The 70,916-nt window shown below is 35.6% G+C and overlaps 7 protein-coding genes across 8 annotated transcripts; 1 reads left to right on the forward strand and 6 right to left on the reverse strand.

The window, feature by feature from the left end:
- Positions 1-588: 588 nt before the first annotated feature.
- On the reverse strand, positions 589-3,781 carry LOC133311449 (uncharacterized). The gene is made up of 5 exons (XM_061512504.1): positions 3,603-3,781; positions 3,358-3,458; positions 1,321-1,402; positions 1,121-1,209; positions 589-932 (listed from the first exon to the last, which is right to left on the reverse strand). The coding sequence occupies exons 1-5, from the start codon at positions 3,642-3,644 to the stop codon at positions 695-697; spliced, it is 552 nt and encodes a 183-aa protein (XP_061368488.1). The 5' UTR covers positions 3,645-3,781; the 3' UTR covers positions 589-694.
- Positions 3,782-7,572: 3,791 nt separating this feature from the next.
- Positions 7,573-10,471, forward strand: LOC133311435 (uncharacterized). Its single transcript, XM_061512490.1, has 8 exons — positions 7,573-7,641; positions 8,993-9,017; positions 9,125-9,157; positions 9,247-9,368; positions 9,466-9,596; positions 9,686-9,897; positions 10,028-10,275; positions 10,376-10,471. The coding sequence occupies exons 3-8, from the start codon at positions 9,130-9,132 to the stop codon at positions 10,469-10,471; spliced, it is 837 nt and encodes a 278-aa protein (XP_061368474.1). The 5' UTR covers positions 7,573-7,641; positions 8,993-9,017; positions 9,125-9,129.
- Positions 10,472-21,078: 10,607 nt separating this feature from the next.
- Positions 21,079-24,195, reverse strand: LOC133311431 (uncharacterized protein C24B11.05-like). 2 transcript variants are annotated; one of them, XM_061512486.1, is made up of 8 exons: positions 24,119-24,195; positions 23,963-24,028; positions 23,729-23,826; positions 23,587-23,624; positions 23,207-23,291; positions 22,805-23,104; positions 21,589-21,654; positions 21,079-21,228 (listed from the first exon to the last, which is right to left on the reverse strand). In XM_061512486.1, exons 1-8 carry the CDS (start codon positions 24,177-24,179, stop codon positions 21,079-21,081), a joined length of 864 nt encoding a protein of 287 aa, XP_061368470.1. In that variant the 5' UTR covers positions 24,180-24,195. The 2 variants fall into 2 exon arrangements, with proteins under 2 accessions (XP_061368470.1, XP_061368469.1); XM_061512485.1 differs by having other exon boundaries at positions 23,204-23,291.
- A 10,163-nt stretch (positions 24,196-34,358) lies between these two features.
- On the reverse strand, positions 34,359-40,707 carry LOC133311417 (ATP-dependent zinc metalloprotease FTSH 10, mitochondrial-like). Its single transcript, XM_061512468.1, has 8 exons — positions 40,445-40,707; positions 40,127-40,352; positions 39,909-39,980; positions 38,453-38,592; positions 37,148-37,624; positions 36,185-36,952; positions 35,231-35,458; positions 34,359-34,982 (listed from the first exon to the last, which is right to left on the reverse strand). Exons 1-8 carry the CDS (start codon positions 40,493-40,495, stop codon positions 34,503-34,505), a joined length of 2,442 nt encoding a protein of 813 aa, XP_061368452.1. The 5' UTR covers positions 40,496-40,707; the 3' UTR covers positions 34,359-34,502.
- Positions 40,708-42,968: 2,261 nt separating this feature from the next.
- On the reverse strand, positions 42,969-43,931 carry LOC133311436 (protein FAR1-RELATED SEQUENCE 5-like). Its single transcript, XM_061512491.1, has one exon. The coding sequence runs from the start codon at positions 43,929-43,931 to the stop codon at positions 42,969-42,971; it is 963 nt and encodes a 320-aa protein (XP_061368475.1).
- On the reverse strand, positions 43,928-46,142 carry LOC133311437 (protein FAR1-RELATED SEQUENCE 5-like). Its single transcript, XM_061512492.1, has 2 exons — positions 46,044-46,142; positions 43,928-45,226 (listed from the first exon to the last, which is right to left on the reverse strand). The coding sequence occupies exons 1-2, from the start codon at positions 46,140-46,142 to the stop codon at positions 43,928-43,930; spliced, it is 1,398 nt and encodes a 465-aa protein (XP_061368476.1).
- Positions 46,143-65,230: 19,088 nt separating this feature from the next.
- Positions 65,231-67,478, reverse strand: LOC133311438 (uncharacterized). Its single transcript, XM_061512494.1, has 3 exons — positions 67,329-67,478; positions 65,744-67,212; positions 65,231-65,633 (listed from the first exon to the last, which is right to left on the reverse strand). The coding sequence occupies exons 1-3, from the start codon at positions 67,476-67,478 to the stop codon at positions 65,231-65,233; spliced, it is 2,022 nt and encodes a 673-aa protein (XP_061368478.1).
- Between the last annotated feature and the right edge of the window lie 3,438 nt (positions 67,479-70,916).

The raw sequence follows: 70,916 nt of genomic DNA on the forward strand, positions 1-70,916 counted from the left end.
CTTTCCCCCAATATTTGTGCAAAAGGTTTACTTGGGAGTCAACTAGTTGATAGGTAGCCAACCCATACCATTCAAAAGTGCTACTGCCATTGCCTATTTTAATAATCTTGTTGGATAATTACCCCAATGGTTTCTTCACCATCAACATAGCACATTTTATACAACAACAAAAATTCTTGATGAGTTTTGTGAATATTCCTGTACGTTATAACTTGTCACGGATTTAGCTATTTATGGGTGGGGGGGAACCTGACGAGAGTTGCAAAGTTTTGATTTTATACATTTTGATGCTTAGGAAAAACTAGAAAGTGAAAAGTAAATAAATTATGTAAAACAAATTGTATTTTCCAAATTCATTCGAACTGTGTTCAATGTAAGGGTGATATTTGTATTCTAACTCGTACTAGAATAAAGTCCAAAATAGTCTAATTAATATAAAAAGAATCCGACAGAAAGGGGTAATTCGATATGACAATAGAACACTAACATAGACTATCAATTGAAAAAATATTCTATCTGCATCTTGATAAATCCTGAAGCTTTAAAAAAATAGTTGAAAAATATGTCGATTTAACAAAAACACCAGAAAACAGGTTAACAGAGCAACTAAAGAAAACCGATCTGAGAGAGACATAAACATGTTAACAGAACCAAACCTCTACCATGATTTGCTCTTACAATCAAACAACTCATCCTATTTAGCTTGACACTTGGATGGTCTAAGAACATTCCAATCTAGCTTATCTCCCATCGGTTTATTGAAATTCTTGGGCGATGATTGTCTATTACCTTGGTCATTCTTGGGTAATTTGTTAGGATATTGTGCTTCACAGTTTAATTCCACCTGTTTCCTTTTAACATTGCCATTAACCTCAGATTTTTTTTTGTCCAAGTTAGAACATTCTGGACCTTCTACCAAAGAGCTATTTTCTCTGAAAAAAATGCAAATAGAATCAAAATTAAGTTCAGTGAGCGATAATCTGAGGAAATTTTGTCTTCACACTGTCTATTAATCGAGCCAAATCCATTAAGTATATTTGAAACGAAAACAGTAACTAGATAATCTCCTGACACATTTTTTGTGGGTAATCCACCTGTAAATTTTGGCAAAGAAACCCACCTAAAACAAACATTTCCACTTTGATTTCTAGAAATAGTAGTTTCAGCAGCTGGCTGACCAAGTCTTGCTTCTTCCTCATCATTTAGTTTCTACAAAGGCAAGGCTTTGGCATTAGAACATAATCGAAAGAAAGAACAGAAAATCTAAATTGACTAGAGGAATATGGAAAGAACTTTGAAACTCATGATCTTCATACTCACATCAACAGAAGGATTAAAACTTTGAAATGACATTCGACCTTTAAGTGCACTTGGGTGGGGATCACCTTCAATTATAACCACACTGCATAAATGTAGAGAGCAGGCAAATTAAAAAAATAAAAAATAAAAATCAGCATAAGGATAAGATAAATTACAGATCAGAGACAATTATATACCAAAGTTGCAATGATAAAATTTGATATGCAATTTGGGAAGCATTAAATGCAAAACAACCACTTAAAATAATAGAGAAACTTATTTCCATGAGTGAGACTGATACGAACCTACAGCGACACAATCATCTCATTTAGACTGAGCTCTTGTATTGTATGCATTACACTATATGTCAGAGAGTTGGTTAGGTTGAATAATACCAAATATCTATGTTGCCAACAATTAGAAACCATTCATTGGTAAATATTGAAGCATTACATATAAATTGAATAGTCTAGAGCATTGTTGTCAAAAACTAGTATAAAAACGTAAAAACTTATGTTTTTACTAGAGTGGTGCGTGTTAAAACGCAAGTAAAAACTGTCCATGGTAAAAACTGATAAAACGTGTAAAAACATAAAAACAGTAAAAACTTTTTATCGTTTGACCGTTTTTACTTAAAAATATTTTTTTTTTTAAAGATTTACAAAAAGAGAAATTAGAAAAAACTCAAGTTTCGTTTCCCTCAAATTATATGCACAATATCTTGATATCTTTTTGTTTGGATATATGTCTTTTATCATTATGTCTTATAAAACTACAATTCTATTATAAGTTATGCTATGAGAATCGTTTTGTATTTTTAGATCATTGTGTGCATTGAAAGAAGTTGAATTATATCCTGATGAATGATGATCCAAAATCTACAGAGTGTATGAAGCAGTTAGAGAAAATTGGTTATCCATTACTTGTTACTTGTTAGTTATCACTGTTTACAATTTTGATACTTGATTATAAAAAAAATTTCTTTTTAGATATATATGTGGCTCAACACACATGTTCATTATGTGATATTTTTTTTACATGCATATATATATATATATATATATATATATAATTTTGTATCTTGACCTTAAGTAGTAGAAAGAAGAAACTTTATGTTTTGTATCGTTTCTACGTTTTACGTTTCTATCACCCTTTTCCGTTTCTACGTAGTAACTCGAGTTTGACAACATTCGTCTAGAGCATGTATTTTAAAGATCTCTCGTGATTGATAGTGATGAATAACAAATGTTCCTGTTATTAATTTATTACCACTTTTCAGCCGTTGGAATTTTTAAAGAAAGAGAAAAAAAATAAAAAATAAATAAATACCTAATTTTTAAAGAAAGAGAAAAAAAATAAAAAATAAATAAATACATTTTTTGGTCCTCAGCAAATTTCATCATATCAGCTTTAGTCCCTAGTAAATAAAGAAATAAAATCGTGGTCCCTAAGAAAATTCAAAATGAACCCATTTAGTTGAAATCGTGGTCCCTCACAAATTCAAAAAAGACGCATTAATCCCTCAAAAGGATAACTAAAATGGGTCCACTTTGAATTTCTTAGGACCACGAATAGCCTTAGCCTTTTTATTTACTAAGGATTAAAGCGGGTATCGTTAAATTTGCTGAGGACCAAAAAATATATTTACTCAAAATTGATGTCCTACCGGTAATACATTCATATTAGATTGATAGTAAAAATATTTAGTAATAAGAATATCTTAACTCGAATAACAAAGGGAAAAGAAAAGAAATAAAGGATCACTTTTAAGATAAGAAAAAGTGTTTGTCATTTTAGACGACAAGTTATGTTATTTTAAGAGAGATAGACACAAAATAAATTTTATTATTTAAATTTTAAATTAAAAAAAATCACTCATTTTATCTCTCCTATAATTTTTATTTTTTTGTGTCTATCTCCTAAAATGAGATAACTTATTTCATTTAAAAAAAACACCAAGTCTTTAAGATATATGGAACAATCAATTAGGAAATTGCATTATAATGTCTTGACACACAGACAATTGGAAAAAAAGAAAAGAAAAAAAAAAAAGAATACCATTTTCTAGTAACGTTGGAATTTATAGGAAAATTTCTAGCAGGTTTGACATCATCTTCTTTCTTGGTTCTTTCTTCCCTCAGAGCTGCCCTTTGCATAAACTATGGCAACAAAACATTATAAACCCCAATTAGCTCCTCGACTGGCACACCAAATCTTAAAATCGCACAATAATCAGAAAAATCCCAAAAAAATAACCTCAAATCTCAGAACAAGATTCCAAATTGTCGGTTTCTTTGTCTTACCTTCAAGTTCTTCAACGTGCTGGAAAGCTCTCGCCTTGCCATTATAATTACCAAGTTGAAAATTTTAACTCTCTTTGAATTATCCCCTCTGCGTGGGCAGGAACAAGATTCTCCTTATTCTGCAAAATTCTCCAAGAGGAGGAACTAGGGTTCGTCAAAAGGTTTTTCGTTTTCTTTTTCTTTTTCTTTTTTTCCTTTTAATCTCACTAAAACTTCAAATGTCCGAAATGACTAATATATCCTAGAGAAAAATAAAATAAAAAAGAGAAGGCTTTGTTTTTCGGGTAAAAGAATGTTGGGCCGTAGGTCCGGCCCAATCACTTAAAGCCGTATAGCAATTACTAGTAGTAATTTTGACTTTTCACCAAATTCAATAGGAGAGTGTTTGAGCCTTTGAGGAGATACTTGGTTCCTTTGCAGGATTTTCTCCTTGTTACTATTTATGTCCTTTTTATTATCTTTTATTTTTCTCTAAAAAAAAGAAAAAGAACCTTTCATATGTTAAATTTTCATAATATTTTTGGGTTTATATTAGCGGGGGATGTGCTATTCATAAAACTGAATTATAGTAAGAATAATACAAGAGATGTTATATTTATTATTTATATTCTTACTATCAAATTTTAATCGTCGATTTCCGTTAATTTAATAATTATAATTTCTTAAATCAAATTTTTTAATTAATTTTTAATTTCCAATGAATTATAATTGTTAAATTGACAGAATCAACGGTTAAGATTTAATAGTACGAAAAAAGTAGTAAGTATAAACTTTCTCTAACAATTTTTGGTTTTTTATTATTAAAATAGGAAAGGTTATACTTACTACCTTTTTTTCTTACTATCTCTTACTACCAAATCTTAACCGTTAATTTTCGTCAATCTAACGGTTATAATTTATTGAAATTTAATAATTAATTAATAAGTGTGACCCAATAAATTATAATCGTTAGATTGACAGAAATCAACGGTTAAGATTTGGTAGCAAGAGATAGTAAGAAAAAAAGATAATAAGTATAATATCCCCCTGTTAAAATATCTTAAAGATATCTTACAATATTTGAAAATGATTTAGATTCATAAATTAGTTCAATTGATTTTTATATTTTTAATATTTTATTAATTTATTGGAGAAAGATATACTTACCACTAAAAAAGTTTACAACCTTTACAACTAATCTAATTACCATTGATTTCCGTCAATCTAACGGTTATAATTTATTAGAAATTATTGGGTCGCATTTATTAATTAATTATTATTTCTAATAAATTATAACCGTTAGATTGACGGAAATCAACGGTGATTAGGTTGGTTGTAAATGTGGTAAATGTTTTTGGCGGTAAGTATATCCTGCCCCATTTTATTTCCTTATTTTAACAATCTTTTATCAGCATAAATCAAAATTATTACAGGATACCAAAAAAAAATCAAAATTATTACTTTATTTTTTATCAAATCGAATCGCATCCCTCACAATTATATTAATATAATTTTATTTTAAGTTTTATATTATTTATTTTTTAGTTTTACAAACCTAAATAGAGATAATTACTTTATTTTTGTATCATATCAAATTACTTTAGTATTTATTTTCTTTCCATAAATAAATTCCTATAATTTCTACCGTTCCTATTAGCCTTTGATTTAGTATCAATGATTTCTATACCTCGAAAGGATTAATTGGATACCTTCAGAAAATTCAAAAACATCTACTATTATAAACAGAGATAATTACTTTATTTGCTTTAATCTTTCTACCGTGAATGTAGATAAGTTATCTATATTCGCTCTCAAAACGACGTCGTTTTGGATGAAAAAATTATAATGAAAAAGATTATTATAATCATGAAATATATTATAATTACAAAAATAACGTGATTTTCACCTCAAAATGACATCGTTTTGATCTCACTATAAATAAGTTATCTACGTTGATTGACTCTATACAAAAAAAGGAACCCTTACTTTATTTGTGTATCTTATCAAATCACTTAGAATCTTAGATATTGTTTTCTTTCCTTAACTAAATTCCTATTAGCCTTTGTGTTTCAAATCATCAGGTTTATCTTTTACCCTATAATAATATCGATTTTTAAATCTGTTTTATCGTTTCGATATTGATTTCCTATATTTTTGTTTCAAAAATCCACTATTATAAATAGGGATTGTAAAGCCTTAGTGTTTCAAACATCAGGTTCTTGTTTCTTAAACACACCATCGTTATAATCTAGTACACGGGAAATTTCTTAGTCTCATAGCTTCTTGAAAATGGTGTTCCTATAATTTCTACCGTTCCTATTAGCCTTTGATTTAGTATCATTGATTTCTATACCTCGAAAGGATTAATTGGATACCTTGAGAAAATTCAAAAACATCTACTATTATAAAGAGAGATAATTACTTTATGGCTTTAATCTTTCTACCGTGAACGCAGATAAGTTATCTACATCCGCTCTCAAAACGACGTCGTTTTGTAAAAAAATTAAAAAATTATAATGAAAAAGATTATTATAATCCTGAAATATATTATAATTACAAAAATAACGTGATTTCCACCTCAAAATGACATCGTTTTGATCTCACTATAAATAAGTTATCTACGTTGATTGACTCTGTACAAAAAAAAAGAACCCTTACTTTATTTGTGTATCTTATCAAATCACTTAGAATCTTAGATATTGTTTGCTTTCCTTAACTAAATTCCTATTAGCCTTTGTGTTTCAAATCATCAGGTTTATCTTTTACCCTATAATAATATCGATTTTTAAATCTGTTTTATCGTTTCGATATTGATTTCCTATATTTTTGTTTCAAAAATCCACTATTATAAATAGGGATTGTAAAGCCTTAGTGTTTCAAACATCAGGTTCTTGTTTCTTAAACACACCATCGTTATAATCTAGTACACGGGAAATTTCTTAGTCTCATAGCTTCTTGAAAATGGTGTTCCTATAATTTCTACCGTTCCTATTAGCCTTTGATTTAGTATCATTGATTTCTATACCTCGAAAGGATTAATTGGATACCTTGAGAAAATTCAAAAACATCTACTATTATAAACAGAGATAATTACTTTATGGCTTTAATCTTTCTACCGTGAATGTAGATAAGTTATCTACATCCGCTCTCAAAACGACGTCGTTTTGGATGAAAAAATTAAAAAATTATAATGAAAAAGATTATTATAATCCTGAAATATATTATAATTACAAAAATAACGTGATTTCCACCTCAAAATGATATCGTTTTGATCTCACTATAAATAAGTTATCTGCGTTGATTGACTCTGTAAAAAAAAGGAACCCTTACTTTATTTGTGTATCTTATCAAATCACTTAGAATCTTAGATATTGTTTTCTTTCCTCAACTAAATTCCTATTAGCCTTTGTGTTTCAAATCCTCAGGTTTATCTTTTACCCTATAATAATATCGATTTTTAAATCTGTTTTATCGTTTCGATATTGATTTCCTATATGTTTGTTTCAAAAATCCACTATTATAAATAGGGATTGTAAAGCCTTAGTGTTTCAAACATCAGGTTCTTGTTTCTTAAACACACCATCGTTATAATCTAGTACACGGGAAATTTCTTAGTCTCATAGCTTCTTGAAAATGGTGTGTTGTAAACGCTTCTTCTTTCTTTCTTCTTCTTCTTAAGATTCAAGCTATTTTGCATGGCTGAGTTGTAGTTCTTTAAACAGAAAATTCAAAACTTGAATGGATAGATGATTTGGTCTTTTATCAATGTCTTTGTGGTTATCTTGATAGTGTCTTCAACATGTTTAGGCATTTATCTATCTTAGAATGTTGACTGTTTGCTGGTTTATGAAATTCGTATATGATAGCTTTTCAAATTGTTATCTCGATACTACCCTCGCCCCAAAACCCAAACTTGATAAGATTGATGTGTTTGAGTTAACTCCTTTTTGTTTTTTTGTTTTCTTTTTTTTTGAAGGCTTCGCAGCAATATGATTGGGATGCACAGTATGAGATCTTTGAACATTTTTACTATTGCCTCTCTGTCTCCCGCATTGGAAAGGTCTGGTCATTGCTGCCGCTTGATGCATACTCTCTAACTTCCTTCTCAAACCAAAGATTTTATGATAATAATTTAAAAGGGATTAATATCTTACATGATAATTTTATCTTCTCTACACACATAAAAGTATGTATGAGAAAATACGATGTATGTAAGAGATAATTTTTATTTCCTACAACATGAGATACATAAAATCCTAATTTAAAAGAGGAAGGTTATACTTACAGTTTTTTTTTTTTACAATCTCTTACAACCATATCTTATCACCGTTGATTTTCGTCAATCAACGGTTATCATTTATTGTGAATTAATAATTAATTAATGAGTTTAATTTGCTAAAATGATAACCGTTGATTGGCAGAAATCAACAGTGATAAGATATGGTTGTAAGAGGTTGTAAAAAAAAGAGTTTTAAGTATAACCTTGCTCAATTTAAAATAGTGAATAATGTTTCTAATGTTGTAGAAGGTAAATTTTGTTTTTTACACATACATAAAAGTGCATGGGCTATGTGAAGAGAAGAAAAAAGAAAAAGAAAACTTAGACTCACACACTTTTAGGTACGTTGTAGAAGATAAATTTATTTTCTAGAACAATAAGGAAAGTTATCCTCGTAATAAGGTTCCTTTGATCAAGAACAAATGGATTTACTACATATTTGCCAATTCACCTTAAAGATTGGTTATTATTTTCTCTTCTTAACTATTATTAGGGTTGGCAAAACGGGTTTACCCAGCTCAACCCGACCCAACCCGCGTTCAACCTGAAAAAAACGAGTCGGGTTAGGGTTGGCTCGAAAAAATGGAAAAAATAAAATAAAATTTCATTGATGCTATAATTTCTAAATTTTTTCTCTAAATTATTAATTCATTCAATACAAAGACGTTATACAGATAAACCATAGAAAATTCCTTTTGCATTTGGACTTGGACTTATTGGCAGTTGACACCACATTCACATTGTCACACATACTATAAAAAAAGTATTTTCGTTTGGGTCTTTGGAATTGGGATTTTAGGTTTTAGCTTTCCACTTTATCTTCATTAATTTTTGTACTTTTATATTAAAAAAAAAAATCATAACCCGCGAGCCAACCCGTTTCACCCGTGGGTTGGCTCGGTTTTTTTCGAGCTAAAATGAGTCGGGTTAACTCGAGGTACTAACTCATTTTTACTAACCCAACCCGGCTCATTTTAGTCGGGTTACGAGCCAACCCGAGCCTAAATTGTTGAGCATTCTTCATAAGCACATACATTAGGCAAACGACTCTTATATTTTTAGATGTTTATTTATTCCTTGCATGTGATTCCTAATCTCAAAACTAAATCTGACTTCTGATGATTTTTTGCAGGAAAATTTAGAAAAAGGTGACAAAAGTATGTATACCAACAGCTTACATTTTATTCTTTAATATGAAATATCTGAAATTTTGATAGCTTTTTATGCCTATAAAATTGCTAATGCAAATTCTTTTTGCCTCCAGTTATCATGCCCCCTTCAGCTCTAAATCGCCTTGGTAAGTCTATATTTTTGTCTGCTTTCAACAATTAGACTCTTCCTTTTCTCCTCCTAAATTAATGGCTTATACTTGTAAAATATTTCCAGCATCTATGCGAATAGAATACCCAATGTTATTTGAACTGAGAAACACTTATGCTGAAAGAGTTACTCATTGTGGGGTAATGGAATTCATTGCTGATGAAGGGGTCATACATATACCAAATTGGGTATGTGATTTCCCTTCCTTATTTATATCTTTCTTTTCCTTAATGAATTAACCATTTTTATTCACACCTTACTATTTTTCGTTGTTGTTATTGTCAGATGATGGAAAATCTGCGCCTACAAGAGGGAGACATTGTGATTCTGAGAAACATCTGCCTTCCAAAAGGAGCATTTGTGAAGATGCAGCCTCATACCAAGGATTTTTTGGATCTCTACAATCCAAGAGCCATGTATGAATACCATATATAGTTGCACTTTCCACAAATTTCATAATTGTATGTCAATTAACATTTTCTTTCTTTCTATTGGTCATTTGCAGGTTAGAGACTTCCCTCAGGAGTTACTCATGTCTAACAACCGGTGATACTATAGTGCTTGATTATAACAACAAGAAATATTACATTGACGTACTTGAAACTAAGCCCTATTCTGCAATAAGTATAATTGAAACAGACTGTGAAGTTGATTTTGCCCAACCTTTAGATTATACAGAACCTGAGAAACAGTTGCCGGAAAAGGAAAGTCCAGAAGGTTGTGATCCTTTTTTCGTTTATTTGAATATGCTTTTAAGCATTTCCTCAGTTTTTTTTTTTTTTTTTTTTTTTTAATTGTAAAATTTATTAGAAGATTCTGAGTTTACATATTTTTCTTTGCATTTCAGTTGAAGACGAGCTAACAACAAAGAAAGTCCAGTTAATTCCATTCAGTGGTTGTGGAAGACGTTTGGATGGCAAACCCTCAACACAATCTGCTGAACAAATGTCCTCTTCAATGCTAAAGCAGCAACAGACTGAAAATGAAACCAAGAATTCAAATTCTAAATCATCAAATACTCGTTCACGTAGAACTTCTGGAAAGCTGGTATTTGGGTCAAATGCAAACATGCCCAAGATTCAAACACCACCAAAGGTTAGTCTTATTTATCTATAGTAATCTTTGTGGAGAAACAGAGAATTGTCCTCAGATTATATAGTTCATTGACATGATTTGCCAATTTTTTTCTTATCAGGCTTCTGCGGAAAGCACAAGTGAAGAGTCATCTCAGAAGGCAGAAGAGCCAAAATTCCAAGCTTTCACGGGAAAGAAGTACTCATTAATGAGTTGATCCATGTTTAGGCGACATGACTTAGAGCTTAGTCCGGATGTCACTCTTGCAGATCCATGCTTTTTATTATATCATTTGTTGTCTCGGGAAGTCAAAAAATTTCACATTAAACGTATAACAATATGGGGCTATATGACTACATCTGCATTTATTTTAGTGTTTTTTTTTTTGGAGTTTGATGCAAGTTTTAATTGATTTACTTTGCCTTTGTTACAACCTCATCATTGCAATATTTACCAGTAGCCTGCCAAAGAAATTTATAATCGTGCATGCGCTTATAAGAAAGTTAGTATTAACTGGATGCATATCACTTCGAATGGAGAACCTCATGATTTTGCTAGCGTAACTTCTCATTGTAGTCCTTGATAGAATATTTCCACTGATATAGGAGAAAAGAATCGGGTTCTTATACCACTACCTTTCATTGATTTTCTCTTCTCTTTTTGGTCACCAACCACTACCTTTAATCTAATGCGTCCACCCGACCTCAGATTATTGTAGTAGTTGAAGCCTTTATAAGGGACTAGACTCGAACATTCATGGTAGTATATTTCATGTATCCTGATACAAAAGGCTTGCGTACTTATGGTAGGAAACGCATTAGAGGAATAAAAACCAAGTAAAGCTGACGTGGTTCAAAATATTCTAGAACTTGTTGGAGAATCATTCGGTTAGGGGTTGTTAGTAGGCAAGTAAGGAAAGTAGTGACGTGTTAGTTTGTTGAGAGAAGTATTAGAGCAAGGCTAGGAGAGAAGGGAAGGCATTGGAAAAGTTAGACTTGGAATGGGAGAGCCTGCACCTCTCGAAAGTGCTGAGTGAATTCCTTTTTTTTCCGTTTAGTTGTCATTTCTGTTAATGCATAGAAGAGAGTAATTAGAAGTTCCTTCATTGTAATGCCATTTTTAGTTCTTCAATATATAGAAAAAACCTGGAAAGATTCCTTTCTGGACCAAAAGATTGTTGAGTTTCTGTTTCTTAAATTGATAAACTGAGTCAGATCTTATCAATTGGCGCCGTCTGTGTCTCTTGTTGGGGGTGTATGGTCTTGACGCGCAATATGGATGCAAGAATGGATGCCATTGAGGAACGTTTCCGTAGGAACGAAGAACTCGCTGACGAACGTCATCGTGAAATTCTTCAGTTACTATAGATGGATCGACAAAACGGAGACGGCTCAGCTCAAGGTGGACGTCGTCGCCGTGGGCGCCCTCGGCGGCGAAGTCCCACTCCAGTCGATTCGGAGTATGGAGACAATAGAGAAGTCCCAGTGGTAGACAGACGAGCACTGCGTCTCGACATGCCCAGATTTAGTGGGGATGATGTATATTCTTGGTTGACGAGGGTGGAACGCTATTTTCTGGTCAATCGCATTGGAGATCAAGACAAGCTTGATGCGGTCCTGATCGTTTTGGATGGTGTGGCTCTCAATTGGTTTCAGGTGTGGGAACGTAATCACCCCAATGCTGTTTGGGGGGAATTCCGAGAGGAGGTACTCGAGCGGTTCACGGCGGAGACGTTGGGAGGTCCATACCAGGAGCTAATGAATCTTCGACAAACGGGCAATATCGCGGCCTTTCGCGCAGAGTTCGAACGGATCATCAGCCCTCTTCATTATGCTGATGACCACATGTTAAGGGAGATCTGGCTCCATGGCTTGAACGAAGGTTTAAGAATTGAACTATTACAGAAGAACGTAAGCGATTTGGGAGAGCTGATGAAGGAGACGACTGCGTTAGAGAAGCGTAATCAATCTTGGGTTCACGATGGGTTTGGGCTAAGCACGTTTGGGCCCAATACGAAATGGGGTGGCTTAAATCGCATTAATCCGCCCAATAGACATGCCATACAACACTCAGCTGCCAAACACGTGACTCAAGTCAGTCATTCTGTCGGTGGGGGAGACACGCGGGCAGGAGCGTCCTCAACGGGGATGGACACGCGTAACACAATTAATATGTCTGGGAACCCTAATCAACCGATGGGAGCTTCTCAAGGATCAGAGAGTGTTGGTAGCCATGCTTCAAAGGTGGAGAGTCGTCGTCTTCCTCAGGCGGAACTTCACGAGCGTTCACGCAAGGGGTTGTGTTTCAAGTGCGGAGACAAATGGAACCCCACCCATCGTTGCAAAATTCCGCAACTGAACCTCCTAATTGTTGAAGACGAAGAGGAAGGAGATGACGACCACCCACTCAAACAAGTTGACGGGGGTGAGGTTGCGAGTCCTACAGAGGACGAAGCCCATTTTCAGATGTCAACATTTAGCCTACTGGGGCTTTCTTCGAACCAAAGTATGAAGTTGTGGGGGTCCATACACGGAGAACGGGTGGTGATGATGGTGGATAGTGGGGCCTCGAGAAACTTTGTGGAACGTACAGTGGCAGAACGGCTATGACTGATGGTGGAGGACACACCTACCTATAACGTGGTTGTGGTGGGGGATGGCTACAAGGTTCAATGCCAGGGGGTTTGTCGAAATGTCAAAATTGATGTTCAAGGAGCCCATTCCTGTCATGACTTATATCTTTTTGAATTAGGGGGAGCTGAGGTTATTTTGGGGCTGGATTGGTTGAAGAGTTGGGGAGAAATGAAGGCTGATTTTAGCAATTTAATTCTAAGTGTTCGGGTGGATGGGCAAGAGGTCACGTTGCGAGGGGATCCAGTCCTGTCGAACACTACAACGTTGACGACTCTGCGTTCCATGGTCAAAGCTTTATCTGAAGCACAACAGGGGTTTGTGGTGGATCAACATTGGCACAAGGAAATAAAGTCAGACCCGGGGAGGGTGTGGCCTGAACTTGAAGCGCTACTGCATGACTTTGATTCTATTTTTCACGAACAACAAGGGCTTCCACCAAAGAGACGACAGGACCATGCCATCACGCTCAAGGCGGATAGTGTTATACCAAACATACGGTCGTACAAGTATCCTTACTATCAGAAAACAATCATTGAAAAACTGATGTCTGAGTTACTGATTTCAGGTTTAATAAGGCCTAGTGAGAGCCCATACTCTTGTCCCATAATTTTGGTGAGAAAAAAAGATGGAAGTTGGCGAGCTTGCGTAGACTACCGAGCTCTGAATAAAATCTTTGTTCCAGTCAAATTTCCCATACCTGTAATTGAAGAGCTTTTGGATGAATTGGGGGGATCTACGGTATTCTCCAAATTAGATCTCAAGTCAGGATATCACCAAATCAGGATGAAGGAGGAGGACATACCAAAGACAGCCTTCAGCACGCATGAAGGCCATTATGAGTATGTGGTGATGCCATTTGGGCTCACCAATGCCCCTTCCACCTTCAACTCCTTGATGAATGAGGTTTTAAAACCTTTTCCCCGTAAGTTTGTCTTGGTGTTTTTTGATGACATCCTCATCTATAGCAGCAGCCACTCAGAACATGTACAACATCTACGGAGGGTCTTGGAGGCATTACGAAACAATTGTTTAGAGGTTAATTGCAAGAAGTGTTCTTTTGCCTTGCAACAAGTGGAATATTTGGGTCACCTTATCTCTCGACGAGGTGTATGTGCTGATCCAAAGAAGGTGGAAGCTATGCTACAATGGCAAATTCCAACGAACCTTAAGTCATTACGAGGATTCTTAGGCCTCACAGGCTATTATCGTAAGTTTGTGCAAGACTATGGGAAGATAGCCAAGCCTTTGACCGACTTGTTGAAGAAGGATGGGTTTCTTTGGAATGAACAAGCTCAATTAGCATTTGACACACTCAAGATGGCCATGACCACTCTCCCAGTACTTGCCTTACCTGACTTCACTAAAACCTTTATGGTAGTGACGGATGCCTCTGGACGTGGTGTGGGAGCCGCACTAATGCAAGAGGGTAGACCCATCAGTTTCATTAGCCAGGGTTTTTCTCAACGGGCTCAGGCGAAATCCATCTATGAGAAGGAACTTATGGTTATTGTCTTCGCGGTTCAGAAGTGGAGACCGTACTTACTGGGTCAGAAATTTATCATTAAAACAAATCAGAAAAGCTTAAAATTTCTGATGGAGCAACGCGTATTGGGGGAAGAACAGCAAAGATGGGTTACCAAGCTTTTGGGATATGATTTCGAGATACAGTATCAACCAGGAAGAGAGAATGTAGTGGCAGATGCGCTCTCTCGTCAGGAACAGTTCTCAGCTCTAACTTGTGTAGTTCCAGTAGGGGATGCTACCTTTGAAGCAGAGTTACAAGCGGATGCTAACCTGAGGGGCATTATACAGGATTTCCTGGCTGATCCTAGTTATCATGCTGACTTCACAATCAGTGGTGGCCGTTTATTCTTCAAAGGAAGGTTAGTGTTCCCACGTTCTTCCCAATTCATCCCTCTCATATTGGAAGACTTTCATAACTCTTGTGTTGGGGGTCATTCTGGTTTCTTGTGTACTTATAAACGAATTGCAGCACTAGTGTACTGGGAAGGGATGAGAAAACAGATCAAAGATTTTGTGGCTTCTTGTTCTATTTGTCAACAGAATAAAAGCCAAAACCTGTCTCCAGCAGGCCTTCTACAGCCTTTACCAATACCAACTCAAGTTTGGGTGGACATTTCAATTGACTTCGTGGGCGGTTTGCCTAAGGCTCAAGGAAAAGATACAATTTTGTGGTAGTGGACCGTTTATCCAAATTTTCTAATTTTATTCCTCTCTCTCACCCGTATACAACAAGGGAGGTGGCTTTATTATTTATCAAAGAGGTGGTACGTCTTCATGGTTTCCCTGCTTCTATTGTCAGTGATAGGGACCGGGTGTTCCTAAGCTCCTTCTGGACTGAACTCTTTAAAAGTTAAATGTAAAAGAATACGTTATGTATTGATCTGTGTCAAGGAGTTACAATATATAGAGACCCTAATGGGCTTAAGTGTAAGGCCCAAACCTAATCCAAACCTAATCCTAATACAGTCAGAATACTGTCAGACTATTTACGGATAAGACAGAATCCAATCATATCTAATCAAATCTAATCATATCATATCTAATATTCTAACACTCCCCCTCAAGCTGGTGCGTATATATTATGAGCACCAAGCTTGTTACAAATGTATTCAACCCGAGGACCTCTAAGAGTTTTAGAGAAAACATCTGCTAGTTGATTAGACGAGTTGACAAAAGCTGTCTTGATTTCTCCTGACTGAATCTTTTCCCAAATGAAGTGACAATCAATCTCTATATATTTGGTCCTCTCATGAAAAACAGGATTAGAGGATATATGTAGCGCAGCTTGATTATCACATATGAGTGTCATGGGTTGTTTCTGTTCACAAAGATGAAGCTCCTGAATCAACTGCTTTAACCAGATCAACTCACAGGTAGTATTTGCCATTGCACGATACTCAGCTTCTGCACTAGATCGGGAAACAACAGGTTGTTTCTTGCTTTTCCATGAGATTAAGTTTCCTCCGAAGAAGACACAATAACCAGAAGTAGAGCGTCTGTCCGAGGGTAATCCTGCCCAATCGGCATCTGAGTAACCACAAATTTCTGTATTTCCCTGATCCGAATACAACAAACCTTTTCCTGGTGCTCCTTTGATGTATCGGAGGATCCTCACAGCAGCATCCCAATGTGAATCACAAGGGGAATCAAGGAACTGACTGGCCGTACTGACAGCGAAAGAAATATCTGGCCTAGTCACAGTAAGATAATTGAGCTTCCCAATTAGCCTCCGATAACGTCCAGGATCAGATAACGGCTCCCCCTGTCCGGGTAATAACTTGACATTAGGATCCATAGGTGTATCAACTGGTTTACTCCCCAACATACCAGTTTCTTCTAGGATATCCAAGGCATATTTCCTTTGACAGATAGAAATGCCCTGTCTTGATTGTGCCACCTCAATTCCCAAGAAGTAACGCAGCTTCCCAAGGTCCTTTGTTTTGAAATGTACTAAACAAATGTTGTTTTAACTGACGAATTCCGTCTTGATCACTTCCGGTGAGAATGATGTCGTCAACATAGACTAACAAATAGATACACTTATCAGGAGATGTAATCCTATAAAACACAGAATGGTCAACTTTACTGCGGATTAAGCCAAACGCCTGAACAGCAGACCTGAAACGACTGAACCATGCTCGAGGAGACTGCTTGAGACCATATAAGGATTTCCGAAGACGACACACCTTTCCAGACTCCCCCTGAGCAACAAAACCAGGTGGTTGCTCCATGTAAACTTCTTCTTGTAAATCACCATGAAGAAAGGCATTTTTGATGTCAAGTTGAAGGAGTGGCCAGTGACGAACAGCAGCAAGGGCAAGAAAGAGGCGGACTGACGCCATCTTAGCGACCGGAGAAAATGTATCGCTATAATCAAGGCCAAAGATTTGAGTAAAACCCTTGGCAACTAAACGTGCCTTGAGACAATCAATATGGCCATCAGGTCCAACTTTCACAGTAAAAACCCAGCGACAACCAACTATAGACTTCTCTGGAGGAGCAGAAACAAGGTCCCAAGTGCCATTGGAATGAAGTGCAGTCATCTCATCAAGCATTGCTTGGCGCCACCCTGGATGGGAAAGTGCTTCACATGTGGTCTTAGGAATAGAAATAGAAGAAAGACTAGAAACAAAGGTGAAATGAGGTGAAGAAAGACGGTCATAACTCAAAAAGGTATAAAGAGGATAAGGGTTACGAGTAGTACGTGTACCTTTTCTTTGAGCAATGGGAAGAGTCTCTGATGAAGGATCCGGAGGGGAAGAAGCAACAACAGTGGGCGATGAGTCAGCAAGAGTCGAGTCGACAGGAGGCACAATTTTGCGACGCTGATAGGTGAGAAGTGGACGGTCCTCAGGTATAGAAGCAATAGGTTGCTCATCTGGAATAGAAGCACCTGCAGCTGGCAAAGACAAGTCAAGAAAAGGGACAGGAAGTACATGATCAACCTGTGACATCTGAGATGGGATAGAATTAAAGGGTTGTTGATCAAGAAAAGTGACATCAGCGGAAACTATGTAACGCTTAAGGTCGGGAGAATAACAACGATAACCCTTTTGAAGACGAGAATAACCAAGAAAGATACACTGAAAGGCTTTGGATGTTAACTTATCCTTACCAGGAGTGAGATCATGAACAAAACAAGTACAACCAAAGACATGTGGAGTTAGAGGATAAAGAGGAACATCTGGAAGCAATAGATTATGAGGAATGTCATTGTGGAGCACAGATGAAGGCATGCGATTGATGAGAAAACAAGAGATGAGTACAGCATCTGCCCAGAAGTGAAGAGGAACCTGCATATGAATAAGAAGGGTACGGGCAGTTTCAATGAGATGTCTGTTTTTACGTTCAGCCACCCCATTTTGTGGAGTGTGAGGACAAGTAGTTTGATGTAAAGTACCTTGTGTGGCCAAGAAATTAGAAAAATCAATAGAAACATATTCCTTAGCATTATCACTACGTAGAATACGAATAGAAACACCAAATTGAGTATGGATCTCAGTAGAAAACTTTTTATAAATGGAAAATAACTCAGAACGATTTTTCATTAAATAGGTCCAAGTGCAACGAGAAAAATCATCAATAAAGGTAACGAAATACCGAAAACCTAAGACAGACAAGGTACGACTTGGACCCCAGATATCTGATTGAACAAGAGAGAAAGGGGCATCAGCTCGTTTATTGACTCGACTGGCAAAAGAGGAGTGTGTATGCTTCCCTTGTTGACATGACACACAATCTAAAGACTGAAGACCGGACAAAAGAGGAACCATTTTCTGCAACTTTGAAAGACTTGGATGACCAAGGCGACTGTGGATAAGTTGTGGAGATTCTGTGAGAGAGCATGCTACTGAAGGACGAGGCACATCCAGATAATAAAGCCCCTGTGACTCACGACCCACTCCAATCATTTTCCCCGTACCCGGATCCTGCACAGAAACAGAATGGTTAGAGAAAGTAATGGTGCAAGTGAGGGAGTGGATCAACTTACTAATAGAAATTAAGTTATAAGGGATGCCAGGAATGTAATAGACAGATGTCAGGGCCAAGGTAGAGGTCGGACGAGCTTGTCCAATCCCACAAACTGGGGCTTTGGTTCCATCCGCAAGGGTAAAAGACGGTAAATGATCAGAATAAGTAAGAGATGTAAAGAGTTCCTTATTACCACAAAGATGATCGGTAGCACCAGAGTCAAATATCCAAGTGCCAAGTGATGTAGAATGAGAAACACAAGCAACGGGATTACCAGTATAAGGCTGAGACTGAGGAGAAGCCTTCTTGAGAGGGGTTTGGAGTGCAGCACAGTCCGAACCTGAACCAAATGATGCTTTGTCTGACTGAGCTATATTTGCAACAATAGAAGGAGAGTTAACCTCCGAGAGATCAGGAGATGCTGCTGCCATTTAAAGATAAAATATAAAAGCCGTAAACGAAGGCAAACGATATCCAATCAAGAAGAACCACGCGTCTAAGGTCAGACCCACAGAGAGACAATCACAGATCCAGAAAGGGGAGGAGAAGGCGAGCTTCTCTGTCCAAGACCGGCCGGAAAAAGCCGCCGGAATAGTGCTCACGCGCCGGCAGAAGGTGGCGTGTGAAGCCCACGCGCAGTGAAGACAGGTGGCGCGTGACAGCGCGTGGGAGATGCGTTGCTGGCCGGACCACCACAGACCTGGTCGCCGGGAAGAAAGGGTCCTGATCGCGTGAAGTTTGGTCGGAAAAGTCGCCGGAAAAAGTCTCTGGTTTCCTGAACAGTGATTCTGACGGCGGGCGGTGGTTCCGGTGGCCGTCGGAGGTGCTGACGCATTTGGAAAAATCACTCAGAGGCTGTTTATAGCCCTAGAAGGCTTGCCGGAAGGACGCACGGCAAGAAAGAGGACTCCTAAGCAGTGGGCTTAGGTTTTTAAAGCAAAAAACAAGGTTTCTGAGCGGAAGCGAGGGTTCCTAGAACGAAAGAGCTCTGATACCAAGTTAAATGTAAAAGAATACGTTATGTATTGATCTGTGTCAAGGAGTTACAATATATAGAGACCCTAATGGGCTTAAGTGTAAGGCCCAAACCTAATCCAAACCTAATCCTAATACAGTCAGAATACAGTCAGAATATTTACGGATAAGACAGAATCCAATCATATCTAATCAAATCTAATCATATCATATCTAATATTCTAACAAAATGCACAGGGACTAAGTTGAAGTTTAGCACTGCCTATCACCCTCAGTCCAATGGACAAACCGAGGTGGTCAATCGCTGTTTGGAAACATACTTGCGGTGCTTTTGTGGTCCTAAACCCAAGACGTGGCCTTCTTGGTTACATTGGGCAGAATTTTGGTATAATACATCTTATAAAGATGCTACGGGAACTACACCATTTAAGGTGCTTTATGGCTGTGACCCTCCTATCTTGCTGCGTTCTTACTTCGCAATTTCTCCTGTGGATGAAGTTTCCAGATTGTTACAAGATAGGGATACAATACTTAATGATTTGCAGCATCATTTAATCATGGCCCAACAAAGAATGAAGTGTCAAGCGGATCAACATAGAAGAGACATTGAATTTGCAGTAGATGATATGGTCTATTTAAGGTTACAACCTTATAGACTCAAATCTCTAGCTCGAAAGATCAATGAGAAGTTAAGCCCACGTTTTTATGGTCCTTTTCGAGTGCTAGAACGTGTGGGGGCAGCAGCTTACCGATTGGAACTGCCTGCTGGGAGTAGGGTTCACCCTAAAGCGAATGCCCCTTCTGACTTGGTACAACCTTTACCTCCAATGTTAACTGAGACTTGGGAATTGAAGGTTGAGCCAGAAGCTGTGCTGGATTGGAGGAAAACGTCCCTGGGCCGCACGGAAGTTTTAATTAAATGGAGAAACCTACCCTCTTGTGAGAACTCTTGGGAGGAATCTGCAAGTTTTAATCAGAAATTTCCAGAATTTCACCTTGAGGACAAGGTGAAAGTCATGGGGGGCAGTATTGATACAAAAGGCTTGCGTACTTATGGTAGGAAACGCATTAGAGGAATAAAAACCAAATAAAGCTGACGTGGTTCAGAATATTCTAGAACTTGTTGGAGAATCATTCGGTTAGGGGTTGTTAGTAGGCAAGTAAGGAAAATAGTGACGTGTTAGTTTGTTGAGAGAAGTATTAGAGCAAGGCTAGGAGAGAAGGGAAGGTATTGGAAAAGTTAGACTTGGAATGGGAGAGCCTGCACCTCTCGAAGTGCTGAGTGAATTCCTTTTTTTTCCGTTTAGTTGTCATTTCTGTTAATGCATAGAAGAGAGTAATTAGAAGTTCCTTCATTGTAATGCCATTTTTAGTTCTTCAATATATAGAAAAAACCTGGAAAGATTCCTTTGTGGACCAAAAGATCGTTGAGTTTCTGTTTCTTAAATTGATAAACTGAGTTAGATCTTATCATATCCATACGACCATAGGCAGATACCTTCAGACTCTAATACTGTACTGACAAAGTTGTAAGAGGTCAGCATTCATGTTTTCCTCAGAAAGTCAAAATCACAGGCATCAACATGGTCTAGTTCCATACTTCTGTACATGATTGAATGTTAGGCCAAAATAATATTTTCATTACATCGCCAACAATTACATTTATCAGACACAGTACAATTAGACACAACCAACAAATCACAGGGGTTAAACTTTTAAGCTAAGCTTTTATTGATGTTTCAATTGAAACCTTATACTTGACAAATTCATGCTTCTCATCGGCTTTCCAGAGCTCCGGAAATGCATCCGTGATATTATGGATACTCTCTAATGCATGATCCACTTCTTTAGTACGAACGGAAGTACCCACCTGCATCCATAGGGGATTTGGATATATTCAAGTTCATATTGTATTGTATCAAACTATTTTGTTTTAATTCTGAAGTAATTCAAAAAGTGACAAATGGTGTATGTGAAACTAGTTTTTCCAATTTCAAATGATATCTTTTTGAAAGCTGATTCAATGTCCTAGTATAAGAATAAGAACGTGTGAATTTGATTAACAAATGAATACTTCTTCAAGTTCCATTCAACAACTACATCCAAAAGATGAAAACTCTAATGTAGAATTATTCTAACTCTCTAATACTAAAAGGATTTGAATCCAAGTGCAACGTAAGAAATCTTACATATTTCGTTCATTCATCAGTAACAATTAGGGACTACTTACCGCGACTGTGTGGAGGCCCAAGCGTTTGGCTGTCGACAAATTGCGGATACTGTCATCAAAGAACACCTGAAAAAGAGCACAAAAATAATAAAAACAGAAGTAAATAAATAATGTCATTTGTCACAAAAATGTGTCTACAAAAAAGTAAGGGGAGAGGGAGTGGATCTTCTCATGTGCTAATTAACATGACCATATCATGTGCGGCAATCATAATCATACATGGGTGAGTTAATGGTGATAAGATAAGAGAGAAAACAAATATAAGGATAGGAAGTTACATAATCATCACCATTGATTTAATTATTAATAGTTAAGATCCTCCCACATGATATGATCATATTAAATTACACTCTCATGTGCTAATTAAAATAAAATAGTTTGATACAATACAATATGAACTTAAATTATATCCAAATCCCCTATGGAATGCAGGTGGGTACTTCCGTTCGTACTACAGGAGTGGATCATGCATTAGAGAGTATCCATGATATCAGGGAGGCATTTCCGAAGCTCTGGGAAGCCGATGAGAAGCATGAATTTGTCAAGTATAAGGTTTCAATTGAAACATCAATAAAATCTTAGCTTAAAAGTTTAACCCCTGTGAATTGTTGGTTGTAATTGTTGGCGATGTAATGGAAATATTATTTTGGCCTAACATTCAATCATGTACAGAAGTATGGAACTAGACCATTGATGACTGTAATATAAGGATAGGAAGTTACACAATCATCACCGTTGATTTAATTATTAATGGTTAAGATTCTCTCATATGATTATGTTAAATTACACATGAGAGGATCCATTTCCAAAGAGAAATGGATACCTTTTAGTGATTAGTGGCTAATATTTACCAATGTGCTCAACTTATGTGGAATATAAAATATTAACGAGGGAAGGAATATTACACAATTTAAAAGTAGGGAGAAGATATAGTTAGTGTCTCTTTTTCTTATTACATGTTACTACTAAATCGTAACCGTTGATTTTTGTCAATTTAACGATTATAATTTATTGAAAATTAATAATTAATTAATAAGTATGACCCAATAAATTATAACTGTTAGATTGACATAAATGAACGGTTACGTTTTAGTAATAACAAGTAGTTAAAAAAAAGAGTAGTAACTATAACCTTCCTCTTAAAATGAACTACATTCGAACTTCAGAGAAAAGAATACGTCAAAACTATTAACGAGGGAAGGATCCGCATTCTTACTGTTCTTTGAGGGTCAATGTCTGCTAACTTGAAAACCGTTTCAAATGCATCTTCAAAGGGTTTGCAGACAACTGGAGTCCTTGGAAGCACCATATCAGAATTAGGCCTGCGCATGTACTCACAAAAATCAAAAATTCTTGCGGTGATTGGTCTGGATTCACTGCCATCTTTATCATCAGGAGGGTTGGTGTTTTTGGAGGAATTCAGAGTCTCAAAGCTTATAATCCTTTCAAAGCAGTCCTCCAATCCAAGACTATGAAGCGCTCTAACTGCATGGCATGCGTCTGCATTCGTAAAAATCTGAAAAGGGAAACAGAAAAATATCATACATACATCATGCTGAAGAGAGACTTTTCTCTTAATCAGATACTACCATTAAAAAATTACAGAGAAACTTACAACTTTCCTAACAGGAAGGCTTTGCAAAATGCCCCTGAGAACAAGGTCCGGTTTCAGCATATTATACGGCAATCTCCCGTGAACGTAACTGATCAACACAATAGTTTTAGATGCCCATTTCATGTGGTTTCAACTTGATTACAATAAATGGCAAAATAGAAAGAGGGAAAAACATCTATCTGGATATAACTATATGTCATTTTAGATTTTAACAGTTGATTTTTGTCCATCAACAATTATAATTTATTGAGTCAAAATTATTAATTAATTAATAATAAATTTAACCCATTAAGTTTGACCCAATAAATACAGTTAGGATCTAAAATGATATATAGTTATATCCCATAGAAAAATGGACCAACAAATATGTAAAGAAAAATTACCTATGAAAGTCATCGTAGTCAAAGTCATAGCCAATTGCCTGGCAAGACAACAAGAGACAAAATGACTGGTCCGTTAATCATCATCTTTGCATTAAAAAAATTGTTTTCAATAAAATTCATTGAAAGGTTAATTATATCGTACCCTTAGGCCAGCCAATGTTGTCCCGTAAGTTTGATATAATGAAAGGCACAATTCAGGAACTTTAGCAGCCTCTATCTCAAGCTTTTGAAGCATATACTCTGTGCAACACACACCCGATTAAAAATAAAAACACAAAAAGCATAACTTCAACTTCTTTCAATTCCAGATAATTTTACACACATCCAAGCCCTCACATATATAATAGAATATGCCCTATTGTGGTAAATTCATTACCTTGAATATTTTTTGCTACAAGCGCTGACAATCCAGAACTCAGAGGATAAAGGGTGTCATCAAGATCTGAAATTATTTAAAAGAAGTTGTACATAACCAAGGCAGTACAATGAAGCATGTAAGAGACAAAAATTCAGCATTCATGTGAAGGCTTACCAAACAAAAGACAATCATATTTCGCCTTTGAAACTTCCTGGAATTCATGTCCGTCTTCCATTTTGACTTGACTTTAGTAGGCCTGATTACAAGTATAAAGGTCAGATTCACAATTAGTGAGAAGAAACTATAACCGCCAAGACAGACACATGAAAAGAAACCACAAGTCTGAAAAATGCATTTTGGAATCCCAGAATAAAAAATATATATCAAAATTTAGCATTCAAGTCAATGCCTGAGAATTTGAAAATGCACAAACCACAAGTTCAGATTTAAAAAATAATAATAATAATTTTGAGTACAAATATGCATATCCAAACCAAAATTAATATGGTAGAGCAACGTTCCAACATCATTGTATAAACAATCAAATAGGGGAAGAAAACTAAATACATTGCAAACAAAATAAAAATTAAAAAGAAAGAAAGCAAGCCCAGATAAGCATCACATCAAAAGATGACACTGTTAAACATAAGCAGGTTCACAAACTAAGAGGCTGAACAACATTACAGAGGGGATTGACAGACCCAAATTCTTAAAATCACTAACCGAAGCAAATGGCAATGGTTGAAAACGAAAAAGTTGGGGTGAGGGGGTTCCAGCACAGTATGGTAATGTTAGTAAAAGGGAAGCAGATCCAGAAATGGAAGAAGATGATGCATAAAAAAGCAAGAGACAATAACATATTACCGCAAGTACAGAGCAAATGCGAGAGAGAAAGATGCACACACACACCGCAGGAACAAAAACGAAAACAGAGAATGAGGAATAGAGGGAAGAAACGAGAGTTTAAATAGGAAAATAACGGTGAAAGGAAAACAGAATCGCGTTCGCTGAAAAAAGTGCTTTTGTTGAGTCGTGGTCAGTCATATCATATGTCGTAACTCGTTACAACGACAACGACAACGTAACAATTCAATTGTGTTGAAAGAAATAGAAAGAAAAAGTGGGGAATACTTTTAAGTTTTAAGCCGTCGCTTTCTGACTTGTACCATGTGGTCTTGTTACATATTGACACGTAGTTTTCTTCCGGTTTTATATAGTTATTTTTTATTTTTTTTGGATATAAATAAATTTTATATATTTCCAAAAAAAAAAAAAAAAAAATTATATAGTTTCAAAACCGTTTCAACTACCATCCTTGAAAAATGAAAACTGAAGAGCCTTTCCCATTTGTTCAACCGGTTAAAATCTTTTTTTTGTATATATATAAAACCGATTAAAATCTTAAACATTGAATGGTAACCTTTTTATAGTCACGATTTATTTGTTTCATCTCATTAAATTAAGTTAGATTATGATTAAAAATAATTAAAATTAAAATATAACCACTTCATTATCAGATTAATTTAATAAGACGCCAAGTTCCAGATTAATTTTTAATACATTACGTTTATTTTCAGCTTTTAATAATAAAATAAAAAGAAGTAAAAATAGCCAATAGAAGTATATTAATAGGAATAGGATATTATGCCTGTATTTATTCATGCATATTTTATATACTTTTTTTCATTATCGTTATATTTGAGATTTTGATTAACAATGGTAGAGAGAAATAAATAAAATAATCATAGGCATAATATCTTTATTATATATATATATAATATATATATATATATATATATATATATATGACAAAATAAAAATATATTTATCAAAATAATATATTTGAATATAATTTGACTAGTTTTTATCACCCTGGTCTCATAAACAAGAATCATAAAATGATAACACATGTCACATTTGTACGACTTATAAGGTCATAAGTAATTAAAATATATTATATAATAAATAATTTTCAAAATATATTATTTTAGTAACTTTTTTAAAACTATCTTAGTTTGAATATATATACATATATATTAAAAAAATATAATATAAAATTATGAAAATGCATCTGTTATGAGCTTAAGCTTTTAGTTAAGTCATCGAAAATGCATCTGTTATGAGCTTAAGCTTTTAGTTAAGTTATCATAATATTAGAGTCAAGGTGAATATGGAATTATGAATTCGATTTTTACCGTCCTCTATTTTCAGGAGAGTTAAGTTAGTACAAGAAAATTACCAAAAAAAAAAAAAAATTAGTACAAGATAGAATAAAAAAAATAAACATGTGCAATTTTCATTTTTCAAAATCAAATTCAAATGACTCTTGACTGAAGATCTATCACTTATAAATTTAAGTTTTAGAGTTAAAATAATTCTTTAAATTATATCAAACAGACGTTAGTAAGAACATATATACACACCCCGTATCGGAGTTATATAAAAAAGCAATCAATTCACACATATAAAAAATGGGAAAATCAAATCTTATGTTGTCGGAATGGATTTTTTTTCTCCAGCTCTTTCTTCGAAAATAGCGCCTCATGTTTTTTTGTTTTTTTTCTCACATGGGACTCCAAGCACGAATTACAATCATCATCATGCAACATAAGAATTTCATTGCCTTATAAAAATATACGACTTGAAGAATAGTCTTTTTTTAAACGAAGAGTAAATATCTTTTTTGGTCCTCAGCAAATTTTGTGATGCCCGCTTTAGTCCCTAACAAATAAAAAGACTATTTGTGGTCCCTAAAAAATTCAAAATGGACCCATTTAGTTGAAATTGTGATCCCTCACAAATTCAAAAAAGACCCACATTAGTCCCCAAAAGGACTAAAATGAGTCCACTTTGAATTTTTTAAGGACCAGCTTTTTTATTTGTTAAGGACTAAAGCGGACATCGTAAAATTTGTTAAGGACCGAAAAGAAAATGATATTTACTCTTAAATGAAAATTAACGATTCTGTTTAGTTGACTTTGTTCTGAGGGAATTCTAAGGTATGATGAAATGAATTCGTCTTTTTGTGGTCACTGGTGCCGTCTCGGTTGTTATTTTGTAGTATACTTAAGTGTTCTTCTTATAATCATGCATTTTTTTTATACACTTACTATATTCAAACCCCATAGATGAAACGGATACATTTCTACTAGATTGATCTTGTTCAGATCAGATTTCAGTACACAGAATTAAAAAAATGAAAACATTTTATAACAGATTCATGCATCATTTCTTTTGTAGATGCTAAATCACATCAATTTTATTTTTTTATTTTTTGGTGTGGAAATCACATCAAATTAATTTAGCTGTTACTTTGTTTTCACTTTTTGCTAGATTAGTCCAACATCTTATTAGCAGAAAAGTTGGGCAAAAAATCCGTACTAATGTTATTTTTTAAATGTATCTCCATCCTAAAACACATTTGAAAAGAATGGCCATACTAAAGCAGTCAAACACGTAGGTTTGACTGACGAGATAAGTCCCGCCAGTGAGAAAGACGAGATCAGAAGCCACGTAGGAAGCCCAACCAATCGCGTCAGTCCATGTCACGTGTTTTCCACGTATCCCGCCACCTGTTGTGACATGTACCAGTCCCGCCATGTCAGTTGGCGAGACTAAGCCATGTGTGTGACACATCCGCAGTTCTTGTGACGCGTTCCAGCCACCCCAAATACTAATAAAAAAGAGAATTACTATTAAATCATGCCAATTACATTAATTATATTGTCCTAAAGCATTTTTTGCAACATTGTAATGTTAATAAATTATTTTGTATTAAAATTCATTTACTAATAATTATTAAAAGAACCATTTCATTTTACTAATAATTATTAAAACAAATTTACTAATAATTATTAAAACAAATTTACTAATTAACATATGCATTTACTAAAAAAAACAAATTTATTAATATTTTGCCGACCAAACACGGTGGCATGAAAGTAACTGAAAACAAATAAAATGAAAGTTATAAATTTGTTTTTTTTAATTAGTAAATAGTGGCCCATTTGTTTGTGTAATTAATAAATAAAATAAATATTAATATTAATCAAATATAATAATTATAACAAACCTGCATATGTTAACTTAGTCATCATTAGTTTAATAATTAAATAATAATCATGTCATTAAAGCCTTTTTCAAATATTCTGCATTAATTAAGAAAAATAATTTTAGAATCCTTAGTAGGCATCAAAAAATTATCCCTAAGATAATTATTGAGGAATAATTATTAATCAATGTAATTTTGGCTTTTGGTAAACAGTGATTAATGTCATAATTATGTTGTAATTTTAATTAGTAACCTGATTAATAGTAATCATATTGAAATTTACAATGCTTTAAAAACCATGTTAGAAAACTAAGTTGTTAATATTGAAAATTATAAACATTAATCTGAAATAGTAATTTAGATTGAATATATTTATAATAATTACAATTATTAATTATTGAAATCGTAATAATTGTTTTAATAATTATATAATTGCAGATCTCATGTTAATGAATAAAACCTAAGAAAAAACATATTAAGTTGATTTAATAACTATTAAAAAGGTAAATAAATAGCCATTACCATTTATTGAATTAGTTAAATATTATTCATGCTATTAAATCTTTTATACAAAATAATTTATTAACATTACAATGTTGCAAAAAATGCTTTAGGACAATATAATTAATGTAATTGGCATGATTTAATAGTAATTCATTTTTTTATTAGTATTTGGGGTGGCTGGAACGCGTCACAAGAACTGCGGATGTGTCGCACACGTGGCTTAGTCTCGCCAACTGACATGGCGGGACTGGTACATGTCACAACAGGTGGCGGGATACGTGGAAAACACGTGACATGGACTGACGCGATTGGTTGGGCTTCCTACGTGGCTTCTGATCTCGTCTTTCTCACTGGCGGGACTTATCTCGTCAATCAAACTTACGTGTTTGACTGCTCTAGTATGGCCATTCTTTTCAAATGTGTTTTAGGATGAAGATACATTTGAAAAATAACATTAGTACGGATTTTTTGCCATAAAAGTTGTTCACGAATTGCAAACAGATAGAATATGGTACCAAATGATTGGTTTGCTTCATTAATAAGTTGCCTTTAAATAGGCTTAGAATAAATACAAGTGATTAGCAAAACTTGAAAAGAAACTAAACTAACTAATCGCCTAAAGCTGTACGTGAAAATAGGCTAACAGCATGCTAACAATATCAACAACTATGCTAACAAGCTATCAAATAGGAAACTACTAGGAGTACAAGGAAACATAATATATTTACATGCTAACTGCATATATTCTTCCAACTCTCCCCCTCAAGTTGGAGCATGTAAGAATGAAATGCCTAACTTGGGAAGGAATGCAAGAAATACAAATTGTCCCAAAGCTTTGGTGAAAAGATCTGCCAGCTGAGCGGAGGAGCGAACATGTGAAGTAGCAATGGTGTTCGCCTGAATGTGTTCTCGAACGAAATGGCAGTCTAGTTCAATGTGTTTCGTTCGCTCATGAAAAACGGGGTTAGCAGCAATATGAAGAGCTACTGTATTATCACAAAATAACCGCATGGGTGTTGAATGATTTACACCAAGAGACGCAAGGAATCCCTTTAACCAAATTAACTCTGTTGTAGCAGCTGCCATAGCTATATATTCAGCTTCAGCAGAAGAACGTGCAACTGTGACCTGCTTCTTTGTTCTCCATGAAATAGGTGATGTGCCCAACATAACAAAATAACCAGTAACAGATCGTCTTGTAAGAGGACAAGAGGCCCAATTGGAATCACAATAGGCATGAATGCGGAGATCACATGCGCTTTTTAATAGAAGTCCTTGACCAGGATTTTGTTTCACATACCTTAACACTCGTAGGATCGCATCGTAATGACCTTGTTTTGGATGCTGCATAAATTGAGAAAGGACATGTATAGCATAACTCAAATCTAGTCTTGTAATATTTAAATAAATCAATTTTCCAATCAGTCTCCTATATCTCTCAGGATTTTCGATATCTGGGCCATTAGCAAGAGCAAGTCTATGATTTTGTTCAATAGGAGATACAACTGGTTTGCTTCCACTAAGACCTGCTTCATGTAAAATATCAAGAGCATATTTCCGTTGACACAAAAATATCCCTTCTTTGTTACGGGCTATCTCAATTCCAAGAAAATATTTTAGCTTGCATAAGTCCTTGGTTTTAAAACACTTGTTTAAATATTTCTTGACTTGATTACATGCTTGAGTATTATTTCCTGCCAACACTATATCATCAACATAAACCAGAAGAGCAAGAAAAATATCACCTCTTTGGAATGTGAACAAGGTATAATCTGCATGTGATTGTTGAAACCCGTATTTTATAAGTGATGAGCTCAATTTGTTAAACCAGTTTCTTGGAGATTGTCTCAATCCGTAGAGAGATTTTTTCAAACGACAGACTTGATCTTTTGTTCCATTGCTAAATCCTGGAGGGAACTTAATATACACCTCTTCATTAAGCTCTCCATTTAGGAACGCATTATGCACATCCAGTTGATGCAATTCCCTCTGCTTGGCTGCTGCAATAGCCAAAAGAGTCCTAACACTAGTCATTTTTGCAACGGGCGCATATGTCTCACCAAAGTCTTCGCCTTCTATCTGATGGTTACCTGCAATAACTAACCGTGCCTTACATCTTTCCACGGTTCCATCAGAATGATATTTTATTTTGAAAACCCATTTGCTAGGTAATGCTCGTCGATTAGAAGGCAAAACCGTGACTGTCCATGTTCCATTATCTTCTAGTGCATTAATTTATTTTCTCATAGCTTCTACCTATTGTGGATTTTGCATGGCTTCTTTAAAATGACGAGACTCACATCCTGCATCAAGAGCTGCTACAAATGCACAATGGGATGGAGAAAATTTAGATAAACTAAGAAAATTACATAATGGATATTTAATACCTGACCTTGCATTTGAAGAGTGACTGATTTGGGTAGCAGGAAGAGATTTATGTGTTTCGATAGCATTGCATTCATAATCTTGAAGATATGCCGGAGTTTTCCTTGATCGTTGGTTTCGGCTTGCTACTGGTTGCGGTTCTGCTACTGTTGGTGGCAATACAAGCACCTGATCGTTGCTCCCCCCTGTCAACTATATCGGATTCAGAAGTTGCTAGACAATCACCGTCGCCTGCCTGCTCGCGAATTGCACCAGTTTGACCAACGTTATGGTTTGGAAGTGCGGCATGTCCAGTGTCATTTGTATGTGCCTGAAGTGCACCAGTATTATCGGCGTCTGCATGCGTCCGAAGTATACCATTGTGATCAGCGTCGTCTGCCTGATAATCAACCAGCATGTTTTGTGTCTCATGGGAAGGAGGGATTGCAGATGAAAACTCAGGTTGATGCGATGATAAGGAAGCTAAAGGAAAAATTTCTTCATAGAATTTCACATCCCTGCATACAAAAAATTCTCTATTTTCCAGATCATATAATTTCCACCCCTTTTGAGTAACCGGATATCCTATAAACATGCACTTGCGAGAGCGAGAAGCAAATTTATCCGTAGGTTTTGGTCTAACATTAGCATAACACAAACATCCAAAAATCTTCAAGTGTTCATAATTTGGAGCCTCCCCATATAAAACTTCGTGAGGTGTATTACCAGATAAAATTTTGGATGGTGTTCTATTAATTAAATGGACTCCTGCAAGCACACTTTCTTCCCAAAAATCGACGGGTAAACAAGCTTGAAATAATAATGCCCGAGATACATTTAAAATATGTCTATGCTTTCGCTCTACTCGTTCATTCTATTCTGGTGTATAAACACACGATGTTTGATGAATTGTCTCATTATCATGATATAACTGCAGCAATTTATTTGATTTAAATTCGGACCCGTTATCAGAACGCAATATTTTTATCCTTTTTCCAAATTGAGTTCTGATCATAGCAAAAAAAATTTGAATACGATCGCATGTTTCCTTCTTTTCGGCTAACATATATACCCAAACAAATCGACTGAAATCATCATCAATCGTTAAAAAATAATGTGCACCTGAAGAAGAAGAAGAGCGATAGGGCCCCGATGTATCACAGTGAATTAAATCAAAACATTCTTTACTGCGATTATTACTTGAATGAAACATAGTCCTAGTGTGCTTGGCACGACAACAAAAGGTACATGTCATTTTAGTTGCTGCAATTTTAGCTGACATATGGGAAAACAACGGAAGCAAAGACACAACTACATAGGATGAATGACCCGACCGCTTGTGCCACAACTCTGCAGACTCCTGAATTCTCACAGTAGAAACTGAAGCATGCTTTGGTTGAAACACATAAACTCCTGCATGAACATCACCCAATCCAGTCTGCCTCATTAATGCTTGGTCCTGTAAAATACATTGTCCATTAGTAAATATTAGTTTATTATCACTCTACTGCAATAACTGAGAAACTGAAATCAAATTGCACCGCAAATGAGGAACAAATAAAACGTTAGACAATGTGAACTCATCATTAAACACCATTGTCCCTTGTTGTTCGGCATGAGTAAGTGCACCATTAGGTAACCCCACTTCTAGGGGTTTGATTTTTGTAACATTAGTCAGTAATTCCAAAGAACCTGTCATGTGCTGCGAGGCACCACTGTCAATAAGCCATTGTGTCTGAATGGCCTTACCAGATAATTTGTCAGTAGCCTTATGAGAGTGATCCACCAGCCTTAGGGAGGGGTGTACCCGGGTAGGTAAAAAATTTCAAAATATACCCAGGTAGGTAGAGGTGTACCCGGGTAAGCTTCATGGTCAACGGTAAATAGGGACAGATTGATGTTATGTTTTCTGGAGAGGTTAAATTTTTGAATAGTTTATAAAGAGGGTCAATTTAGTAATTAATTATTAAAAAAAGGTTATAGTGGTCAAAAAACCTATATTCTTCCAACTCAAACACAGTCTGCACAGTAATTAAAACAAAATTAATATCAAATGGCTGTAGTTGGTTTATAAAGCCAAAAAGTAATATAAGCATATACTTTTTTTAAGGTTCGTTTTATTTTAATTATAAGTAGAGTACATACTAATGTCTATAAACTTTTTTGGATGGGTAAAATTTTACGAAGAATTAACAAGAAAAAAAAAATGTGCAAAAATTGTGTGAATTCAAGAGATTTTTATAAGCATTTCTAAAGGACATCGAAATTGCCATTGTAAATTTGGGTCCTTTTATGTAACATCTAATTCTACATAATTCAGTGCAATTATCATAGCGTTTTGGATAAAATCTCTTCACCATTGCTATAGAAACATTAGTAGTAGTAGTTCTTCTCACCAGGAGTGTTAACGGGCCGAGCCAAGCTTTGGTCTTAAAAGGCTAAGTCTGTATTTAAATGTGTCAGCCTGACCAAACCTGTTACCTGTTATAGATATAATTACCGGCATATGGCCTGACTTATTTATAAAAAATAAAAGTCTGGTTTAGCCTATTCAAAAAAAATAAGACAACCAAAATTTATCCAAACAGAATATGCAATCAACGACACTAGTAATTTCATAAATATTCATAAATTCAATATATATCCAAACAGTATAATATAGAACAAAATCAATCAAAAAGTTTGTTTAACCAATAAAATAGAGTGAAATGGATTGAGGAGAAAGAGAGAATCATTACTAGTATAAAAAATATAAAATAAAAAATATATATAACAGGTCAGCCTGAGAGGCTCTAAGGCCGAGCTTTTGAATTGAAGCCTGAGGCCTTTTTATTAAACAAACTTTTATACAAGTTCAAACCTGGTGCCAACAACCAATTTTAGACATGTAAACTCAGGCCTTCACGAGCCGAGCCAAAGGCCCTTGGTTCATTTAGCACCCCTACTTCTCACATATTGCCTAGTAAACTACTAAAGATCACCTAAAATACATATGATTATTATACTAAAAAAAATACATACGATTATTATGAAGAGAAAATGATTCTTCAATGGAATCATTTTAAAAGTCTACCAACCTGCAACAAGAAAACAAGTTACTTTTACAATTTGGGCGTTGGACCTCCTTTTTGCAGATTAGAAAAGCAAATATATTTGTAGAAAACAGAAAGAAAGAAAAAATTGATCATTATATATTTCTTTGTCCCAAGACAGCTTGAAGGTGGGAAAGAAACTATTGACTTAAAATCCCCTTCACCTTCTGTATTGCTTAGCTCCAATTCTCATGAATTCACCAAGATGCTTAACTAATGACACTATGCTGTTACTGTTACACCGGCAAACACCACTAGGAAAAACTCCATAAGCCATTTAAACAAAGAGTTGATGGCTCAATAAGATGAACAAGCACATGCAATGTTGTTCGATGGCAGTATGAAAATTTCAATGTAACTAAATATAACTTGGTTTGAACAACTGAAAATTGGATTTGCATTGGCTGGTCTATAACATTACACATCCATATATGAAAAATCAGAAACGAATTATTTTTATTCTGCAGTTATCATACAAGTTTGATGCAAGTCAGCTAATTGACAAAACAAGAAATTCATGTACAATAACAAAGAGAAGCTTATTCAACTATGCAGGAACGACCTGAGGCTCTAAAGGTGAAGACCCCCCACCCTGTTCAGGTCCATCGATGGTGCTCTCTACGATTTTTTCATCTTCCTCTTCAAATCCTTGCTTAAATCTATCATAATTGGTAGGTTCACTAGACTGGAATGGCCGCTTACCCAAAACTCGAAGCAAGTCATCCTGGTGAAGTACTTCTTTTTCAAGAAGCAACTCAGCAATTTGAGCCACTTGCTCCTTGTGTTCCTCGATGAGGCTTATGGTACGTTCATATGCTTTGTTCACCCATTCTCTCACTTCAGTATCAATGATTGCAGCAGTTTTACTGCTGTACGGTTTGGACATCTGAAAAGAGTCCTCTGTTGGAGGGAAAGAGAGGAGGCCCACTTTTTCACTAAAACCATAGATTGCTACTTGGGCATACGTCATTTTGGTCACTTTTTCCAAGTCGTTTTGTGCTCCCGTTGAGATTCTACCTATGAGAACCTGCAGTAACAAGGGAGGGAAACCATCATTCTCATGGCTTTGTTGAAGGTTAGGAAGCATCAAGCTTCAGATAAGAGAAAATAATTCAACAATAACATAAAGCAGTAATAATATTTGCAATTGAAAAATATAAGTTATGCACTAAAACATGTTAAATTCTTCCCATACAAAGATGAGCATTGGTCGTACAGAAAAGAATCGCAGGAGAGAAAAAGGTAATTAAAAAAAAGAAGAAATAATAGAACAACCTGCTCAGCAGCCCGACCACCAAGCGTCATACAAGTCATATCAAAAAGCTGCTCCTTTGTCATGAGAAGGTTCTCATTTGGAACATATTGGGCAAACCCAAGAGCTGCTGTGCCACGAGGAACAATAGTTACTTTCAACAAGGGCTCAGCATGTTCCAAGAACCAACCTGCAACAGCATGGCCTGATTCATGGTAAGCAACAGTACGCCTTTCCAGCTTGCTTATTACCTGGTAAAGAAACATAGGTATTAGAGAAAATCTAAAACCAGTAACGCATAAAGTGGAGAGAGAGTTCTAAATTTCAGTTAGTTCAACATTTTCAATTCAATGTAGCATATAATTTTCATCATCATGAGGTCTTGACTTACAACAACAGCCTAAGATAACCTATCTCTGCATACCAGATACAGAAAGACTAGAAGATCCAAAGTATAATGCACAGCTCTCTCAGACATAAAAATGAAAGACAGATAGATGAAAAGCTTCAGCTTACAATAATATTGCTCATTGTTCATTATCCACCTTTCTTGTCTCAAGTTCTAGAAATGCTACTTTATTGGCATGTTTATTACATAAATTAATAAAAGATACAGGATTATATACATAATTGGTTAATTACATATAAATAAGAAAATTATTTTACATAACCCCACAATCTTCCTCCACTTTCCTGTTATATATCCACGAGAACTTACGAGTTAAAAGAAAAGGCAAACATTATCATTTCCTAGTTCAAATTTATCAAGTATTATTCGTCATTAATTTATTAAAGCAATCAAACTATATTTTATGTTAAAACTTTGATTTGCTCCCACAAGAATAAAAGGTAAGAAATTCAAGAAAAAGGAAGAAAGCTATAACTGTGCATATGATATGCAGAATTTTTATAAAATAAAACCTCCCCCCCTTTCCCAAACCTTCCTAATAGTAATATAAAACCTTAAAAAGACCTACCTTGTTCTTCTTCTCCAAACCACCAATGATCCTATCAATAGCTGCCTCAAAATGGTCCATTGTGACCAGTGTTCCGTCATTTCTTGCAGCAATCAGAGCAGCTTCATTGCAAACATTAGCAATGTCTGCTCCAGCAAATCCAGGTGTAAGGGCTGCAAGCCTTTGTGAATAATATGATGGTTCATGGTCAAGTTTGATCTTTTTCAAATAGATCTGAAATATCTGATCACGACCTTTAATATCAGGCTTATCAATTGATATCTGGCGGTCAAATCGCCCAGGCCTAAGCAGAGCTTTGTCCAAGATATCAGGTCTATTTGTTCCTGCCAGCACAACAACTCCAGCAGTAGTTCCAAAACCATCCATCTCAACCAACAATTGATTTAAAGTACTTTCACGCTCATCATTAGCACCAGAGAAGCCTCCACGTCCCCTTGCTCGACCAATTGCATCAATCTCATCAATAAATACTATACTGGGAGCACACTGCCTTGCTTCCTGAAACAAGTTTCTCACCCTAGATGGTCCAACACCAACAAACATTTCCATGAAATCAGAACCGGATATAGAAAGGAATGGCACACCAGATTCCCCTGCAGTTGCTTTTGCTAAAAGGGTTTTTCCTGTTCCCGGAGGACCCACCAGAAGAGCACCTTTAGGAATTTTTGCACCAAGTTCTTCGTATTTCTTAGGGTTCTTGAGGAAGTGGACAAACTCCATAATTTCTTGCTTTGCCTCATCACAGCCAGCAACGTCTTTAAAATAGACCTGAACAATATGAATAGAAGTAAAAAAAAATTATAGTCTATTAAATGAAATAATTGCTAAGTAATTCACCATCACTCCTCCCTCAAAGAAATTACAAATATGGGCAAGGCAATGATGGATACTGAGGAACAAGCTGTTAAAAAGTGAAAGCAAAAAACAAAGGTCATCTTATTTATAGCAGAAAAAGCTACAAACCTTGTTTTTGGCATTTTTGTCAACTTTAGTAACATGGGCTTTTCCTATGTTGAATATTCCACGAGCACCCTTCCCACCGCCGCCGCCGCCGCCAACACCAAGTCCACCTTGCATTCTCCTTCCCACATACAAGAGAGATCCCAAAAGTAACAGGGTTGGAGCAAATCTCATCAATTCCTGGTACCAAACCATTTCAGAAGAATATGTAACAGGAACATAATCATGAGGGTCAATGCCTAGTGCATCTTGCGCTTCCTCTAACTTCTCCTCAAAAGACTCAACACTTCCAATATTGAAATAATATTTATATTGGGCACCAGGTCCCTTTGCAGGGAGGGTCCCTTGGACAACTTCACTGTCTGTTTGGTTACGTGGAGAGCTCCTTACAAATATTTTGGCTACTGATTTATTTGAAACAACAATATGGTCGACTAGACCTGGTTCCAAAAGCTTATTTTTGAACTCCTGAAAGCTTATCTGCAAAGAATCAAATTGTAGTCCACATTAGCAAGGTGATAATAATGAAATAAAAGAAACTACAAAAACCAGACACAAATGAACAGGGATCTCGTTGCCAAAAGGCACATGGTTGGATTCACATCTAAATTATCATGCTCTTCCACAGGAGAAAATAAGCTCCATAAAAATATCAAGCATTGTTCAAAAGTCAAGCTAGTTTGAGACTTGGGTATATAAAAGCATCAGGAATACATCCTAATAGCACTCTTGATCAATGGAGCTTCAATCTAAGTAGTCAATGGAAGTAGTACAGAGCTCATCTCACAGTTATACCCTCATTTTCAGCCACAAAATCAAAGTCAACAGTAACATTAGCCAAAGAAAAACTTACTGAGTAACACGAGTTAAAAATTTATCAATTAATGATGCTTCATATAAAAGATCTTGAAAAGTGGTAAGGTTCAAAAAGGAAGGAAAAAAACGATTCCAATCATACAAACATGCATGCACATAGGGCAAGGCAGAAGAAAAAAAGTCATAGAGAGCTACCAACGATGTATTAGAGGCAGCAAATATGGTAGTATAGTTCACAATACAAAACTCAAACCTAATTCTTCGTAATACTTTTCTATTTCAATTTTTCATCCACTCATCTAAAGAATTAAGACAATAGTGGCATAATGTGTCAAGCAGTAAAAAGTCCATTTCTCCTCCATTTGAAACCATTCCACTCATCTGACAGTTGCAGATATTCATATATTTTAAGTTCTCAATTCAACCACATCACCCACAAAAACAAGTTAAAACCACAAATGACTGTGGTAAAACTTGTGAAGTTATGCTTACCTGCTTTTGCTCGCGAGGACCAAAAGAAAAAGATGAGAGAAATAGCCCCACCACCAATAATGGCGTGATTAGATTTTGAAAATGCTTCATGAAAGTCTCTTGAAAATTTCCGTGATCATCTGTATTTGTGTTCGAGCCATCTGAAATCAAAAGGAGAATTCAAGTGTTAAAAGTTGTTGTCCATACTCCTTTATTGCAAGAAAAACTAGAAAGCAGATGCATGATTAATTCCTACAGCCACACACACGGTATGAGAGAGAGAGAATACAAATAAATCTAAGGGTGTTCAAATGAAAGTATGAACCCAACTGAACTTATAAACTAAACCCAACCAAACCATTTGAAGCCTGTTTCCAATGCTTTTATTTATTTATTTTTGCCCAAAACAGATCAGATTACTACTAAACATATAAAGTTCTGTGCACAAAAACTAACTGAATGAAACCAAAATTTACAAATCCTTGGGATTTAAGGTGAGGAAGGGAAGCAGAGTGGCAAATCCATGGAGGGAAATTCCAATGAAATATTCAGCCGGTTGATTTAAGGTGTTAGACATGGTGATTTTGCAACAAAGGAAAGGTCTCGTGTTGGTTTGATGGTTGCGATTGAACAGAGGGTAAAGAAAGCAACTTGAGATTGCTTTGTATAATCATTTCATCATCTCATTAATAACCAGTTAGCCGAACCAAATAAATGTTTACGTTGGTTCAGATTTGTTTCTTCAAATGGTTACAATTTGGATTTAAGCCTATAACTGAACCAAGCCATATTTCAGTTTATTGAAGTTCGGTTCAGATTTTGAACCAAGCCAAATTATGCTAACCACTAACTCATTGCAGCCAAACAGATTTAAGAGAGAGAGAGCATTTTTTTGGGATTGAATATATGTTTCAAAACCCAAAATCACCCATCTACAGTAAAATTGTACTTGAAGTTTGAACCAACACAAATTAGAACCCTGGCCCAGGGCAAGAAGAATCCTACACTATTATCCACCTTCCCATCGTAAAGGAAGTTCACATAATAAATGCAATCTAAAAAATGCTCAACTCTGAAATAGTCTAGACTAACAAAAGGCAAGTATTATCCACCTTCCCATTGTAAAGGAAGTTCACATAATAAATGCAATCTAAAAAATGCTCAACTCTGAAATAGTCTAGACTAACAAAAGGCAAGTAAACCAACTCCACTCCTTTCTGCCTCCTCAAGTTATAAAATAACAGAAAACTACATATAATTTAATAAGGATGACAAAATGCTCCCTCACTCACGCGCGCACACGCGCCGGCGTCGCACTAGTTAATCAACTATTATCCACAAGGACCCCAACACATGAATAACATGACCATCCATATTACTCATTACATCAGTTATGACCATCATTTTCAAACAATTTGCGATTACAGTTTTTCCTCATTCACAAGAAAATAAGGTACACAAAAGATTTCATTTTTACCTTTAGACTCATTATTTTTATCGTTTCCCTTGGGAACTTCCTTCTTTTCCTTGGGATAAAAGTTCTCATAATCTGCCAAAACCGAGAAATAAAAATCAGAACACTAACCGAAGCACAGCACAGTAATCCAGAAGCAATGAGGAGGAGCAGTTGCTAAAAGCAATAGAAGCAGTTTCAATTTCATTATGCTAAGCACGGCCAACAAAACCTTAACTTACTCTTCTTCTTTGGGGCTTCGCTGGAAAACAGACGGTGAAGCAGCCTAGGGTTTGCAGCAACAGTTTTAAAATCAGGCAAATTGGAAACGAGACTATTACTGCGCGCTGTGGTAGAAGCTACGTAACCCCTGAAAAACCCTAATCCCCCTTCCGCTCCTTCGGAATAAGGATTCGTTCGTGGCACTCCGAAAAGGGTTCCCAATCTCCCATCACCGTGCAACAAATTCTACAACCCCAATAAAAAGCATCATCAAAGTTAGCATCTTATTGGTTTGTTTAGCAAATGAATCGATTCAATTGAGAGAAACGAAAGCTTACTCTAGAGCTAGAAGAGCGCAACAGGGAGCGCCCAATCCTTGAAAAATTCATCCTTCGGAGAAACAAAGGATATGGGAAACAATGTTATCAAAGTTGAACTATAAATCTTAATCAAAATGAAAATGAAAAAAATAAAAACAGTGAATCGGATAGATCTAGAGGTGACAATATGGGAAAACAACGTTTATCAACTATAGTTCTAGGTAGCCGGTTAACAGATAAAAAGAACAGAAGAAGATAACATCCGTTAGAGACGCGGTGGTTTAAAGCTGTGTTTGGTTTGAGGGTATACTTGGCCTTTCTCTTTATAGCACAATAGTTATAAGGTCAACAAAGGGGCACGTTAGCTTAATTCTCTTAAAATTGTCTTGGCAAACAAGGTAACGCGCCCATAGATTCTTCCTCTAATAAAAAAAGAGAAATATTCATATGCATAAATAATCTATGGGGCAGGATCTTTTGACACCAGTGTCAAACTTTAAGTTTGACACCACATCTGGACCCTTGATTTTAATAACATCTGACGGCTTTTAATATTCCCTGTCTAAATGTCACGTGACTCCTCTTTCTTTCTTTTTTCTTTTTTTCTTCTTCTTTTCTCTTCCCCCTCATCTGTTGCGCACCCTCTGCTCTTTCTTTCTCAACTTTTTTTTCTCTTTCATTTTCTCCCTCATCTGTTTACACTCTCACCATTGTTAGCTTTTGTGTGCAATTACCCTTTTACATGGTTTTCTTCACTTCTTTTTCTTATAATCTTCGTAATCCTTTTTTCTCTTGTTCGTAGCTCGATTCAAAGGTTGTCCTTAAAAGGGCTCGATTCAAAAAAGGCGAAGAAGTGAGACGAAAAAGAAGAATAAGAAGAAGAAAAAGGGTTACCCTTAAATCACAATAATATTGTTTATTTTGTTCATACAAAAACTGGGTCTTCGACTTTCGTAAAGGCTGATTAAAAATTGGGTTTCCCTTTTTTTGTTTCGTGTAACCCATGACAAAAAAATTACCTTTAAAAACTGGGTTGCCTACATGTATTGTTTTATATTTGAGGAAAGCTTTGAATGAAGCAAGAGCTTGGTTGTTCTGGATTGGAGTTATAAACTTACCTTTTTTCCTTCAATTTTTGTTATTGTTGTTTTGATGATTCTAAGAAAAGTCGAACCACAGCTAGGTAAGAGTCTCTCTGAACTGAGACCATTTGCTACTGCATTGGATGAAAAGCAGAATAGGTGTGAAGAGTTTGCTTGTAATATTATACATCAAACTGGTTCTACCAGTTGTTAACCTCGATGGCTAATATTTTTGGTTCAACCATTTGCATTGTCTTTTAGCATTGCAGCTCTAGAGTATTTGAAACAATTGCAAAATTAAAAAATTAATTGATACAAACAAAACCCACGTGATTATGTACTCTTTGCATTTCTCATTCTTTTTTATCCATTTCTTTTGATTTGGTTTCTCTTTGCAACTCTATTAAACAAACATCACGACAACAAGGAATAATTTACATTAACATTAAACTTGACATTTGGACAGTGCAAAAATTCTCACATTTAGATATACCCATATACTCTAATTATTATATCCTTTGAAGCTTGTAACATGTGAATGGCTGCTGATATGCGATATGCAGCGTGCAGTTCATTGGATTTTAGGCCAAGTTCTTCGAACTGACCAGTTCAAACACATTTGAATTCAAGATCATTGTACAATTAAAATCAACAATAACCATTCAAAAAAGCGACAATCCTAAATTACAAAAGTTAAAAAATAAAACATTGATACAACCCAAAAATTACAAGACTTCTCCAAAAACATAATCCACCCAAAAAGATTGCAAAGTTCATAAAGGAGGATGGTACATTTCTGCAGAGTCAAAGATTTTTATGCCAACTAAAAGCTTCATGAAGAAGGCAAAGTGACTCTGGCAAATTGTTCTGCTACCCAAAAGTCATGGTTCCTGTGAGAATTCAAGTGTGAGCTGAATTCAAAAAAAGAGAAGAAATTGTTTGAATGGTGATTGAGGTCACACCTAAGTAGAGCTTTGAAACAGTGAGATTAGGAGCAGACTTGAAGAGAGGAACTGATGTCATAAGCTTTTAACTACACACAAAATCACAAGGTAACATAAGTTTAAAAAATGATAAATGTTATTGGCAAGTGTAGATTTTACATCAAGTTCAATTGTGAAAAATTTAAATGAAATTGGCAATATAATCCAATAACTTATATGCCTCACAGTCATGCAGCTTTAGAATAAAATTCAATCTTGATTGAGGATATTACACAAATATGAAATACCAATTATGCACAAAAAGAGTTTAGTAGAGAAGTCAAAAACTAAAAGGTACATACAAAGAGAAATCTTGGGTAACCTGTTTGAACTGAAGACTTGAATGTTGGAATCCAAATGCAAATAAATAAAATAAATAAATAAATCAGAAATAGGCAGAGAAACCAAATGAAAATATATAAATATAATAATGAAGGATTTAAATACCAACACTAACATTAAAAAAATATTCTTACATTAGGTTGTCTTTTGTTTTTTGCAAGTTGATTGATAGTGACCATATTCTCCACAGGATTTACATGCTCTCCTTTTAATCAATGACTTATGTATTGATAATTCAAGACCACCTTTGTACCTTCCTGTTAAAGCCTGTTTGTCAGAATCCTTCCTTTTTCTACCTTTTGTTTGTGATATGTATGGATCCTTGATATTGAAATTTGAATCATCATATGCTATGTCACATATCAAATTTTGCTGACTAGACTCTATAGGAGCTTCATTGACATCAAGCATTTTTGTCTTCATAGTGCTGGCCACGTCATAAATACGATCAAGTTCTGTCACAATATACTTGTACGCATATTCTGATCTTTTAGCCAAATCAGAAAGTCTGCTAAATTGACGTTGCACATGCAAACTTCTCAAAATGTCTGAATCATGATTTGAGATATCAATATCGTCTGCCTCAATGCATTTATTGGCTTCTTTAGTCCAACGTTGCATGATATAGTGGCTAGGAATTTGAATAATATTTTTTGCTTGAAAGATTACCAATATGTGTCTACATATGATTCCCATAAATTCAAAAAGTTGACAGCCACATGAAGCATCCTTTGACTCTAAATTTATATCAACAATGAAGTTATCCCGAGTATCGAAACAATTAGAAATTTGATACTTACATTGTGAACCATTTTTCTCAATCTTCTCCTTTATAAAATGGTTGACTCTAATAAGCTCATTCTGAAACTTACGAAACACATTTCTGGTATAGATTGACGCAGCGTGCTCTTCAATTTTTGAGCCAATACCCAAACTGCGTGATTTATGTCTGGACTCAAAGTCCTCTCTTTTTTCAGCCTCATAGCGGTTGTTGATTGCCTTCTCAAATTTTACTACAAAGTCTCGCAGTGTTGTGGTTGCATTAACAAAGGAGTCAAAAAAAGAATTGATGCTCTCACTTCTTTGCGTAGTATTCATACCGACAAAAAATATGCTTCTATTATATACCGGTATCCACGACTCTCTAATTTCAAATAATCTTTGAACCATACATTTTTCTGCAAATCGTATGTAACCATTATATTTTTCCATTCATTTTCAAATTCTTTGATGGTTGGTGATTCTCGAATACACCTTTTCAGCTCACGCTTGAATGTAGAATTCTTGTGATATATGTGTGCAAGCTTTTCAGGAAACTTCTTTCTAATGTGCCACAAGCACAAACGATGACGAGTTTCTGGAAATACCTTGGCCACAGCAGCTCCAATAGCTAAATCTTGATCAGTTATTATAGAAACTGGCTTTTTTCCATTCATTGCCTCAAGCCAAGTTTCAAATAACCATGTAAAAGATTTCTCGGTTTCATCTTGTAATAAGGCACAACCAAATAAAATTGATTGAAGATGATGGTTTAATCCAGTAAATGGGGCAAACAGCATGCTATATTTGTTGGTTCTATATGTGGTATCAAAAGTAATTACATCTCCAAACTGTTGATAAGCGTACCTTGATCTAGCATCCACCCAAAAGAAGTTTATCATTCTATCATCAGCATCACATTGTATTGAATAGAAAAAATCAGAATTTTGAGCTTGCTTTTGTTTGCAGTAATTAAAAACAGCTAATGCATCTCCAACATCCAAATTCTTCCTTCGAAGATTTCTCAATTGATTCCAACAATCCCGATTAGAAAAAGCTAAATCGCTGCCATTAAACATTGCAGCAACCTTTCCGGTAGGCAAACCTTCTTCATTAAACTGTTCAACAAGTCTTCTTGCAGCACCATTCATTTTTTTATGACACCTCAAATAAGACACACTCTTAGGACTAGCCATGATATGATTATGATTGTTGTCAAAAGATTTGATAACCCATATGTCTCGATTCTTTTCCTTTGTCACAGAAAGTGATGCTTTACATCCCGAGCGAATAGTTGAAGACTTTTTCTTAGCATCTCCCATGTTACAGCCTTTCTTGCTATTTTCACCGTGCTTACAACATACAAAAAGTCCGTAATTTTTTTTACTAGAGCGAATACGGATCCCAAACCCCTTTGCTTTAGCAAATAATGTATAAAAATGTTCAACTCTTTTAAATGATTCAAATTCCATTCCAACATAAGGTTCAACAATAACTGCATCAACATTAGAAGATTGTGGCATATCAACTGGTAGGATAGAATCTGTTACCAATATTTTGTCCGAAGTGATATTAGGCTCCACATTCATATAGAAAATATTGGAATCGGAGTCCAAAAGTGGATCTTTCATCCCCTGTCAAGAGATATAGAAATAAAACTGATTATGAACAGTTAAGAATAAAACCTCATAATCAGTTATAATATAAAATGAACTAGATATTCAGGTATTTATTTTCTTACTAGAATTTAATATAAAATTTATGCATATTAGTTTCTAGTTTACAATGAAATATAATTTTTTTTTATTTTTACTTTACGAATGAACTAGAAAATTCAGGTAAATGTAAAGGATAAAGAATGTATTTTAACAAAAATTAAATATACCGATCTTTAATACAAAAAAGAAATGGTGTGACAACTAAAATTTGTTTACTTAACAACTAATTAGAAAGTGATATGCAAAAAATACAGCCATGAAGTAAAAAAGTTGAACAAAAACACTTTTGAAATTATATCTGTAGAAAAGCATTTGTCAAACAATATTAAGGTAGAGAGAAAAATTTATCTGTTCATTTGCATTACGTTTATAGCATGCCTCCGAACATCTTACTATATTTCCCAAAACTACCCATGTATATTAAAAAGGTGAGTAGTTGACCCACCGCCTGTCCCCAATATCTTCTTGACTTACATGTACTAGTTCAATAGAAAAAATTTCAGAGTACTACCAATGTATTAATTGTATCACTTCGTATATCTATAAAAAATAATAATGAAAAAACCTATTTCCATACTTTGTGATTGCTCTCCATTTTTTATAGACTACAGGACATTATGTATTCGGGAGAAAGCACTAGATTAAGTCTTATTTTTCACTCACCCCAAGATATACAGAACATAGCATGCAAGCTACATTTTTTTTTTTGTAAAATTAAATAAAACCACGGTACCTGTGTATCGACCATGCAAGGTGAAAGTCCATCGAGTTCCTGCCCTCCCCAGTCTTCTAATACTGAAACTACCTCCTTGTCTTCTGCAGCTGAGCACATGATAAGATTTCTATTTTGGGTTCAGTAAGAAAGGAGAAACGAGGGTAACTATGGAGAAGTGGGGCTCCAAGAAGGTTCAGCTGAAGAAATAATTGCTCACAAAAGCTTGAAACTTGGAAGGCAAACGCTGGTGAAGTGTAAGGAAGATCAAAAGGTTTGTAAAGAGAAAGAAAGAGCAGAGGGTGCGCAACAGATGAGGGGGAAGAGAAAAGAAGAAAAAAAAAAGAAAAAAGAAAGAAAGAGGAGTCACGTGACATTTAGACAGGGAATATTAAGAGCCGTCAGATGTTATTAAAATTAAGGGTCCAGATGTGGTGTCAAACTTGAAGTTTGACACTGGTGTCAAAAGATCCTGCCCCATAATCTATAATAAGAATAATAATAACAAGGGCAACACTATCTTCTCTAATCAATTTAAAGGTGGAACTTTCTAGGTTTTTTTTATAAAAAAAAAAAGTAATATTAAAATTATTTTTAAAAATTTTTATTTTTAATAAATTATTTGATGATTATAAAATTTCAGACACTTTTTAATTAATGAATATTTTTTCCTTCAATATTTGTCAGGTTAGGCATACGTCACTAAAACAAGAGATGGTTGCGTTAGCATAAAACACTTGAAAAGATTCCTACAGTCAATTTTAAGTGAATGGGGTGGAATACAAAATTTATAGAAGGTGCTTGTACGAGGGCTTTGGTATTTGTATTTATGAGAATTATGAGTCCATCGGATGATATGCAAATATACGCATATGGTAATTGTATTATTTTTTTATATCAACTCTAATTATTCTTTTGAGGTGAATTGGTTTTTTTCGGTATTCTCGTAAGCGAAATGTATTTAATGAAAATCGGACTCAAGTTCTCTCTCCACTTTACTTAACATGTGTGGTCAACTAAGCTATATCTATTATATAATTGAAGTTAGTTACCGAAGTATTAGGTAAGGAAAAATCGTAGCTTAAGTGACAATATGAGTTTCAAGATGGATAAACTGTTAAAATAACAAGAATTTGAATATTTCATCGAACTTTTAAAATTAAAGTTGGATAATTATTCAATGTTCAATTCGGGATTAGTCTATACTCATAACGGTCTTTTAATTTGCTCTGGATCGTAAGAATATTATGAGAACTTGACTCATCTCAAAAAGATAATTATGATTATGAAATCCAAAAAAAATATTAAATAGCAAAAATAAATGAGTCATAGCTGAAATTAAATTCATGAAAGAAAAATTATATATATTCTTGGAGGAAAAGTTAGTAATTTTATAATTATTCATCTTCGGATGATTAAAATTTAAAAATATTTAATTTGTCATTTTGGTAAAACTTAACATTTTTTCAATTCATAAAAGAGTGTAAAAATTTTCAAAATTTAATTTTGATCATGTTCGATCGATCGGTCTAATATGAGATTGGCAAGTCAATGTTGGATCCGTGTTCTCTCTCAATTATCTACCGAGAATATTTTTAAAGGAAAGCGGATCATTGCGTGGGATATATGCATAGTGACAACTAAGATAAGAAAGGTTCAAAAGTGCATACATGTAGGCTTAGTCTAGTCTCCTATAAATACAGAGTTTAAATTTTTTGACCTTTCATAAATACTGAGGGCCTAATGCTTGATAGTATTGACATCTTTATAAAATTATTTTCATATTTCTTTCTTAGTTATTTGTCTTTATTGAGCTCTTTAGAATTAGGCCCATGAATTAGATCCATAACAATACGGGTATAAATAAGCTATGTTAGGCTAGATTTTGACCTAAATAGGCCAGACATGTGTAAAAATCCTTGGGACTGGCCTATCCTTTTAGCTTGTGTAGGCCCAAATTACACGTCTAGTCTGACCTGTATTTAAAAAATAAAAGCATTGACATATGCCTGTTAGCTTGTTAAGCCTATTAAACATTCAATAATTAAAAAAGAACTAAAATAATATTACTTTATTATTCAAAATATTAAGATAATAATTTTATTTAACTTATTTAATATAAATAATATGATACAGGCCGGCATGTAGGTTTATAGGCCCGACATGTACAAAAAAAAACTTATGGCCTGTTTTTTAAATAGGTTTTTTAAAAGCCTAGACCTGTTCTATTTGACTATTTGTAATAGGTCAAGTCTGGCCTAACATAAGCTAGGTCTAGGTCGGCTTAGCCCATTTACACCCCTACATAACAAATCCATAAGAAATTTTGATTTCATGATTATTTAATCGGATCGATTATTCTGTCTACTCTTATTTTGCCTACCTTTGCCCACATCTCTCGGCTTTTTGACCCTTTTACCCTTCATTAAATAATTAATAACCATTTTGCCCCTTACCCAGAACTGTCTACCAATCTGCCCCTCTTTAATCGATTAACTTAAAGATTTAATCGATCAAATGGTCAAAATAGGCAAAAATGGTTGACTCGAGATTTAATCGATTAAATCTTCAAGTTTAATCGATTAAATCTTCATATCAACTTGTCACAGAAACCAAACATTCCTTTTAGAATTCCAACAACAGATTTACAACAAAAACGCATGAGCATATTCCAAGAACTGGCCAGCCAATCAAAAAACCCGCCTAAAGGTTATATTAATGCGTGTAGTGTCTGCTTTTGCACGCTTGGGTAAACAAAAAAAAACAAGCTTTTCCTTCATCTGTATTTTTGTATTTTAAGATATAAGAATTGGATGATATTACATGGAGCATAGATTCTTAAGCTCTACTGAAAGCAAAAGACCATCGTTGTCACCAATGGATATGATGTGTTGGGTTTAGTATGCTCTTTTCACTTAAGCCCAATAGCTTTAGTGAGAGTGAGCCCAAAAGTCTAACTTTAGCCCATGAAGCTTAGGGTTAGTTTTGGATTGGACAAAGTATATAAACTCTCTTTTCTCTCTAGTGCCTCCTGTAAGAACCTGCACCGTTAATTAAGGAAGCTAATTAATTAATTATGAGAAATTAGGAAATAATTACATAATTGACTCTAATAATTATTATAAAGCTTAAATAATTATGGTAAGTGTTTTATAATTCTTAAAGTCGCTTTTCTGACGAAAAGTGCAGATACCAGTTCTGTTACTCGGTATAAATGCGTACCGATGAAGTATCCCAGAAAATTATGAAAAGTGTGTATATGTCACTAGAGTAATATATAGGACTTGTAAAACAAGTTTCAAGTTAAAATAATGAGAATTGGTGTCAGAACTGATATTGGCTATGGAAAACGCGTACCAGAAAGGTGCTGCGAAAAATAAAATAAAAATATGATAAATCTTAGAAAAATGAGTAGGTTCAGAATCCTAAGTTTGGGATTAAAATGCTAAGCGTAGCTATTAGTGCTGATACAGTGCGTTTAAAACTTAAGTGGCCTATATAAGGCCTTGGCACATGATCCTAGGGCAATCCCTTGTGCCTTATGCGTGAGTTTCTGACTTCTCCAGCAGCTGAGTGTCTCTCTTCTTGTCACCTTCCCTCACTCCCTTGAGCCAAAGGTGCCATTTTTACTCTTAGTTTCTCTACCAAAACACCATTGCCTCGTGTGAGTTGGTCTTGTGAGGTTGTGGGTGGCTTCTTTGCTGAGTTTGGGTTTCTGTTTTGTTGAGATTTGGGGCTGAGTTCATAAACTTGGTTGAGAGAGCCTTTGTCTTGCCTTGTTAATGCTCCAAGAAGCAACCTTTGTGAAGTTGAAGCTCATTTTTTGTGCACTTGGTAGTCAGCCCTTTGGGAGCTGCATAATGAGCTCCAATAGCCTTCCTTGTTCTATTTTGAGTGCCTTGGATAAGTTCATCAACTTTGATCATGAGTTTTAATGGGTAAAAGTGGAGTCTTTCCATGTTTAATGAGTTAAACAAGTAACCAACACGTATATGAACCTTTAGATGCTTGAAAATGGGTTCTTGGACGTTTAGAAGTGTTAAAAACACAAACTTTAATGGATATCTTCGCGAAATGCAGAATCTGCATTCTGTCGCGAAATATCCGGATATGATATCCGATATTGGTATCCGGATATGGGGTCTCGTGATATCCGAATATGGATATCCGGATATGATATATGGATATGCATATCCAGATATGTCCTCGACATATATCCGGATATTCTGGGTTTGCGTGAACAGTAACGGTACTGTTCATACAGAACTGAGTTATGGGTTTGTGGACCCTAGATTGTGGAAGTTGAACTTCTGTAATGGTTAAGTTAAGTCAGAATCAAGGGATTAAGGGCTTGTGGCTTTGTGAGAAGCCTTGAGACTTGAAACGCAAAGGAAAGACATTGTCTTTATACCGTATGCTTGTTGAGTATGAATATTGATATTATTGTTGGTCCAAACAGATTGTGATTGTGCTGTGTGTGGACTTTGAGCTAGTGTGGACTCTTGGCATTGGATAGTTAGCTTGCAAGGTAAGCTTTCGTGTCCTCGGTTTAGCCATTGTATATTCCACCATGTCCCATGGAGGGATGGTTTATATGCATGATGTGTTTTCATGTACTGTTTTATTGAAATGCTATGGAGCTGTTAAGTGCAAAATGCTTATGATTTATATGTGGTGTTTCGCCTAGCCAGGAGGCCATAGGGTGGTCCTGGAGGCGGGTACATCATGGGCGTGTACTGTGTGGGTAATAGATGTATTCCTGCACTTCTCTAATCAGTAGAATAGCTATAACACACATGACATGATTATCTGCTGCATTGCACTGATTTTAGAACTAATATTGAATTACTACTTTTGGAACTTATATTGCACATGTAAGTGAGCTTGGGGTGGAAGATCCTTGAGGACCCCTTGTCTTACTGAGATTTCTGTTTAAAGATCTCACCCCACGTTTGGGGCACATATTTCAGGTTCAGGTAATGTTGGGGTTGAGACCTCGATCTGCAAGAGGCTGGAGCTTAGCTGATTGTATACTATTATGATAATTTTGCTGGATGCTGACATTGTTTTATCTTTACTGTCATGTTATTTGATTTGAGACTGTTGTTGGGCGTTGTTGCCTTATTTGATGAGCATGGGGGTTGTCCATGCCACATTGACTTGACTTTATGTTTTTAGTTGTTTCAAGTTGTATAAATGTATCAGGATTATGTCCGGACTACGTGTTGTAGATCCGTGACTTAGATACTCACTTATTTATTTATGAGGTATTTCAGTTAGCTGTCTATATGCAATTTACATACAGGCAATGTTTTGAAAATGAATTAGGTAATTCAACTTGGTAATGATAATGACGTCATAATTGAACAGAAAAAGATATTCCGCAAATTTTAATTAAGCGTGGCTTAATACGATGACATGTTAACAAACCGGGTTAACACGGGGTGTTACACCTCCTAGGGTTACAGACATCATAAACAGACCAAAGAGGCAGACATTCATCATCTGAACGATTGCCCACACGACCCCCTGATCCCCTTGAATCATAGCCTGGAAGATCAACCGTAGAGCAGAATTGTGACTGTTCGTGGTGCGCTGCTGCAGATCGTGAAGCTTGAGAAGGAGAACTGAACGTGAGAAGTTGTCACGCTCGTTATTTCACCCCATGTAATCAAAGCAGTATCTTTATTCTTCATCGCATCGGTACGATGCGCTTCCGCGTTTCTGATGATATACCTTCATGTGGTATCCGAGCCGGATTGTGATGGTGATTAAGATCAGTTTTGATTTATTTATTTATTTTTCTATGTGATTTTGAAAATATGGCACCTTCATTCTGTATCTGTTATTTATATTCATGTTGATTCTTTATAGTTCTTTTTCATAAAAGTTTAAATTTTAATCGGTAAAAATGCTTTAATCCATGGTTAGGGTCTCTCGTATATTTCTCGATTTGTAACAAGGAGGATAATCCCATATGATTAGGTTTCCTCCTTGCTGTTTTTATTTATTTTTTGGAATTTCTGTCTATTTTTCTAATATTTTGTAAAAGTTCAAGATTGAGAAACTGCGAGGAAGATGCGCAGTCAGCACTGTCAGAGACTTTTCGAGGACTTCCCGAGCTCAGAATAGGGCGACCCATATATGGTTGGAAAGAGGACGGAAAGACTAACGTAACAGTGGGTGGATCACCGCCAGCGGAGCCTCCACGCGCCGCAACAAGAGGATGCGAGTGGCCGCCACTCTCCGGCAAAGAATTAGCGCGTGTGGGAGCGTGCGGCCACCTTTTTGGGTGGTTCCGGCGGCGGTGCACTCGTTCTATGTGGCGGTCCTTCCCCTGGAGATTCGGCTTGAGTTGACTTGGGGTGACGGCGCGGAAGACCTGACAGCTAGGGTTCCTCTTTCGCGTCCTAGGGTTTCTCGCGAAAGGATTGGGTCTTTGGGCTTTTGGGCCCATGGAAACCCTAAAAGGGCTTGAGACAGATACTATGGGCTTGGCGAAAGTCGAATTCCAAAGTTGTAATTTTTTATTATTATTTTTTTATATATTTTCTTTAAAAAAGGAAGGCCATGGATTAAAGTAATTAGAATTTACTATTTAATGCCTTTATTGATTATTATGAATTATATGTGCGATTAACATGATATTTGCGATAACATGTCATATAGGATAGGAAGGTGCCATATTGTTGCATGATCACATGTCATACGTGCATATTTATTATTATGTCATTACTGACTAGTATGATAATTTATGCGCGTAGTTTTTGATTTTAAATATTCCGGTAAAATAAAATTATGATTATTACAATTTTAGAAAAAAATCTAGATTAATGGTTATATTAATTTCGAAAATTAGTTAATTATTATGTTTTTGGTAAAATCTAAAATAATCAAATTGATTATTTTTGGAGTTTAAAATCAAGACAAATTAGTAAGAAAATTTCCTACGAGAATTCTTTGTGTCTACTAAAATGGTCATGTGTTAAACACACGCTGTATATCACAATCATGTATCATGATTGTGTGAAGCACACGCTGTCTATCATGACCGAATTTTAGGACATTAATGATTTCAAAATTCAGATAAGCTAAGGGATGCACATTCTTCGGCGCTCTTGCTTTCATAGTTTTTTAAATCAAACAAAGTATACTCTCAATTAAATAATTCTTGGAAATTGGAAAATATTGCTTAAGTTGAATGGAAGGAGATTTAAATTAAGAAATTAATTTAACCTTCAAGCGCATTATATGACCATTAATAAAATATCATGTGAAGTCCCATCTAATAAGCATGATTGGATTTTATTAGATTGGACCTAAATTCCCTTTCCTCTCCTCCTTCATCCCCAACGGACACTTTTAATCCCACCGTAGCAAGTGTCAATGGTGAGTTTCCTGCTTCTTGCTGGGTCTTGGACTCTGGAGCTACGCATCACGTCTCTCGTCGTGCTCCTTTGTCCTCTTCGTCTTCTCCCTCTACCACCGATTCGGTCGTGTGCCTCCCTAACGGCATGGTCGCTCCGGAGGTATCCATGGGTTGTTCTGTTTTATCTCCCTCTCTAATTCTTAGCAATGTTCTTTATATTCCTGATTTCTCTTTTAATCTTCTCAGTATAAGTGCTATTTCTCACTCCACTAACTTGGTTGCAATTTTTTCTTCCTCTCATTGTCTTCTTCAGGATCGGGTTTCCAAAAAGACGATTGGGATTGCTAACCTAGTGCGAGGCCTATACATCCTTGACTTTGATGATCTGCTTTCTTCCAAGCCCCCCATTTTTCCTTTTTGTTTGTCTGTAAATTCCAAGAAAATTGCCTTGTGGCATTCTAGACTAGGTCATTTATCTCTTCCTATTTTATCATCAATGAAAAGTTGCTTGGATATTCCTATTGTTTTTGACGATTTACAATGCACCGTGTGTCCTTTAGCAAAGCAAAAACGCTTGCCTTTTTTGTTAAACCCGAAATTATCTCCCACAACATTTGATTTAATTCACTGTGATATTTGGGGTCCTTTCACTCCCATTTCAATTAATGGTTTTCGGTTTTTTCTCACCCTTGTGGATGATCACACTCGATACACGTTGATTTTTCTTCTTAAAAACAAATCTGAATTCTCCTCTGTTTTTATTAATTTTTACAATCTCATTTCCAATCAATTCCACGTTTCCATAAAATCTGTTCGGTGTGACAATGCACCATAGTTTAACATTCCCTTTTTCGCTTCAAAAAGAATCACCTTTTTCCATTCATGTGTCGAAAGACCACAACAAAATTCAGTGGTTGAACGCAAGCATCAGCACATTCTTAATGTTGCTCGCGCTCTTCATTTCCAATCCCATGTTCCTCTCCCATATTGGCAGGAATGCATCCTCACATCTGTTTATCTCATTAACAGAACCTCCTCTCCTTTATTGTCTAACTCCACTCCTTTTACCCTTCTTCACAACAAACCTCCCAAATATTCTCACCTTCGCACTTTTGGTTGTCTATGTTATGCCTCAACCCTCTCACGTTCTCGTCACAAATTTTCTCTTAGGGCCACACCTTCTGTGTTTCTTGGTTACCCTCCTGGTTATAAAGGTTACAAGCTTTTGGACCTTCATTCCAATCATATTTTCATCTCAAGAGATGTCATCTTTTATGAAAATATTTTTCCCTCTGCTTCTGCTCCTATCCTTTCCACTCCTCTCACTTCCCTTCCTATTCCCACTCAACTCACTACTGCCACTGCTACGGCTACTGCTCCTGCTTCAACCAGACCCACTCGAGCTTCTCATCCTCTAAAATTTCTCCTGGATTATGATTGCTCTACTTCAACAGCTCACCATTTATCTAACCATATATTTTACCATTGTATTTCCTCTCCCCACATGACTTTTATCAATGCTTTATCCACCCACTTTGAGCCTAATACCTACTCCCAAGCTTCCCAACTTCCTGAATGGTGAGATGCCATGCACACTGAACTTCTTGCTCTTGAACAAAATAAAACTTGGGACATTGTTTCTTTACCTCCTGGCAAGCATCCAATCGGTTGCAAATGAGTTTTTCGTGTCAAATATAATGCTGATGGAAGCCTGGAACGCTACAAAGCTCGTCTCGTAGCTCAAGGCTACACTCAACAAGAAGGTATTGATCACTTTGATACTTTCTCTCCAGTGGTTAAAGTCACTATTGTTAGGCTTCTTCTTGCTCTTGCTGCTGTCTTCGGCTGAACTCTTCATCAGTTGGACGTGAACAACGTTTTTCTTCACGGGGAGTTAAATGAAGAGGTTTTTATGCGGCTGCCTTCAGGGTATAAATGCCAGGGGGAGCCTCTTCCTTCCAATCTAGTTTGTCACTTGAGGAAGTTTTTCTATATGGCCTTAAACAGGCCTCTCGACAATGGCTTCAAAAACTGAGCTCTACTCTGATATCTATGGGCTTCACTCAATCCACAACTGACCACTCTCTTTTTCTCCAGTTTAAAGGTTCTGCTATGATGGCTATTTTAGTTTATGTTGATGATGTAATAGTGGCTTCATCAGATTCCAATGCCATTCAGCCTTTTATTTCCTCTCTGGACAAATGTTTTCATTTAAAGGATCTTGGACCCCTCAGGTACTTCCTTGGAGTGGAAGTTGCCAGATCTTCCAAAGGTATCTTCATCAGTTAATGAAAATATATTTTGGACATTCTTCAGGACACTGGTCTTTCTGGTTGCAAGCCAAAAGCTACCCCTATGGAATCCAACTCGACCGGATCTTTCTTTTGCTGTTAATCGCTTAAGTCAGTTTCTCTCCACACCAAGAGTTCCTCATCTTCATGTTGCCCATCGCATTCTTACTTACCTGAAGAACACCATTGGACAAGGTATTTTTTTTGCTACTGATTCTTCTGTTCATCTCAAGGTCTTTTCTAATTCTGATTGGGCAAGTTGCCTTGATACTAGACGATCAGTTTCTGGGTTTTGCGTTTTTCTTGGTCACTCTCCTATATCTTGGAAGTCCAAGAAACAACCCACCGTCTCAAGGTCTTCGACTGAAGCAGAATATAGGTCAATGGCTAATGCAACTTGTGAAATTGTTTGGCTTGCTTCCTTATTACATGACTTTCGGGTTCCTCATCCTTCTCCTGCACATTTGTTCTGTGATAATGATGCAACCCTTCACATTGCTGCGAACCCGGTTTTTCATGAGCGTACAAAGCATATCGAGATCGACTGTCACTTGGTTCGTGAACATATTTCCAAAGGATCTCTTCAGACCTTCCCTATTTCTTCTGGCAACCAAATTGCAAATTTATTTACCAAAGCCTTGCATCCTACTCAGTTCTATCACCTTCTTTCCAAGGTGGGAGTAATGAATATCTTATCTCCATCTTGCGGGGAAGTTCTACAGTTTTATCTCATTTATTTTTATCCTTTCTGTTGCACTTTGTAATTTCCTTTGCTTATTTCTGTTACTAGCTGCCTTTTCCTTTTAGTTAGTTTTTGTTCCCCTGATTCTTGGTGCTCTCCGCAATCTTAGGGAGTTGGTTATTTTCTTTTCCTTTATATAGTTGGTTCACTGTGTACAGTAAGTATGGAATGAAAATACAATTTAATGTATTTTTTATTTATGAGTCTTCTTTTACATATTCAACTTTTTATTCTTCTTTTGTAAAAGTAAGCAAAACAATAACATACGAGTGCGATGGGGCCAAAGTTTGATTTTAATCCATTGCCATTGCTAGATTGAATGGCCTTGTCTCCCATTAAACACGTAGACAAGCCGTGTTGTCTCCAATGGTGTGAAACGCAAGTCCTTTATTTGTAACATCCATTGCTAGCTGATTCCTATTATGTTTTCACATGTTGGGTGGCTGACATCTATTTGCATATGCACCGTGTTGGATTCCCACTTTTTCTTGTTTGATGATTAATATAAGACTTTTTGCTCTTCTCTTGTTGCCAAATGACTCTATTATTGAAATACTCACTCTTATTTTGAGGATTAGTTGCATTTATATTCAGTAAGTCACTTCTGGATGGAAGTGACTCTATTGTTGCATATCATTGTAGGAGGAAATATAGTAATTCTAATAATTTTGGAGTTGTGTTTGTCTTCTTCTGTTCTCTTAAATTGAATCCCGGAGTCCACTTCGATTAAAATAACAAAGAGAGAGAATTTGGAGTTGCATTTGAAATGGAACAAATAACAACATACTAATGATTTAGAGATGCAGCATTCGATTTTTTTTCGAGAAGAAGAAGAGTTACTTGAGAAGGATTGAAGCTCGACGAAGAGCACATATAGTTTCAAAGCTCAAATAACAGTGAAGCAACGGTTGTAGTTCTTGAAAAAAACTGGGCGACCAGTTGTAAAGTAAAGAGTTTATGTATTTAAAAAAAAAAGAGTTATACAGGCTAATCCGTTTTTGACCTGCTCCTCGTGAGACATAACTCACCCCACAATATTTGGTGGGGGCGGGGCGGATCAGCCCACTAGATCAAACTCGTTTTGCCGACTAATCTTTGCCTTGTTAATAATGACAACATTGTTATTTTGTGCCCAAATTGAAATAAGTTTTACCATATCGTGAGCATCTTACCTTTGCAATATTCTCACTTACTTCAACAAAGATCACCTTTATCCATTCAATCCAAACAAACCAACACCAAATCTAAATTTTCAATGTTCTCCTTATCTTTTTTAGTTTTTTTTAAAAACTCTTCATAAATTTATTATATTAAAAATAATAAATATATAACCCCACAACTATAACTGAAACCACACCAAGCTCTTCAAATATTAGTTGATCTTGATCACTGTGTTTTAATCCCATCGAAGCGAATATACTTTTATTTTATTTTTTTAAATTCCGGCATCTCGTCATCAATATCTTTGTAGCTATTGTAAAATAACAAGAGACGAGAGAAACATTGAAATAAATCTGTATATTTAATTGATTTAGGAGAGTACAATATATAAAGAAACATAAAAATATTTCTGCAGTTAATGCAGATAAGTTATCTGCATTTACTTTCAAAACGACGTCGTTTTGGGATTGAAAAATTAAACAATTATAATTATAAAAACTATAATAACCCTTAAATAAATTAAAATTGCAAAAATATCATGATTTTCGTCCCAAAACGACGTCATATTGGGCTTACTAGAGATAACTTATCTGCAGTAACTGCAGAAAAAGCAAACCCATAAAGAAATACTAATGGGCTTAGTCCATACCTAACCTAAATCCTAATGAAATAAGAAAATATATCTTTACAAATAATAAAGATATCATAAAGATATTCTTTCCAAAGATATTCTAAAGATATTCTTTCCAACACTCCCCGTCAAGCTCAAGCGTATAGATCATAAGCAACAAACTTGAACAAGAAAGACTAAGAAACATAACATGAAAATAAACAAGTGGGGGTTGTAACAATTCTACAACTCACCCTAAAGAAAATAACAAATATTATAAATTAAAATAAAATATTATCTATATCTCAAATACTCCCCTCAAGATGGAGGGACACTTCATTTTGGAAAGAAAGAAAACTAAAAGGATGCTTCACGGAATATAAGTCGAAGAAATCGACAACAAATCAACTGGAATGACCATCAGTTTGAAGAGCTGGTAAAGATATCAACCTAAAGAGCTGGGAAAGACATTAGCCAAAAGAGCTAGGAAAGACATTGCTGCAATTAGGATACAAGCTGACAGAGCCACTTTAATTGGAAAAATTCACGGACTAGGCAACAACTGAGAAAGACATCAGCCAAAAGGGCTAGAAAAGACATTGTTGCAACTGGGATACAAACCGGCGGAGCCAATGTAGCTGGAATAATCCGCGGACCAGGCAACAACGGTGATAAATGTTGCAATTGGAATAATCCGCGGACTAGGTAACAATGGAGATAAATGCTGCCCCTGAATGAGAGGCCAAAATAAAGTCAAAAAATAGCAAAAATAAATCAAATACAAGCCAAATCGAACTTAAATAACTCCACAAACATATGTGAGAATAAAATAAAATTGGCCAAATACAACCCATAAAAGAAAAAAGAAAAAACAATAAGTCACCGAAGAAGAAGAAAACACAGCCGAACGAAATAAGATTCGACCGGAGAAGAAAAGATGATGTGGCCAGAGGAAAGAATATTTTTGGAAAGAATATCTTTAGGATATCTTTATTATTTGTGAAGATATATTTTCTTATTTCATTAGGATTTAGATTAGGTATGGGCTAAGCCCATTAGTATTTCTTTATATATTGTACTCTCCTAAATCAATTAAATATATAGATTTATTTCAATATTTCTCTTGTCTCTTGTTATTTTACATGGTATCAGAGCCTTGGTGTACTAGGTTCGATCCTTACTGCCCTCCATTTTCTTTCTAGTGAAATTTTTTTCTTCGCACAGGTTGGTGGGTCTGTGCATTGTCCACCCTTCAAGCTCAGTGAGCTCTCGTGTGAGGGGACGTGTTGAGATATATAAAACCATTAATGTAGTCTCACCCAACAACTTAAATTTTTAGGTTGAATTGATTCTTTACAGCTATAATATATTACATGAAAAAATATATTAAGATCTAAAATAAAATGTGCAACAAGTCAGAATGCAAGATAACTATGAAAATTTTCACCATCTCCAAGTAATTGGAGTTAGCCAAACAGGCCGCTTAAAAGGCCCAATATTTATACGGCTCTACAGGGAAACGGCAAAGAAAGTAGCCATGCGCAAAATTGGATCCTCTCGTGTACATCGATCGCATAAGATAGAAATAAATAAAGATCGTCCTTACCAGATAAATTTTGTGTGAAGTGTTGATTAGGATATTTGTTTTTATCAAGACATTCTTAGATATTCCGATAACAAGAAATATTTTTGTTTAAGATATTTGTGTCTATTGAGACCTTTTATATGTTTTTGAAATAAATAAATAAATCTAATTTTATCGTATGTCATATATAAGCTATACCATTAAAAATATAATTATAATAAAAATAATAATGTTAAATTATGAAGCTGATGTAACACATTTTATAATACATAGTAATTTTTTTTTTCATTCTTAACATACATGAGAGTTCTCGTGTTTATCATAAGAAACTTACAAATCCGGCATATAAAGATGGGGTGTGATATTATAATAATTAATTAGGATTACTAACTATATTACTATTAATCAATTTTACTATTATATCAATTACGTTGATCCCATGATTATATTTATTTCTATCTTTGTATAGTTATGATTCTCCATATTTAATGTGAAAACATTAAATATGAAAAATCTTATCTATGCAAAAGTAAAAATAAATATAAAATATTAAATATGAGAAATCATAACCATACAAAGATGTAAATAAATGTAATCATTGAATCAACATAATCAATTTATCAATAAAGTTGATTAATAATAATATTAATAGTAATCCTAATTAGTTGTTACAATATCTCAAATTACAAAATCATTTTCCACCACAATAGTACAAGTGTTCATCACTTCAGCCAACTTGCATAATTGTATTATTTTAAAATGAATTCATCCATCCAACCATTAAAATAGCGCCAAGTCACAAATTGCATCGTAGAATCAACCAAGGAAGTAAGTAACGGTTGAGGTTGAGAGTTGAAAGCAGCGTAAGAAAAAAGGTTTCCCCATTTTTATTTACATGGTCTGTGTTTTTATGCCATATAATATAAAATTATCTATACATAAAAATAAAAGTTTTATTTTTTTATGTCACATAAAATAAATCTTTTCTCCTATTCTATTCTGACAACAATGACATAATTCACTTTATTTTTTTAAAAAAAAGGAAAAAATACGAAAATTGAAATGAGAACAAGAGATAAAAAAAATTTTATGTGATATAAGAAAAATAAAATCCTAAAAATAAATGAGATTCACTTATTTTTTTAATAGATTTATCTATTTTTTTATATGTACATAAGATAAAATTTATATTTTCTTTTCAAAATAAAAAGGAGTTTTAAAAGTGGGAGGGCCACGTGGCGTATCCACGCAAATCAAAGGTGAAGTAAATGGCGCCACGTATAAGGGAAGTAAAGATTTGCTGTCGCTATCATAGCCACGAAATCTTATGTAAAAGAAGCCACATACATGGTACCTGGTTACATTAATTCAGTGGCTGCATACTCACTAGCTGAGCTACCTAGTAATTGTTGGCATGGAACATGAGATCAAAGGTGGTTGTTCGACGCCGGAGCGGTGGGAGTGCAGGATACCGACAACGTTGGTGCCACCGCCGCCACCAAGGAAAAAGCCATTTTCATTTGGAAAGAAGAAACAAGGCCCACCCAAAAATGGGTATTTCCAGCCCTCTGATCTTGAGAAGCACTTCTTTGTCTTGCCTCCAATTCCAAGGCCCCAAGCTTGTACTCATGATTAGTTAATCATATGGTCATCTCCATTATATTTGCTTTTACCGTTTAGTCTATGTCTCTGAATCTCTGATCCTCCATGGTTTTTTTTTTTTTTTTTTAAACAATAGGGCACACGATACGCATGTAGTGCATGTGTGTATATGTTATGTATTTATCTGTATTTGTTTTTGCTTGTGGTACTGTAAAGAACTTCCACTTACCTTCTTTTAGGAATTTTTGTACCGAATGAATGTATTGTACATTCCCTTTTTTTTTTTTTTTTTTTTTTTGCCTTTTGTATATAAAGGAAAGAAAAATTACACAGCTACGTATCTAGGCATCAATGTGCCTCTATTATCCTCTAGGAACAGCTCCTCACAACTAACAGGAACGCTGCTATACCAGTGTGTGCTCCAATCAGCATGGCTTCCAACAGTGGCCATCCTATCAGTCACCTGATTTCCTTCTCTATATACATGACTTGTAACTACCTTCCATTCCTCTGCTATCATCAAGCAGATCCTGGACACCAACGAATAACAGGGATAAGAGGATACACAGCCCTCACTCACAATATTCAAAGCCAACATCGAATCACTTTCCAGCAACACCTGTTTAAATCCATGCTCCCAAGCCCAATCCAATCCAACCAAGATACCCCACAATTCAGCCATCAATATAGAAACAGGATTTACCCTCTTAGAGAAGCCCATAATCCATCCCCCTTCCTCATCTCTAACAACACTACCACAAGATGAGCTGCCTTCATTACCTGAGAATGACCCATCGGTATTAATTTTGATCCACCTAACAGGGGGTGGCCTCCAACAGATCATGATCTTATCGTGACTGTCAACAGACAGACCTGCAATAGTTAAGATGCTTTCAGCCACTTTTATATTTGACACAAACAAAGAGGCTTGTGAAAAGATCTCGTGGGGGAATAAATGCTTCCCATTAAAGACCAGATCATTCCTAGGCTTCCAAATAAGCCAGCTAATTACTCCAAATTTCAGTCTCCAAGCCCTGTTCCTTTCTTTTCTGTTAAGATTATTATCTAACCAAAACTCCAAGTCTGCCATTAGAAAGTTTGGCAACTCATTCTTTTCTATCCAGTAGCTCCACACCTCTTGACTCCATTGACAGCTCCTAAACACATGATCAACATCTTCCCCAGCCATGTTACATCTAGGACATAAATCAACAGCAAACATATGCCTACGGTATCTCTCTGCATTGGTAAGGAGCTTGTTCCCAGATAGCAGCCATAGAAAGAGCTTGACTCTTTGTGGTCCTTCCCACTTCCAAACCGTGTCCCAGCTTTTAGAAGAGACATTCATGCCCTGACAGGATAAAGATCTGTAAGCAGAGCCAACCTTGAAGGATCCACAGCTAGAAAGGGTCCAGAACAACTTATCCTTACCAGCCATATGAGATGGAGGACTAACATTACCAACAGCAACCAGAGCCTCCCTGCTAAGAAAATTATTAAATTTGCCCCAATCCTAATCACCTCTATGGACACAATCAATCACCCTCCAATTTAAGCTTTCCTCGGGAATATCAGCTAAAGCATGGTCAACCAATCTCCCAACTCTAGGTACCCATCTATCAAACCAGAATGAAGAGCTAAAACCATCTCCAATACTTACCCTTGAGCCATCAATAACTTGATCCCACACACTTCGAATCCCTTTCCAGACATTGGACTCCATGATTCCTCTCTTTAGTACAGGGCTAAAACCCTCACCAACCTTATACTTACTACATAAAACTTTCACTCACATGCTGTCCTTGTTGGCTATGAGGTTGAAACCAAGCTTCATGGAAAATGCCTTATTAACCAGAGATTGATTCCTGAAACCCAAATCCCCCTCCTTTTTAGAGGTGCACACTTTCTTCCAACTAACCAAGTGTGTTTTTCTTTGGCCTCTTGAGGAGCCCCACAAGAAACTCTTAGTCAGTTTTTCCACTTCATTGCAGATTCCCTTAGGCAGGACAACAGCTTGCATGGGGTACACTGGCAAGGACTCAAGGACTGATTTGGCCAAAGTTGCACGGCCAGCCAGAGTTAGAGAGGATTGGTTCCACCTAGACAATCTTCCTTGTACTCTATCCAAAACATTTCTGAAGGTGTTTTTAGTTACTCTTTTATGAAAAAGAAGAACTCCAAGATACTTCCCCAGGTCTGGGGTAATCCCAATGCCAAGAGATTCACTAATTTCCTTAGCCCTCCCCAAGCTTACATTCTTAGAAAAGAACACTCTGGTCTTCTCCTTACTAATTTTCTGTCCAGAAGCATCAGAAAAGACCCTTAACACTTGATTTATCACATGCGCTTGCTCCAAGCTGGCTTCAGCACACAAGATGATATCATCTGCAAAAAGCAGATGAGATATAGGTGGAGCATTTTTCCTTAACACAATAGGCTTCCAGGCTTCTGTCTCCACTGCCATCTGAATTAGCTGAGCTAGTTTCTCCATGCAGAGAACGAACAGGTAAGGGGAGATAGGATCCCCTTGCCTAATGCCCCTTCCTGGAATTATTTCCTTAATGGCCACTCCATTCCATAGCAATCTCATGGAGGTTGTGGAAATACAGCTAAAAATTAGTTGCACCAGAGAATCAGGAAGCCCAATGTCCTTCAAGGTTTCAACCATAAAACTCCAATCAAGCCTGTCATAGGCTTTCTCTCCAGATCCACTTTTATCATCATCCAGCCTTTCCTACCCTTCCTAAGTCTCATAGAATGAATAACTTCTTGGGCAATAATAATATTGTCAGTACCTTGTCTTCCCATTATAAAATTACACTGATTGGGAGACACAATCCGAGGCATTAAATCCTTCAACCTTCCAGCAATGATCTTTGTGATGATCTTATAAACCACATTGCATAAGCTAATGGGTCTAAAATCTTTCATATTCTCAGGGCTGTCCTTTTTGGGAATCAAACAAAGAAATGTACCATTGATGTCCCTCACCTTCTCAGGAGAGCAAAAAATATCCTCCACAAGCTGACAAACTAACCCACCAACAACATTCCACTGGCTTTGGAAAAACACAGCACTTAGACCATCAGGGCCAGGGGCTTTGAATTTCCCCATTCTAAATACAGTCTTCCTTATTTCCTCCCTGTTTGGCCTAATAGCAAGGACTCTCTTCTCTGCATCAGTTAACACCGGGAAGCCATTCTGGATAGGGAACACTCCATCCCTTTCTTCCTCAATACTGAACAAGCCTTGGTAAAATGAAGTAGCCATATTTACCAGCATATCAGAATCAACAATCCACTCCCCTTGTTCATTCTTCAGAGTCACAATCCTATTATGCCTCCTCCTAGCAATTGTGGATGAGTGAAAAAACCTGGAATTCTTATCTCCATATTTCAACCACTGATTCCTTGATCTCTGGAACCAGATTAGCTCTTCCCTCACCAAAATGGCCTGAAGTTCCCTCCAAAGCTCCTTTTGCAACAGTTCTGTATTATGGTCATACCTACCATACTTGTAAGAATCCAAACCATTCAACCTTGAGTATAGTCTGTTTTTCCTCCTCATATTCTCCTTGAACACATTTTGGTGCCAGATCTTAGCATCCTTCTCAAATTGGTCCCTAGCATGCAACCAACTACCATCCTCCTCCCAGCTTCTTTTAACCAACTCATTGAAACTATGATCTGTTAACCTTTCATGCAGTCTCTCACGTTTCCAAGTAAACTCAGGGCCCTTATAACCCATATCATCAACACTGCAGTTGATGAGACACTGCTGCATCTCAGAGATGCTCCTCCAGCAGACCTCTCTACCTCTTTTTTTTTTCTTCTGCCTTTAAAATGGAGTTAAAATCTCCCAATACAAGCCAGGGACCAGGGAACTCTAAACTCTAAGCTAATGGCCTCAAACTCCAGCCAAAGGGCCATCCCCTCCAATCTTCTTGGACTCCCATACACAAAAGAAATGAAGCTAACTTTCCCCACTCCCAGGTACCTCACCCGAGTATGTACAACCTGGTGGTGAGTCTTTAACACCTCCACCTCCACTACATTATTGTCCCATAGAACCCAGATCCCACCAGAGAAACCAACCGGATCCTGCCTAAAGAAATTAGAGAAACCCAACTTCCTAGCAATCTCCTCACCTCTAGAACCACCAATCTTAACCTCCATCAAAACCAAAATACTGACTTTGAACCTGAATTTTAAATCTCTAACCAGAGAAGGGAACCCACTCTTCCCCACTCCTCTACAGTTCCAAGCTAAAACAGACATAAAAGCTAAAAATAACAAACTGTACAAGGGGAAACCCCTAAAGAGAATCAACATACCTGGTGGACATTAGGCCCACCCACCAACTTGACAGGAATCCCCACTTTCCCAATCTGTCCAGAAAGTCCCGGGTCCAACCTCAACAAAGGATCCCCACCCTGGTTCCTCTTAGCAATACTGGTAGAAGTACTACTAATCTTGTTCATCCCATCCGAGCTAGCCATGGGTTTCCCTCTGTTTTTATTCACCCCTTTGATCTGGCCATCTGAACCCGGACTAGGAGGGATGTTTTCAGCTCCAGACTTCTTCGAATATGGTTTCCCTCCTACTTTGCCACGGTCCTTACCCTCCCTAGGAGTACTCCTTCTAGTTCCCTTCTCAGGAGAATTAAGCTTCTTCTGCTGACCAGTGCCAACACTCCCTCCTCCTTGAGTCACAATGACTGGCTCATTAACTGATAACATGTTAATATCCGAATCCCCAGAACCATGACTAGCCTCATTACCAATACTCTGATGCTCCACTCCTATGTCCTTCACTTCCTCCATTCTAGGAGTAACCACTGTACTTGGACCAGGAGTTCCTTGACTATGAGGCTTCTGCTCATTCCCAGACTCCACTTTCAGAGTCACAGGTTTAGCCTTCAGTTTTCTACTCCTTGGCTGCCTCTGAACCACCATCCAACTCCCGAAAGCCTCCTCCTGCTTTACCTCCTTCACATCCTCTGCCACCTTGACAATCTCCTCCCTTCCCTGAGTACTGACCTCAGATCCCCGCTGGACCCCCGATGCTTGGACCTCTGGGCATTGGTCTTTCCTATGGCCATATAGACCACACTTAAAACAAATCAGATGGAGTCCCTCATATCCTACATGCAACACCCTGTTACCTATCCAAAACTTGGATAGGAAGCTCCTCCTCAGATCAATCTCAACGCAGATCCTAACAAACTTTCCCCTATCAGTTATGGCTTCCCCGAATTCATTTTTCCTTAATGAGTTTCTGTCCACCTTAATGGTCCGGCCAAACATGTTACCAATGCGCCACAAATGTCTCACTGTGTACAACTCCATAGGCAATCCAGGGATTCTCAGCCACACAGTCATCTTCGTCACACTGTCATCATAAGGATCAAATAGTGGCCTCCAGCGTTGGACGACCACGTAATGATCATTAACGATCCAGGGACCTTCCTCCAAAACGAACCTATAATCGCCATCCTCCTGGAACCTCAGCAGAAGAAAATCATTGTCTAAATCAATAGTTTCGAAGGAACCTACCAGGTTCCAAAGCCTTTGAAGCCTTGCAATGAGGATTCTGGCTCCCAATCTTTTGCCAAGCATCTTGATGATCAAGGATTTACGCCACTTCTCACAGTCCTGCCGATGCTCCTCCGCGGAGAACACATACCTTGGACAGAGGGGATCCTCCACCTCCTCCTGGCCAAGCCCCTCCAAAAGAGCCGCTTCCTCCTCCTCACGCTTCTGTTTGGCGATCCAGTGCTCTTCCTCGTTGTCCGATTGACCGCCATCGCCGTTCAATTGGAGTAGCTTGTCCTTATATACACAACCTTAACACGAGAACCCCCTTTGGTCTCCGTCATCTTCACTTCAGGAATCGATCGAATCGGAGAGGATAAACTAGCCTCCGTGTTCGCTCCTTCTTTCATGACCTCATCCATCACCGAACCCTCCATCTCGGTTCCTTTGGATTTCTTCCCACTCCGAGAAGCACTATTCTCTTCAGCAGCAGTCCTGCTTCTCACACCCTTCGTCGCATCCTCCTCCTTCACTGCATGTTGACCATCGTCATCGATCTCCATTTTACCAAAACCTCGAGCAAACCCTAACAGACAGGAAAAAAACGCGCGCGTGGGGCTACGCGTCATTTACTTACATTCCCTCTTCTGATTGCAGTACGTTGGTAAAATTTTGAATGTCGGAAGCCTATCATAATCCTTCCCCTTCTCTAGATCTTTTTAACTTATTTCCATTACTACTTACGATCTTCTCACTTACCCTTATTACTAGTTTTTTTTTTTTTTTGGTTCTTAGTGGACTAATCGATTCATCAATTGAGTTTTGCTTCTTCTTCTTTTTTTTTTCTTTTTTTTTTCTTTTTTTTTTGTGAAATTGTCTGGTTCGAGTTAATTAGATCAGTCGGTAATTAATAAACTAAATGAGTTTAATTTGTTATTTATATGATTATGTACCGCTCGAATTAACTAGTCGGTTGAGAATTTTTTTTAAAAAAAATACCGAACTGGATTAGTCGGTTGAAAAATTAAGAAAAATAAATAAAGCTGTATAATTTGAATATTTTCATGTTAAAAAATTTATATATAAAAAGTTGATCACATAGGGAGTTATTAATCTAAAATTGTGGAACCCACAATTTAAAAAAAAAAAAGAAAAAGAAAAAATGGAAACACGATTTTATTAATGTGTAACATAAGACAATCAAGACAATTATCTTATATGACATAAGATAATTATTTTCTAAGACAATTATCTTACGTGACATGAGATAACTATTTTCCTTTAATAAAATGCAGCATGTTTTCAATTCAACAACGACTTTGCTTTTTCAATTCTATTTTTTGCCCTTGTTTTTCGTACAATCATAAAATAAATGTGGTTTAATGTTTATTACTTTATTATTTGGTCTCTTATTTAGGGATGTTTGCAGTCTGGATTGAATCGATTTTAGAAGCAACTTATTTGATCCCTTCGGTTTGACTATTTAATCATCCATTCGGTTTGATTTTTTTCAAATCCTATCTTATCCAATCTAATTTTTTTTTATTTGAATGAGATCGGTTTTTGAATTTTTGAAAATTCTAAAATATAAAATTCATGATTATTGTGCAAATAATATCTTTTGTATATATTGACTTTGTAATTTTTTTTTGAAGTACAAAAACATCTGTAAACGATAACATAGTTTTTTTGGACAATGAAATATGAAGCTCTACACTGATGAAATTTTGTTGATGAGATGTGACTAGATTTTTTCTTGGGTTTAGTTGATGGGTTAATGAGTCTTGAGTTTAGAAATTTTTGGGCTATGATTGAGGAAATGCCCAAGTAGGTAAAGGAAAATTAATATATTGGATCGGTTTGGATTGGATCAATTTTCATCAACCAATCCGAAAATCGATCCAATTCAATTAAAATTTGTTTTTTTTATTTTCTGTTTTCATTTTTTCGGTTATCGATATTTTGTTTCGGTCACCGTGGTTTGAATCGATTTGGATCGGTTGATGAATATCCCTACTCTTTATTCATATTCAATTAGAAAGGACGAAAACCAAGAAGGCAGTAGCAACATATATAATCGCATATAAGAAATATATAAACTTTGGGTCTTTATTTTGTCATGTTACATAAAGGAAATTTCTATTATGCAACAATAAAAGACAAAAAATAATAATAAAAAATGGGATGAGACACTTTATTCAATAATTTTGTTTTGTCATATCTTAGCATGACCGAATTTATTTTCCTACCACATAACTCTTATTTTTTCCATAAACTTTTGAGTAAAGTGTCTTTTGATGCGTATCAAAAAATATGATTTTCATTTTAGTCCTTTATAAAAAAATAATTAGTCTCGTGATTTTTTTTAAATTTAAAGTGGATCCATTTTAATCATTTTAAGAAATTAATATGAGTCTTTTTTGAATTTGTGAGGATCACGATTTTAATTAAATGAGTCTACTTTAAATTTCTTAGGGACATTGGAATTAATTCTTTTTTGTAAGGGATGGTGGGACTGTGTTTTTGGTTAACCCAAAAGGAGTTTTACTCTAAACTTTTAAAATTTTGGGGCGGTGTATATAGTAGTAACATTAAAGGGGTGTTTGGTAGAAGGAAAAAATTAAAAATTCTGGAAAAATGAAATTGAGAATTTTATTTACCCAAATTTGATACGGGAATTGTAATTTTTTTTCTTCAGAAAAATCGGATTTCCGGGGTTTATATTTATGATGAAAATTTTTATTTTAAAATACTACCAAATACGTGGTATTTTGAGAATCTCATATGGTGGAAATATTTGATAATTTTTTTGAGATATATTTAACCTTAATCTACATTTTATTCAATATTTTATAATTAATTAAACAGAAAAATATTTCTACAGTTATTGGAGATAAGTTATCTACATTTACCCCTAAAATGATGTCGTTTTGGGGTTGAAAGATTAAAAAATTATAATTACAAAGACTATAATAACCTTGAAATAAATTAAAATTATAAAAACACCATAGTTTTCGTCCTAAAACGATGTCGTATTAACTTACTGTAGATAATTTATCTGCAGTAACTGCAGAAAAAACGAATCCTTAATTAAATATAGCATTGAGAAAATTAATCCAACATTATCATAAATATTTTAACCTAACAAATAATATTTTAATAACATTACAGAAAAATTCATTTTTTTTATCGTATTCCTGAAAATTATAATTCCGATGATTTTTTTTCCGCGCCCGCTATGGTTTAAATCTTTAATAATCCTTATCACTAGATTATACCTAATTAATGCTTTTACCGTGTTTATTTTTAAGTAGATGAGTAGTTAAAAATATGTTTGAGCCATTGAAGAGCTGATATGTGAGAGAATTTATTATGGTCGGGATCATTAAGAAGGTAAAATTGAGAAAGAAAAAATATAGCAGGATAAAAAGGGAAAGAAAAAATTAGTGTTCTATAAGAGAAAGTATCAAATCATTGAATGATCGTGGAGCATAAAAAATATTTCCATGATATGTACATATATTATATATACTGTACAGTGTACAAATACCGAATTACAAACTCTGTTACTTGCACTTTTATGTCACATGTTAAACTGTCATGAAATATTTTTTTTAGTGACCATTTAATCAAGATATTATGTAAATATTCAATTCAAATTAAAAGCTTAATCTAATAAATTAGATTATATTAATAATTTTATATTTCAATGTAGGGATATGTTATTTTATTTTATTTTTTCTACTTATTGTTATCTATCATTTTCCATTGCCATTAGATTAAAAATCTCAATAAGAGAGATAAATGATAAATGTAGTTGAGATTTTAATTTAATAATATTAAAGAATAATAAGTAAAAATAGATAAATAAAAATAAAAATAGATAAAATAATGTATCCCTTTTAATTAATTTTAACCGAGGTGTGCTGATCTGATTCCCTCTTACTCCCATTTCCTCTTAGTTGTTTCAGGCCTTTTATTTTATTTTATTGCCTTCCACT

Source organism: Gastrolobium bilobum, unplaced genomic scaffold (assembly GCF_033153095.1).
Source record: "Gastrolobium bilobum isolate Gb01-03AN ecotype WA unplaced genomic scaffold, APGP_CSIRO_Gbil_v1 utg14925, whole genome shotgun sequence".
NCBI classification, from domain to species: Eukaryota; Viridiplantae; Streptophyta; class Magnoliopsida; order Fabales; family Fabaceae; genus Gastrolobium; species Gastrolobium bilobum.

What these genes read in the sequence shown, in the direction of transcription:
- LOC133311417 (XM_061512468.1), bottom strand. Translation starts at nt 40,495, where the DNA reads ATGAATTTTTCAAGGATTGGGCGCTCCCTGTTGCGCTCTTCTAGCTCT. An exon ending in GTCCTCGCGAGCAAAAGCAG is followed by an intron (nt 37,625 to 38,452) that starts GTAAGCATAACT and finishes GATTCTTTGCAG; the next exon opens with ATAAGCTTTCAGGAGTTCAA. An exon ending in GTTTGGAGAAGAAGAACAAG is followed by an intron (nt 35,459 to 36,184) that starts GTAGGTCTTTTT and finishes TTTCTTTACCAG; the next exon opens with GTAATAAGCAAGCTGGAAAG.
- LOC133311436 (XM_061512491.1), bottom strand. Translation starts at nt 43,931, where the DNA reads ATGAATACTACGCAAAGAAGTGAGAGCATCAATTCTTTTTTTGACTCC.
- LOC133311438 (XM_061512494.1), bottom strand. Translation starts at nt 67,478, where the DNA reads ATGGAGATCGATGACGATGGTCAACATGCAGTGAAGGAGGAGGATGCG. An exon ending in AGGGTTCGGTGATGGATGAG is followed by an intron (nt 67,213 to 67,328) that starts GTCATGAAAGAA and finishes TGTGTATATAAG; the next exon opens with GACAAGCTACTCCAATTGAA. An exon ending in AAAGTGGGGATTCCTGTCAA is followed by an intron (nt 65,634 to 65,743) that starts GTTGGTGGGTGG and finishes TTGGAACTGTAG; the next exon opens with AGGAGTGGGGAAGAGTGGGT.
- LOC133311435 (XM_061512490.1), top strand. Translation starts at nt 9,130, where the DNA reads ATGCCCCCTTCAGCTCTAAATCGCCTTG. An exon ending in CTCTACAATCCAAGAGCCAT is followed by an intron (nt 9,597 to 9,685) that starts GTATGAATACCA and finishes GGTCATTTGCAG; the next exon opens with GTTAGAGACTTCCCTCAGGA. An exon ending in AGATTCAAACACCACCAAAG is followed by an intron (nt 10,276 to 10,375) that starts GTTAGTCTTATT and finishes TTTTCTTATCAG; the next exon opens with GCTTCTGCGGAAAGCACAAG.
- LOC133311437 (XM_061512492.1), bottom strand. Translation starts at nt 46,142, where the DNA reads ATGTGCTCAGCTGCAGAAGACAAGGAGGTAGTTTCAGTATTAGAAGAC. An exon ending in CTTGCATGGTCGATACACAG is followed by an intron (nt 45,227 to 46,043) that starts GTACCGTGGTTT and finishes ATCTCTTGACAG; the next exon opens with GGGATGAAAGATCCACTTTT.
- LOC133311431 (XM_061512485.1), bottom strand. Translation starts at nt 24,179, where the DNA reads ATGGAAGACGGACATGAATTCCAGGAAGTTTCAAAGGCGAAATATGAT. An exon ending in GCCTTCCTGTTAGGAAAGTT is followed by an intron (nt 23,105 to 23,203) that starts GTAAGTTTCTCT and finishes TTCCCTTTTCAG; the next exon opens with ATTTTTACGAATGCAGACGC. An exon ending in TGGGCCTCCACACAGTCGCG is followed by an intron (nt 21,229 to 21,588) that starts GTAAGTAGTCCC and finishes CTATGGATGCAG; the next exon opens with GTGGGTACTTCCGTTCGTAC.
- LOC133311449 (XM_061512504.1), bottom strand. Translation starts at nt 3,644, where the DNA reads ATGGCAAGGCGAGAGCTTTCCAGCACGTTGAAGAACTTGAAG. An exon ending in GCACGTTGAAGAACTTGAAG is followed by an intron (nt 3,459 to 3,602) that starts GTAAGACAAAGA and finishes TTGTTGCCATAG; the next exon opens with TTTATGCAAAGGGCAGCTCT. An exon ending in AGTGGAAATGTTTGTTTTAG is followed by an intron (nt 933 to 1,120) that starts GTGGGTTTCTTT and finishes CATTTTTTTCAG; the next exon opens with AGAAAATAGCTCTTTGGTAG.